The sequence below is a fragment of the Xenopus tropicalis genome, chromosome 1 (genome assembly GCF_000004195.4).
Source record: "Xenopus tropicalis strain Nigerian chromosome 1, UCB_Xtro_10.0, whole genome shotgun sequence".
Taxonomy (NCBI): domain Eukaryota; kingdom Metazoa; phylum Chordata; class Amphibia; order Anura; family Pipidae; genus Xenopus; species Xenopus tropicalis.
In genome coordinates, this window is record NC_030677.2 from 198,372,990 (window position 1) to 198,433,937 (window position 60,948).

General features: G+C 45.4%; 2 protein-coding genes across 4 annotated transcripts in view; both read right to left on the minus strand.

Annotated features, from left to right (window-relative positions):
- Positions 1-15,104, minus strand: part of LOC101732991 (serine/threonine-protein kinase N1) — a 20,660-nt gene extending 5,556 nt beyond the window's left edge. The window contains exons 1-10 of one of the 2 annotated variants that reach the window (XM_031894629.1): positions 14,623-15,104; positions 11,643-11,744; positions 3,698-3,761; positions 2,990-3,083; positions 2,424-2,497; positions 1,301-1,394; positions 860-1,197; positions 607-677; positions 276-339; positions 103-194 (exon numbers count right to left, since the gene is read on the minus strand). In XM_031894629.1, coding sequence (XP_031750489.1) covers positions 103-194; positions 276-339; positions 607-677; positions 860-1,197; positions 1,301-1,394; positions 2,424-2,497; positions 2,990-3,083; positions 3,698-3,751 — 881 coding nt within the window. In that variant the 5' untranslated portion in view covers positions 3,752-3,761; positions 11,643-11,744; positions 14,623-15,104. Of the gene's footprint in view, positions 1-102; positions 195-275; positions 340-606; positions 678-859; positions 1,198-1,300; positions 1,395-2,423; positions 2,498-2,989; positions 3,084-3,697; positions 3,762-5,698; positions 5,851-11,642; positions 11,745-14,622 lie in introns of those variants that run through there. The other variant, XM_031894627.1, reaches the window with a different exon arrangement.
- Positions 15,105-20,740: 5,636 nt separating this feature from the next.
- On the minus strand, positions 20,741-60,471 carry LOC108645640 (serine/threonine-protein kinase N1-like). 2 transcript variants are annotated; one of them, XM_031894644.1, is made up of 19 exons: positions 60,385-60,471; positions 55,958-56,041; positions 50,267-50,447; positions 29,261-29,324; positions 28,553-28,646; positions 27,987-28,060; positions 26,865-26,958; positions 26,424-26,761; positions 26,171-26,241; positions 25,840-25,903; positions 25,667-25,758; positions 24,769-24,945; positions 24,397-24,459; positions 24,238-24,314; positions 23,712-23,854; positions 22,128-22,235; positions 21,499-21,579; positions 21,080-21,293; positions 20,741-20,906 (listed from the first exon to the last, which is right to left on the minus strand). In XM_031894644.1, exons 4-18 carry the CDS (start codon positions 29,312-29,314, stop codon positions 21,111-21,113), a joined length of 1,713 nt encoding a protein of 570 aa, XP_031750504.1. In that variant the 5' UTR covers positions 29,315-29,324; positions 50,267-50,447; positions 55,958-56,041; positions 60,385-60,471; the 3' UTR covers positions 20,741-20,906; positions 21,080-21,110. The 2 variants fall into 2 exon arrangements, with proteins under 2 accessions (XP_031750504.1, XP_031750497.1); XM_031894637.1 differs by lacking the exons at positions 50,267-50,447; positions 55,958-56,041; positions 60,385-60,471 and adding an exon at positions 30,406-30,567.
- Between the last annotated feature and the right edge of the window lie 477 nt (positions 60,472-60,948).

Sequence of the window (60,948 nt, forward strand, 5' to 3'; positions counted from 1 at the left end):
ATCTGTATATCTTCTGGAACAGATATAAAACATCTGCCTGTAGGAATGTTCCAGACTATACACACAAATACTTATTGTTTGCGGTTTCCCCATTTAACTGACCTTCTATATTTAAATATAGTTTTGACTGCAGCCTTTGGTTGAGTCTTGATGGCTACAATTCTCCTGGTTTCTCTGTGTTGTGCCCGATATACCTGAAATAAGAGAGAGACCCCCATTATTATGCCTTTGTTCCAATAACCCCCCACCCCATATCTAGGGGGCCAGTAACTCACCTGGCCAAAAGCACCAGCACCCAGTTCACATTGTAGTTTGAAATCAGCCATAGTTGTCTGATTCCTGAGAGAAAACAAGAATGAAATATAATCTCAGTTACTTTATGGTTGACCTGTGTGTGTCAGGCAAACCAGAAGATAGAAAGATAGAACAAATCTTTATTACATCTTAGATACAGGCCCGCATCTATTTTCTTAATGCATGTGCCCCTGACGAAGGCCCCTCCCTGTGAGGATGAAATGCGTTGGGTTTTTGTATCTAAGATGTAGTAAAGGCTTTTCTATTTTACCATAACAACCTCAGTATCAAAATAGAAACCCAATATCCTACCTTGCGTCCACCTTTACGTGGTTTAGTGCCCTATCAATCTCTCTGATTATTTCACAGTAACAATTTCTAGCCTAGAGAAGGAGATGAAACACCATTAATTCAGTCTCACTTGGGCTAATGATACCATACAGTGTAGTCTAATCTTACGTATATCTCTATAAAGGATATTATGCGCCATAATCATTCTTATAGTATATTATTTTACTGCATTTATACACAATACCCTATAAACCCAAATCTAACAAAATCTCACCAGTTCCAGCTTAGAAGGAGATAAACTCTTATCAGAGAAGTAATCACTTGCATCAGTATATTTGGAACTTGGAGCAGTGAACTCGGAATGCGGATCAGTATAGTGATCACTTGCACTAGCATAATGAGAACTTGGATCAGTGTAGTAATTCAGTGGTTCCACACAGCTTAAATATAAGCTCGCAGATTTCTCATCCTTTGCGGGAACATTCTGAGCAATATCCTCCACGTCAGGAATCACTTCAACATTCTGCGGCATCTCTTCATCATCCTTCTCTCTCTTTGGAATCAAAGTATTTCCAAAATCTGAGGAAGGATCACGAGGAATACTTGGAGACTCTGGAAAGATTAAAAATATAAAATTATTTTTTAAAAAGTCACCTTTTTAGTCATATGGGGGTCTCTGTGGGTTTATTGGGCATATATGTCCTTGGTTCTGTACCTGTAAGGATCTCAATTGGTTTCTCCTTCAGTAGCTCCTTTTCCTCGAGGATCATCTCTGTGTTGCTTACTTCCTGCACAATTTCTGAACATTTCTATAGAAAGCCAAATGATAAACTCATGATTAAAAGGCAAAGAATGAATCAGAAACTGATGCTGAATATTCAGGAGATATTTCTCTGCCAGGAAAGTCAAGGCCGTAGCATTGTTAGTACTAAAGCCGCCCCAATGAGACAGGGGAGCTTGCATTGCACTGAATGTTACTTGCCTGTAGCACCAGCACCTTTTTGTGTAATATATACAAATGCTAGCGCAGCGCATAAAATAAAGCCCTGTTTTACTGTGCCCAGTGGGCAGAGGTCATGGGCAGGGGCGGGAAGGCAAGATTTTTTAGGGGTGGCAACTAGTTACGCCACTGCCCTTAAAGTGTTACTGACACAAAAAAAATACTTTGTAAATTATGAATCTACATAAAAAGTAACCTATAGGTCATGTTGATCATTTTTCCCTGGTAGGGCTGCTTATGTAAGTAATTGTCACTTGAAGTTCCTAAACCCGACTGTTTTGCCAACCTAACTGTCCCTTCTCAGCCTGTCAGTTATAGCTTCTAATGCTAACAGCCTACTGCTGCACAAATATGGCAGCCCCCTCATAGAGGAACATGGGGGATCAGATAGGGAATGTAAAAGTATCAGGAAATACTTTTATAGCAAAATTATAAAGCTCCTGCAAAGACAGTGTTATGATAGAAATAAAAAAAAAGGTTTCATTTCTGGTGTCAGTGTCTCTTTAAGCCAAATATATTAGGGGCGGTGCTTCAGGCAGAACATTTACAATACAATAACTAATCTCAAAATCCTGTGGCCTAAATGAAACACCTTAAAACAGGATACAAATGTACAAATACTATATTGGTCAAAAAGGGGAGAAGAGCCTAAATATGCAGAATATGCTCCACCTTCTCCACTAGGTTGGACGCACATTTAAGAAGCACTACAGCCTATAGTAACCCAACATAGCTGAGAGAACATTCTTTCCATGTGCTGCTGAGAGAGAACATGAACCAACAGCCAGTGACACTCAAGCCTAAACTCAGAGAGAGATGGTGGAACGTTCCACCTTACCTTCTTTTTACATTGACAGAGGTTCCTAATTGATTTGCAGAGGCGTCGAAGTATTCCTTTCTTCGCGCTTGCTTCTATAGTGGAAAATATAGATTAAAATACATTGAGATGATACAGAAACAAATACAATCACTTTCTAATACTGCCTGGCTGCTCTGATTGGTTAATCAGGAGGCCAAGCCGAGCAGTAGACCTATGAAATCAGGAGAATGTGGAAGAAGTCTATAGACTTTTCACCATAGGAGGAGGACTAGATCCTTAAATAATCATGTGTGAGGGAGGGCATTTATATGGAGTGCTAATGGTTTCTCCTGCTTTAGTACAAGTAGAGGTTGGTCTCTAGGTTTTAGGGATATTTGCCAAATTGGTAAATGACTGAATGCTGTTACATGATCCCCCATAAGCACCCCCTTCAGTTCTACCAACTTGTTCCCCATTGCTATAATATAACCTTGGGTTCCATATTACTTGTGCATATAAGAAGGCTGTGTGTTTCGTTAACCCTGTGAGCTGCGACTAAGGACAAAACAACAAAGTAACGCAGCCGATCCCTCAAATTCAAATACCTGCAGGTTTTTCAGCTTTCAGGTTCGAAGCAGATGAGATGTCTGTCTCTGTCTTTTGCAGAGGAATAGAAAAGACACTTCTGCTTTTAGGTTCCTGTGGGGGGGAAAGATTTTCACAAACACCATTAAAAAAATAAAACCTCCAAATATAAATATATAGATAAATACACATATAGCCTTAAAAACAGAGCTCAGTGATGTCAGCGGGTATAATTATTGCTTGTTGATGTCACTTATGGCTAGGGTTGCCACCTTAACCCTTTAATATCAGTCACATATTGAACCCACATCCTGCATGCCTAATAAGCAATTAAGTTAGATACATGCTGCATGGCTACATATAAATCAGTTCAGTCTGCAGCATGCATCTAAATGAATTGCTAATTAGCCATGCATGATGTCGTATCAATATGTGACTGGTATTTTATAAGGGGTGAGGTGACAACCCTACTTGTGACACAGGCACAGGACTCATTGAAACCCATATGTTATAATAATATAATGATAAATAAATAATGCACCCCCCTAACAGTGTCCAATATACATGAGCAGCTCCTCCCAGTCAGTCCCAGTCCTTCCCAACTCATCCCAGTCAGTCCCAGTCCTTCCCAACTCATCCCAGTGAGTCCCAGTCCTTCCCAACTCATCCCAGTAAGTCCTGGTCCATCCCACTAAAGTCAATACCAGAGGAAGACATTGGGGCCTTACCTTATTTTTAAGTTTAAAAAAGTTGGTAAATATTTTTCGCATTCGGTCACCCATGCTGCAGCTCCTGTAACAGAAAATAGAGATTTTATTTGAGTTTATGCTAAAATAGAAAGGAACCAGAGATTATTGTTAATTCTATGCAATTGTGTGTTTATTTTTAATTGTCAGTGCATCATTCCTATCAGTGCCTGCCCCATGGAGCTTTCAATCTAAATACAAGAACATACAGGCATGGGACCTGTTATCCAGAATGCTTAGGGCCTGAGGTTTTGGATTTGGATCTCCATACCTTAAAGGAGAAGGAAAGGCTAAGTCACTTGGGGGTGCCAAAATGTTAGGCACCCCCAAGTGACTTAGAGCGCCTACCTTGTACCCCGGGCTGGTGCCCCTGTACGGAGGGAACAGCACCAGCCCGGGGCACCTGTAGACACCGCTTCCTCCTTCCTTGAAATAAACCCCGGGCTGGTGCTGTTCCCTCCGTACAGGGGCACCAGCCCGGGGTACAAGGTAGGCGTTCTAAGTCACTTGGGGGTGCCTAACATTTTGGCACCCCCAAGTGACTTAGCCTTTCCTTCTCCTTTAAGTCTGCTAAAAAAATCATTAAAACATGAAATAAACCCAATAGGAGGTAATAATATCTTAGTTGGGATCAAGTACAGGTACTGTTTTATTATTACAGAGAAAAGGGAATCATTTAACCATGAAATAAACCCAATAGGGCTGTTCTGCCCCCAATAAGGGGTAATTATATCTTAGTTGGGATCAAGTACAGGTACTGTTTTATTATAACAGAGAAAAGGGAATCATTTAACCATGAAATAAACCCAATAGAGCTGTTCTGCCCCCAATAAGGGGTAATTATATCTTAGTTGGGATCAAGTACAGGTACTGTTTTATTATAACAGAGAAAAGGGAATCATTTAACCATGAAATAAACCCAATAGGGCTGTTCTGCCCCCAATAAGGGGTAATTATATCTTAGTTGGGATCAAGTACAGGTACTGTTTTATTATAACAGAGAAAAGGGAATCATTTAACCATGAAATAAACCCAATAGGACTGTTCTGCCCCCAATAAGGGGTAATTATATCTTAGTTGGGATCAAGTACAGGTACTGTTTTATTATAACAGAGAAAAGGGAATCATTTAACCATGAAATAAACCCAATAGGGCTGTTCTGCCCCCAATAAGGGGTAATTATATCTTAGTTGGGATCAAGTACAGGTACTGTTTTATTATTACAGAGAAAAGGGAATCATTTAACCATGAAATAAACCCAATAGGGCTGTTCTGCCCCCAATAAGGGGTAATTATATCTTAGTTGGGATCAAGTACAGGTACTGTTTTATTATTACAGAGAAAAGGGAATCATTTAACCATGAAATAAACCCAATAGGGCTGTTCTGCCCCCAATAAGGGGTAATTATATCTTAGTTGGGATCAAGTACAGGTACTGTTTTATTATTACAGAGAAAAAGGAATCATTTAACCATGAAATAAACCCAATAGGGCTGTTCTGCCCCCAATAAGGGGTAATTATATCTTAGTTGTGATCAAGTACAGGTACTGTTTTATTATTACAGAGAAAAGGGAATCATTTAACCATGAAATAAACCCAATAGGGCTGTTCTGCCCCCAATAAGGGGTAATTATATCTTACTTTCTGGATAACAGGTTTCTCTATAAGGGATCCTATACCTGTACTAACTTTTATACTTATACACTTATGCCTCTGATTTATCCTACAGACTATAAACTCCTACACTACTTTGTGGCACTGTAAAACCTATTACTATATTATATATATATAAAAGTTCCTATCAAAATAGTCACAGTCTTGTCAAATAAATCGCCGTTGCATCAAGAAAAAAGTCACAGTCGTGTGTTTGACACGTTGGAATATCTATAGTTACACAGACGGCCCATTCCAGGCCTACAGCCCCAGGCTCACACCCTATTCCCTCTATATATCTGAATGATAAAACCAATTGGCTGACTTACAGATATGGAGCCGAGCGAGGATGCGCCGAAGCAATTCGATGGTAAAGGCTTAAAGCCTAAAGGTGTTAAAGTGGCTTTAAGGAGGCAAAAACAGCTGATTAGGAGAGAGCAGCTCCCAGGGGATCTGCCCTGCAACCCAACCAGCTCAGCTCTGACACTCGCTTGGCAGGGAAGCTGCACAAACTTCGCTGCCCATTGTGACATCACAATGTTCTGTTTGTTTGTTATGATGCAGCCTGAAAGGTTATTACAGGGCGTATTGTTCTGCTGCTCAGCTCGTATTCATACAGATAGGGACTGAGTCCCACAGGCATTTTAAAAAGTCAGTGAAATAAAAAAAAATTGCAGTTGTGTCAAAAAAGTCGCAGTCAAATAAATTGTGGTGACTTCAAAAAAAGTTGTGGTCAGTTAACCCTAGGGTTGCTGAATTGCTGGTTGCCTGTTAATAGCAGTTTAAAAGTGCAAATATCTGTAAAAAAAAAAAGTGCTCCGGGTATGGTTACAGCAAGTTATTAGTGGGGCTTGTGAAGCAAAGCATCCCTATTGTTATCTCACAGGCTTATTTTTCTTATTATTATTATTATTCTTCCGTACAAAAGTTTGGCGCGTAACTAGTCCCGCACCGTTTGTCGTACACCCATGATTAGAAACGTGAAATTTACCACACTTGAAGAGGTTTGCAACCTGTGTCAGAAGATACCCCGCACAAGGGTATAAGTTTTACCCCTGGGGCAAGAGAGGTCCCCAAATTTGCCCCATTTACTTATAATGGGGATTTGGCAAATAACTAGTTTGTCGTAGACCCATGAATGAGGTGTCAAACCGTGCGGCTTATTCGGGAATGGGGTGCAATGGCTGATCTGAAGGGTGGGCGGTTAGTTGCCCCCGCAGGGGGCAATTAACCGGGCCAAAAATCCCATTGACTTAACATGGAGGCAAACTTTGACGGATTGTAGCGCAAAGAGGGATATTTTTAGAAACGTGAAATTTACCACATTTGAAGAGGTTTGCAACCTGTGTCAGAAGATACCCCACACAAGGGTATACGTTTTACCCTGGGGCAAGACAGGTCCCCAAATTTGCCCCATTGACTTATAATGGGGATTTTGGCGAATAACTAGTTTGTCGTAGACCCATGAATGAGGTTTCAAACCATGTGGCTTATTCGGGAATAACTATGACTTTTCTGAGAGGTGGGCAGTTAATTGCCCCAGTAGGGGGCAATTAACCACCGTTTGTCGTAGACCCATGAATGAGGTGTCAAACCATGCGGTTTATTCGGGAATGGGGTGCTATGACTTTTCTGAGGGGTGGGAGATTAATTGCCCAGCAGGGGGCAATTAATCACCGTTTGTCGTAGACCCATGAATGAGGTGTCAAACCATGCGGCTTATTCGGGAATGGGGCGCTATGACTTTTCTGAGGGGTGGGCGGTTAATTGCCCCAGCAGGGGCAATTAACCACCGTTTGTCGTAGACCCATGAATGAGGTGTCAAACCGTGCAGCTTATTCGGGAATGGGGTGCTGTGACTTTTCTGAGGGGTGGGATATTAATTGCCCCAGGAGGGGCAATAAACCACCGTTTGTCGTAGACCCATGAATAAGGTGTCAAACCGTGCGGCTTATTCGGGAATGGGGTGCTATGACTTTTTTGAGGGGTGGGCGGTTAATTGCCCCAGCAGGGGCAATTAACCACCGTTTGTCGTAGACCCATGAATGAGGTGTCAAACCGTGCGGCTTATTCGGGAATGGGGTACTATGACTTTTCTGAGGGGTGGGAGATTAATTGCTCCAGCAGGGGCAATTAACTACCGTTTGTCGTAGACCCATGAATGAGGTGTCAAACCGTGCGGCTTATTCGGGAATGGGGTGCTATGACTTTTCTGAGGGGTGGGAGATTAATTGCCCTAGCAGGGGGCAATTAACCGCCGTTTGTCGTAGACCCATGAATGAGGTGTCAAACCGTGCGGCTTATTCTGGAATGGGGTGTTATGACTTTTCTGAGGGGTGGGCAGTTTATTGCCCCAGCAGGGGCAATAAACCATCGTTTGTCGTAGACCCATGAATGAGGTGTCAAACAATGCGGCTTATTCGGGAATGGGATGCTTTGACTTTTCTGAGGGGTGGGCGGTTAATTGCCCCAGCAGGGGCAATTAACCATTGTTTGTCGTAGACCCATGAATGAGGTGTCAAACCGTGCGGCTTATTCGGAATTGGGGTGCTATGACTTTTCTGAGGGGTGGCCGGTTAATTGCCCCAGCAGGGCAAAAGTTCGGCGCGTAACCAGCAGGGGGCAATTAACCACCGTTTGTTGTAGACCCATGAATGAGGTGTAAAACCGTGCGGCTTATTCGGGAATGGGGTGCTATTACTTTTCTGAGGGGTGGGCAGTTAATTGCCCCTGAAGGGGGCAATTAACCACCGTTTGTCGTAGACCCATGAATGAGGTGTCAAATTGTGTGGCCTATTCGGGAATGGGGTGCTATGACTTTTCTGAGGGGTGGGCGGTTAATTGCCCCAGCAGGGGGCAATTAACCACCGTTTGTCGTAGCCCCATGATTGAGGTGTCAAATCATGCGGCCTATTCGAGAAAGGGGTGCTATGACTTTTCTGAGGGGTGGGCAGTTAATTGCCCCAGCAGGGGGGCAATTAACCACCGTTTGTCGTAGACCCATGAATGAATGAGGTGTCAAATCGTGCGGCTTATTCGGGAATGGGGTGCTATGACTTTTCTGACGGGTGGGCGGTTAATTGCCCCAGAAGACAATTGACTTTTCTGAGGGGTGGCATTTAACCACCATTTGTCGTAGACCCATGAGTGAGGTGTCAAATCATGCGGCCTATTCGGGAATGGGTTGCTATGACTTTTCTGAGGGGGGGCGGATAATTGCCCCAGCAGGGGGCTTATTCGGGAATGGGGTGCTATGACTTTTCTGAGGGGTGGGTGGTTAATGGCCCCAGCAGGGGGCCATTAACCACCGTTTGTCGTAGACCCATGAGTGAGGTGTCAAACCATGCGGCTTATTCGTGAATGGGGTGGTGCAATGACTTTTCTGAGGGGTGGGCGGTTAATTGCCCCCAGCAGGTGGAAATTAACCACCAGTTGTCGTAGACCCATGAGTGAGGTGTCAAATCATGTGGCCTAATCGGGAATGGGGTGCTATGACTTTTCTGAGGGGGGGCGGTTAATTGCCCCAGCAGGGGGGCAATTAACAACCGTTTGTCATAGACCCATGAATGAGGTGTGAAACTGTGCAGCTCATTCGGGAATGGGGTGCTGTGATTTTTCTGAGGGGTGGGCAGTTAATTGCCCCAGCAGGGGGCAATTTACCACTGTTTGTCGTAGACCCATGAATGAATGAGGTGTCAAACCGTGCGGCTTATTCGGGAATGGGGTGCTATGACTTTTCTGAGGGGTGGGCAGTTAATTGCCCCAGCAGGGGGCAATTAACCACCGTTTGTCGTAGACCTATGAGTGAGGTGTCAGATCATGCGGCCTATTCGGGAATGGGGTGCTATGACTTTTCTGAGGGGTGGGCAGTTAATTGCCCCCAGCAGGGGGAAATTAACCACCATTTGTCGTAGACCCATGAGTGAGGTTTCAAACCATGTGGCTTATTCGGGAATGGGGTGCTATGACTTTTCTGAGGGGTGGGTGGTTAATGGCCCCAGCAGGGGGGCAATTAACCACTGTTTGTCGTCGACCCATTAATGAGGTGTCAAACTGTGCGGCTTATTCGGGAATGGGGTGATATGACCTTTCTGGGGAGTGGGAGGTTAATTGCCCCAGCAGGGGGCAAGATGGAGGACAAGATGGAGACAGTGGAGGACTAGATGGAGACAGTAGGGCAAGATGGAGACAGTAGGACAAGATGGACACAGTAGGACAAGATGGAGACTGTAGGGCAAGATGGAGACAGTAGGGCAAGATGGAGACTGTAGGGCAAGATGGAGACAGTAGGACAAGATGTTGACAGTAGAGCAAGATGGAGACAGTAGGGCAAGATGGAGACTGTAGGGCAAGATGGAGACAGTAGAGCAAGATGGAGACAGTAGGACAAGATGGAGACAGTAGGGCAAGATGGAGACAGTAGGGAAAGATGGAGACAGTAGGGAAAGATGGAAACAGCAGGGTAAGTTAGAGACAGCAGGACAAGATCAACCAACGAAAATAATTTCAAAGTTTAATTCCCTGCCCCCCCCAGGAGCCACAATAACCACAAAATCAAAGGACAGAGAATCTGGAGGGAAGACAAAGCAAGTGGGTCTGATGGGAGATTTAGTTCTACGTTTAGGGAATGTGCGCGTGTAGGTGCTTACTTGGGCCCAGGCTTTGTGGGGCCCCTCACACTAGCTGTTAAATAGAAAGATATTAGGGTTATATCTTCCAGCCCCTCTTGGCAACCAGACAGCTATTGCTACTACTAAACATACATGGAGCAATCTATGCCCAATTTGACCAATCTGGCTAATCCAATCATTTATGGCCCATAATCCTTATAGTGGGATATGAATGGACAATGGAGCCCTAAACCATCTGACAGATATCTGGCCAATGACCAATCACTTTCCAATCTGTTCAGGTTGTTTAGTGATAGTTCTTTACATGGAATTGCCCCCTATTTAGTGGCATTCTGCCCTTGGCACAGTTGTTCCGTCAGACAAATTAAGGCGGCCATACACGGGCAGATTTAAGAGCAATTCGGCAGCTTATCTGCCTGTGTATGGGCTCTCCCAACAGGCCTACCCAACCAACATCTGCCCTACAATTGGCCAGATATCAACCAGGCAGGTTTGATTTCCCTGTTGGATCCAACGATTTTTCGAAAATAACGCCCATAATTCTTGATTTATTAACATTTAGTTAATTTTTTTTGCTAGAAAAAAAAATTGTCAGGTTTGATCTGTCGAGGGCAACTGAGACCTATGAAGCCTTAGAATAACAGAGGAGCAGACTAGTCAGTGACAGCCTGTCCATCACACATTTTAAAGGGGAAGTTAATCACCCTCACTGGTTTTTATTTCACACATTTTCAAGGGGAAGTTAACCCCCCTCACTGGTTTTTATTTCACACATTTTCAAGGGGAAGTTAATCCCCCTCACTGGTTTCAATTTCACACATTTTCAAGGGGAAATTAATCCCCCTCACTGGTTTTTATTTCACACATTTTCAAGGGGAAGTTAATCCCCCTCACTGCTTTTTATTTCACACATTTTAAAGGGGAAGTTAATCCCAACATTCAACCAGTTTCAAGTGAAACAAAAGCAACGTCCATTTAAACTATGGATGCACTGAACCCACTTTTTTGTGTTCTGCCGAACCCGCCCTAATGGATTCTAGCGAATCCCGAACCGAATCAGAATCTAAATTAGCATATGCTAATTAGGAAGGGTTAAGAGTTGCCGCACGCTGAGCACCTAAAAATTTCCCCCCTAAATTTTAACCCTTTCCGAATGCTAATTAGCATATGCTAATTTATGCTAATTCGGGTTCTGATTCAGTTCGGCCGGGACCGTGGATTCGGCTAAAACCAAATCCATCAAAAAAAGGCTGGATTCGGCCAGAATCCCCAACCGAATCTGGGATTCGCTGCATCCCTAGTTTAAACTCAAAGTTTTAACAATAATTAGTGGTTCTCAGCCCGATACCCAGCCAACCCGGTCAGTATTCAATGTAATCTCATTTGGTACCACTAGATGGCAGTATAAAATACATTTGTTGGTTCAAGAATAAAAAAAGGTTAAATGGCAGAGGGAATTATTTGCTGTGTAACAGTGTCATTTAGAAATAAAAAGTATCCCATAAATATCAGGGCAAGGATTTGAGTTTTGGGCAAACTGTAGGTTCATTTTATACAAAAATACCTGAATATTAAAATTATAGTTCAACAATTGGTTCAGTATTTGCTGAATATTTTGTGGAGAATTTGGCCAATTGTTTACCTTGTGGATGTGCTGTATCGCTGTTAAAGGGTAAGTCCACCTTCTAGTGTGTTTATCCAATCGAGTCGGCCGGTGACTTTCATACTCGGCGAGGGGGAGGGGCTGTGAGATGAGAAAAATGTGAGAAAAAGGTCCCATTCGACAGATGGAAAACACAAAATAACAATTTCACATTTTGCAAAAGATAAAGCGCAGGAGGGGCAGTCATAGGCGGAGGGTTGTTTGGGAAGGCTAAAGATGGGCCCTACACAGACTGGCCTAAAGCTAATGGGGGCCTTAGGGGATTTGCTGGTGATGTAAAAAAGAACATCCATGCTATCTCTTGGGGTTCCCACTGACTCCCAGGGATACTGAGCAAAAGTGCGGGTGGAGGTGCTTTATTCACCCTTAAATGCTTAGGATACATGCACTTCTGTGAGGGGTTCTCTATCCATTTGTGTTTGGGATCAGTTGGCTTCATTTTATTTTAGTTTGTCTTATAACAAGATAGGCAGTGGGTACTGACACACCAGGCACATTATATACAGTGAGTCTGTAGGTACAAACCCGGCACATTATATACAGTGAGTCTGTAGGTACAAAACCCGGCACATTATATACAGTGAGTCTGTGGGTACAAACCCGGCACATTATATACAGTGAGTCTGTGGGTACAAACCCGGCAAATTTTATACAGTGAGTCTGTAGGTACAAACCCGGCACATTATATACAGTGAGTCTGTAGGTACAAACCCAGCACATTATATACAGTGAGTCTGTGGGTACAAACCCAGCACATTATATACAGTGAGTCTGTAGGTACAAACCCGGCACATTATATACAGTGAGTCTGTAGGTACAAACCCGGCACATTATATACAGTGAGTCTGTGGTACAAACCCGGCACATTATATACAGTGAGTCTGTGGGTACAAACCCGGCAAATTTTATACAGTGAGTCTGTAGGTACAAACCCGGCACATTATATACAGTGAGTCTGTAGGTACAAACCCAGCACATTATATACAGTGAGTCTGTGGGTACAAACCCGGCACATTATATACAGTGAGTCTGTAGGTACAAACCCGGCACATTATTATACAGTGAGTCTGTAGGTACAAACCCGGCACATTATATACAGTGAGTCTGTAGGTACAAACCCGGCACATTATATACAGTGAGTCTGTGGGTACAAACCCGGCACATTATATACAGTGAGTCTGTGGGTACAAACCCGGCAAATTTTATACAGTGAGTCTGTAGGTACAAACCCGGCACATTATATACAGTGAGTCTGTAGGTACAAACCCAGCACATTATATACAGTGAGTCTGTGGGTACAAACCCGGCACATTATATACAGTGAGTCTGTAGGTACAAACCCGGCACATTATATACAGTGAGTCTGTAGGTACAAACCCGGCACATTATATACAGTGAGTCTGTAGGTACAAACCCGGCACATTATATACAGTGAGTCTGTGGGTACAAACCCGGCACATTATATACAGTGCGTCTGTAGGTACAAACCCGGCACATTATATACAGTGAGTCTGTAGGTACAAACCCGGCACATTATATACAGTGAGTCTGTAGGTACAAACCTGGCACATTATATACAGTGAGGCGCAGTGTGTGGGAGTGGGAGGATACAGTATAGTACCTGTGGGAGTGGGAGGATACAGTAAAGTACCTGTGGGAGTGGGAGGATACAGTATAGTACCTGTGGGAGTGGGGGATACAGTATAGTACCTGTGGCTGTGGGAGGATACAGTATAGTACCTGTGGGAGTGGGGGATACAGTATAGTACCTGTGGGAGTGGGAGGATTAAAGTATAGTACCTGTGGGAGGAAAAATATAGTACCTGTGGGAGTATACAGTATAGTACCAGTGGGAGTGGCATGATGATACAGTATAGTACCTGTGGGTGTGGAAGGATACAGTATAGAACCTGTCGGAGTGGGAGGAAAAAATATAGTACCTGTGGGAGTATACAGTATAGTACCTGTGGGAGTGGCATGATGATACAGTATAGTACCTGTGGGAGTGGGATGAGGATACATTATAGTACCTGTGGGTGTGGAAGGATACAGTATAGTACCTGTGGGAGTGGGGAATACAGTATAGTACCTGTGGGAGTGGGAGGATACAGTATAGTACCTGTGGGAGTGGCATGATGATAAAGTATAGTACCTGTGGAAGTGGGATGAGGATACATTATAGTACCTGTGGGAGTGGGAGGATACAGTATAGTACCTGTGGGAGTGGCATGATGATACAGTATAGTACCTGTGGGAGTGGGATGAGGATACATTATAGTACCTGTGGGAGTGGGAGGATACAGTATAGTACCTGTGGGTGTGGGAGGATACAGTATAGTACCTGTGGGAGTGGGGAATACAGTATAGTACCTGTGGGAGTGGAAGGATACAGTATAGTACCTGTGGGAGTGGGAGGATACAGTATAGTACCTGTGGGAGTGGGAGGATGCAGTATAGTACCTGTGGGAGTGGGAGGATACAGTATAGTACCTGTGGGAGTGGGAGGATACAGTATAGTACCCGTGGGAGGATACAGTATAGTACCTGTGGGAGTGGGGGATACAGTATAGTACCTGTGGGAGTGGGAGGATACAGTATAGTACCTGTGGGAGGGATACAGTATAGTACCTGTGGGAGTGGGATAAAAAGTTCACAGTTGGTTCTTAGGTAAAGGTTACAGCTGCAGATCCTTCATATCTGTCTCCATTTCTGCACTGCCTTCAGTTTGTAATATCTTCCCAGCCCTGCCCACACCTGATCCTTGATTGGTCAATTTTACTGGAGAAGCAGCAAAAAAAAAGGAGCCAATCAGGGGGAGTGGCTGCATGGCGCGGAAGTGGGACGTACTTGTACTGAGCTTCGTGTTACAGATAAAAAGCAGATTGTGGGATTCCTGGCAAGATGGGGAAGCACAACAAGCACATTTCATCTGCCAACTACTCCGGGCATAAGGACTTACCTCTTCCGGGCGGCATGAAACAGTTCTTTCCCCGCTCACAAGAGACACCAGAACCGCCGGACGGAGACAACATGGTGGAGGAGCCTCGTGGTCCGTTGGGCCTGACATTAGCCCAGAGCCACAAGCGGTCTCAGGCACAGCCTCAGGGGGAAGCGCAAACCTGGAAGACATGTTTAATATACTGTCACTAATGCCGCGCAAATCCCATTTGCAGACTTTGGGCACTGACCTTAATCATACAATATACACAGAGACTGTGGCACTAAAACAAGAGTAAGTGAGTGTGAGAGACACGTTAGGAGAACTGGGGGAGTGCAGCATATCATATAAATGGAGTTTTGCACTACTAGCACGTAAAGGCGGTAAGGCTTTTGCCCCACGGTATCCCATGGCAACAGCACAATTCTGCCAACAACTGGACATACCTGTTCCAGGCATCACAGAATGGCCCAACTATATTCTAGGGGCACCGGAAGAAGGTCTCCCGACCCAAACGCTCGAGGTACCCCCCCACCACGCTTCCCAGGAGAGATGCGACTCCATCCAGACAGTGGGGGAAGCGACACCCAATCCCCAGCTCTCTCGCCCAGTGTTCCCCCGAGACAAGCGACACTCGGGAAACCTTTAAACACAGCCGAGAGTATAACCCATACGACTTGCCTGCTTCCTACCTAAATATAGCTAAGTCTCATAATGGAATGGGACATTTCCCATCGCTCATGATAAAATAATCTGGAAATCCCAGGGTGTGTATCTGCCCCCAGTATGGAAATGTATATAGTTATCCTATTCCTCCTTATACTGAAGGTTCCCAAACCTTATAGGAAGCTCATCCTAACTTTCTCCCCCCTTCCTTCCTTCCCTCCCTCCTCTATATACCGTATATACTCGAGTATAAGCCGAATTTTTCAGCCCTAAAAATGTGCTTTAAAAGTAACCATCGGCCTATACTCAGGTATATACGGTAATTGCACGCAAACTACATGCAATACAGTAGTTGAGCGCTGTTTGCTGGAAAATCCATAGCCTGAATAAATGGAGCTTTTCTTTAAAAATTAGTAGTCCTATGAATTACGGACCTCCAACCTCCATGCAGTGAAGTGAGAGCAATTCTATTTTATCTGCTGCTTGCAATTTGGTGCAATTTGGTATTTTTAAAGAATACAGAAATGCCATATTTACTTATGGGATTAAAGATTTTGTATACAGGTATATGGATGTTTTCATGCTGCACCATTGAGGGGCTTATACTCGAGTCAATACGTTTTTCCAGTTTTCTTAGGTAAAATTAGGTACCGGCGGCTTATATTCGGATCGGCTTATACTCAAGTATATACGGTACTTTCTTAAACTGGCCCCCCAACCTACTTTGCTTCCTGCGCTGAACCATAAACACAGGATACAGTATAATATGTGTATGTTTAACTGAATACACCTATTTTGAAAATCTTGAATAATTTAATGTTAATCATTTTTGGAATTTGAAACCCAAAGGAGTTTACCCCTATACCACGAGTGTAGATTAAACGGCTCATACCAGTTCTCTAGTGGTTTTCATTTCCCCCCAGTTATTATATTTCTTACTCCCTCTCCACCCAAAGTACATATCCCATTTTTCCTTTCCCCCCTTCTCTCCTGACCTTCTTATATCTCCCCCCAGGTGGAAGGAACAATCTATAATGCCTTATCCCAAACCCAAACTCTCACCCACAACTACACGATCAATGCAAATGGATGGAAAGGACAGCCTTGTTGCAAGAATTCAAAGCTAAAAAGATACAGGTTGCGCTGATCCAGGAGACACATTACAAGACCAATCAGATACCGAAATGCTATGACAAATATGATTCCACGATCATACACAGCCCCCCACAATCTACAAAAGTCAGAGGCACAGCCATTGTCCCCACTAATAACCTACAATTAGAGATTAGAGCTGCCAAAATGGACCCTCAGGGAAACGACACATTTCTCAAAGGGAAACTGAACTCCCTTACGTACACATTTGCCTCAATCTACCTACCTGACACAGAGCAGACTGATATCATGAATAAGATCCATGATTTGCTGCTCCTGTTTGCGGAAGGGATGGTAATAGTAGGGGGGCATTTCAACACCCCACTAGAACCCAAACTAGACTGCTCCTCTGGAACATCATCCCTCCCATTTAAACAAATTATAAGGCTTAAACAAGAACTACGTTGGCTTCAACTACTAGATAGCCGGAGAACTCTCCATCCCCAGATAAAAATGGCTCCTTCTATTCACATAGCCATGACACATATAACAGAATCGACTATATATTTATCTCACAAAGCACTAGATAGTACCCAAAAGGAAACAATAGGCTCCATTACATGGCCAGATCATGCCCCAGTAGGGGCATTAGAACCCCTTCTCTCAACTATCCGAAACAATCCAAACATTCAGGGCATCAAGGCAGGAACTTCCCATTGCAAAATTTGTGCCTATGCTGACGATCCGCTCTTTATTCTTACTCAACCTACCACCACGTTACCCAGCCATACGAGAAATAGACCGTTATAGCCTACTAAGGGGTTTTAAAATAAATTACAAATGAAGTGCACCCAACATTAGCCTCCCTCACCCTACTGTGCTAGCCTTAAAAGACAAATTTCTTCCCCCTGGACTGTAAATAAACTTACCTAGGTATTCTATTGACGGCCAGTTATAAGGACTGGACTTCTATCAATTACCATGCTATCATTAAGGAAATTAGAACCAATATTAATGTTTGGACTAAAATGCCCTTATCATGGTTTGGCAGAGTCAATACTCTCAAAATGAATATTTTGCCAAGGCTAATTTATCTTTCAAACTATCCCACTAAATCCACCTCCAGACGTCTTCCCCATGCTGAACAACTGGCAAGTTTGTATGGAACAATGAACAGTCACGCATCAAACCATTCTCCGCTGCTCCAAAACAGAAGGTGGTCTGGGGTTACCAACACACGGGGACTCACTAAAGTATAAATCCAAACTAATGGCAGAACCCTCACTACTGACTCCCCTAACTAACAATCTTGCTTTCCTGCCTGGACTACAAAAAGGCTATTTTACTAACTGGCAACAGGGTACAATACTACACATTTTTCACATCACAAGCAACCCCTCTCCTCTCCAAGCCTACCACATTTTAAGAAGTGGGAAAAAGCTCTAAATGAGCACTTCACAGAACAAGAACTAGAAGGAATAACACTCAAATCATTTACTGGGCAAAGGAGCTGCAGAATAGTGGAAAACAATGATAAAATCATTACAGGATGGTATAACACACCAGCTAAACGAAGCAAAATTTACCCAGGAACATCAGTTGCTGGCGGTGCGGGCTGTAACCAGGCCCCCTAATACATATACCATAGCTCCAAACATTCAAAAAATTAAAAGAAGGACAAAAAGATTTGGCGCGTGCAGCGCGGCAACATTTTTGACCACGCCAACTGTTGTGCCCATGCCCCAATTACCACACCCCATTTTTTTTTTCAAAAAATACTCCTTTTATATAGTTGAAATGGTGGGATCAGATGCAAAATGTGCTATACCCTCATACTGTACTACCTAAGGAAAACACTATAGCAACTACTACATATAAAATACAAATATAGAGAGAAGGCAGTCGGTTATAACTATGTACCAGTTTGGCCCCCCATACACAGTGCCCCAAATGGCCAAATAGACAGTACCCCCCATTCACAGTGCCCCCATAGACAGTATCCCCCATACACACTGCCCCCCATAGAAAGTGCCCCCAATTTCCTCCCATAGACAGTACCCCCCATAGAAAGTGCCCCCATAGACAGTACCCCCCCATAGAAAGCATCCCCAATTGACCCCATAGACCAGGGGTGGGCAAACTACGGCCCGCGGGCCACATCCGGCCCGTAAGCCCTTTTAATCCGGCCCGCCATCTCAGGCCACCTTAAAAGAATGACGGGCTCTGATTGGTTGCGCCCCGTGCGTGCGCACAGCGTCAGCACGCACGGGGCGCAACCATATAAAAGAATGCACTGGGGAGCCTGGGAACAGAAGGACGGGACAGAGGAAGCAGCGGGTCGCTGGGGAGGAGCTGAGAGGCCCCATAATTTTTGATGGCAGCCCCGGGCGTAACGCTGTCCCAGCCGTATGTTAGCTAATGTGGCCCCTGAGCTAAAAAGTTTGCACACCCCTGCCATAGACAGTGCCCCCAATGGCCCCATAGAAAGTGCCCCCATATACAGTATCCCCCATAGAAAGCACCCCCAATTGACCCCATAGACAGTGCCCCCAATTGCCCCATAGACAGTAGCCCCCATACACAGTACCCCCATAAACAATACCCCAATAGAAAGTGCCCCCATAGACAGTACCCCCCATACACAGCGCCCCCATAGACAGTGCCCTAATTGCCCCCATAGACAGTGCCCCCATAGACACTCCTTCTTCTTCTGCGGCTCCTGCTCCTTATGCGGCTCCTTGTGTGGTGGCGACAGGCCCTCTTATAAGGTTGCGCCCCGTGGGTACGTGTGACGTCAATACGCAAGCGAGCGGATCTTAACGTGTATGGCCACCTTTAGAGCGGGGAGTTTAAGTGGACTTGTAGCTTTAGGATGTACAGAAGCTGATGATACTCAGGGTGGGGAAATAATAAGAGCTGACGTGTACACTAGACTTGGTAGGGTTCTTAATGCTTTTGAATATTGATGAGCGAATCTGTCCCGCTTCGCTTCATGGAAAAATTTGCAAATCTTTCGCAAAACGTCGAAAAAGTTACGCGTCAAAAAAAAATTGTCACCTGCGTCTATTCTTTTGATGTGCGACTATTTATTTTGATGCGAGACTATTCTTTTGAATAGAGACGTGTGGCGAATTTTTCTGCAGCAAATGTTTTCATCTGTTTCGCAAAACAATCTGCCAATGGCGAAATGTGGAAATTCCAAACCAGCAAATAGCAACGGCACTCAAGAGCTACATACGGGCCTTGCCCTTAAAAAATCCTTTATTGCGGAAATGCAACGTTTCGAGGCTAGGACAGCCCCTTTGTCAAGCATGTCCTAGCCTCGAAACGTTGCATTTCCGCAATAAAGGATTTTTTAAGGGCAAGGCCCGTATGTAGCTCTTGAGTGCCGTTGCTATTTGCTTGTTTGGAATCTGTGGGGAGGGTGCCGATCCCTCTCTAGCATTGTGCACCGAGCGGTGAATTTTCGTTGGAGGGCTGAGGGAGTGCGGGTTTGGATTCGTTGCTTGCACGTAGAAATGTGGAAATTCGCCATGAATCCATGCCTGGCGAAACATTTCGCCCATCACTACTTTTGAAATAGGGGAAAAAGGACGACTAATGGGGTCAGTGGGTTTTGTCTCAGGTATGTAATCCCCATACATGGGCTGTTACCCAAAAGACTAAGACGATAAACATAGACAGAATACAGTCACTTGTAGGTGCTCTGAATGCTGTGAGATCCACTATTCCGGCTCTACTGGACAAAGCCATATTGGCCATAAACCCTGGTAACTTTGTCCAGTTAGGGCTTGAGGGTGGCAACATACTCAATTCAGTTTTTTAACCGAAACACTATGGGGCACATTTACTAACCCATGAATCCGATTCCGAATTGGAAAAATTCCGATTAGAAAACGAACATTTTGCGATTTTTTCGTATTTTTTGCAATTTTTTTCGTCGCCGTTACTTTTTTTTATAGAAAAATAGAATTACATTTTTTATAAATTATATGGAAAAATAGAATCAATTATATTATTTCAAATTTTTATTAGAAAAATAGAATTATTTCCAAATTATATAAAAAAATAGAATTATATTATTTTAAAAAGTTTTATAGAAAAATAGAATTACATTTTTTTACAAATTATATACAAAAATAGAATTACATTTTTTACAAATTATATAGAAAAATAGAATTAAATTTTTTTACAAATTATATACAAAAATAGAATTAAATTTTTTACAAATTATATAGAAAAATAGAATTAAATTTTTTTACAAATTATATAGAAAAATAGAATTAAATTTTTTACAAATTATATAGAAAAATAGAATTAAATTTTTTTACAAATTATATAGAAAAATAGAATTCAATTTTTTACAAATTATATAGAAAAATAGAATTCAATTTTTTTACAAATTTTTTTACAAAATAGTAAAAAAATAAATAAATATAAACATTTATATAAAAATATAATCATCTTCATAGAAATGAAGACATTTGGCTTTGAACGTGTCTTCTTCCTCCGAGAAGATCGGGTCATCGTTAGTCAGCTGGGGATCTCTGAATTAGGAGGGAGAGGAGAGTTAAAGAGAAAATACAACCTCCGCAGGACACCAAGATAACTCCAACAAGCTGTTTCCCAAGACCCCTTATGCTAAGTGTATAATGCACCCCCTCCCTCCCTCCCTTTGTTCCATTTTTTCTTTTTATTTTTATAAAGGCAAACTCCTTACCTGGACTAAAGAATTCACAGGAACCCGGTTTTCAAGGCAGAAGAGCAGGACAATTCAACTGTTCTAATGCCTCTTCCAATGGGGTCCTGTGGGGTCGTGGGACACCAGCGCCCGGTAAGCGAAGGCGTACTAACTCCACTCGCTCTGGAACACTTATTTGAGGAGTGAATGGCGCCTGTATTTCTTGGCTCAGAAGGGCGTCCCAGTTAAATCCCTGTAAAACAGCAGGAATACTTTATTAGCACTATTTCGTTCTATTTATCTGTTATTTAACATATACAAATTCTATCCAATTCCAAGTGATACTGTATCTGCCCTGTGAAAGTGCGCAAGAGCTCACACAGGGAATAGAACTCGTGGATCTAAAAAGACCCCCCTGTTAATGGCTGCCACTTAGGAGGAGTAAAATATTCACATACCCTGAATAAAGAGCTTTCCATGACTTCTTTAGCGTCTGTTTTATGTGACCCGAGGCGAAGTTTGGCATCTTTTTTCAGCAGCTGCAAAGAGAAAAATGTATCATATTGAGGAGCATAAAGCAAACTCATGTAGGCAGGCGGGTGTGCCAGAAACCGGTACCGTATAGGCAGTGTGGGAGAAAAAATTGTACAAAAAGAAATTGCTCAATGAGAAACATTTGGCATTTTTGGAGTGCGCAGTAAAAAATAACGCCCCAAAGTTTATAAATGGAAGTGCCAATGTGAGCAAGATTACATTAACATTAGGGGGCAGTAAATGATCCCTGGACACGGTTGGACTGGGCTACCAGGACACCGGGAAAATACCCGGTGGGCCCCAGTGATCCAGGCCCGACCCTATTGCCGCTTCATCTGACCTCCGATGTCCTCCCCTGACGCGTTTTACATGTGCGCGTTCAGGGGAGGACGTCGGACAGGGGGCCCCTGCGGGGGAAGGGGGGTTAAAGGTGAACGGCAGGGGCCCCTGTGGGGGACGTGGTAGCCCCGGTGGGCCCTGCACCCCCCAGTCCGACCCTGTCCCTGGATTAAACATTCAAACAGCAGGCTGCAAAATCCCAACAGGTACTTACCCCTTGTAATGTGTCCTTGACACTTAAAAGCAGATCTGGAGGAATTTTCGGCTCTGTATGTATAATTTGGGCCGTCAGGAGCTGCTTGTCTGTTTCGTCGAAAGGAAACTACAAACAGAAAAAAATATTTGGTTTAAAAGCATGAAACAAAAAAATGGCAACAATATCAGTAATGGGGTACGGTCCTGTAATGCTGCACTTAATACATGAAGCTGTAGGCTCAGTCACCATTAAACCCAACCCCAACATGATGAGCAATGTAAATGGTTAGACTTAAGTACAGGAATAGGACCCGTTATCCAGAATGCTTGGGACCAAGGGTATTCCGGATAAGGGGTCATTCTGTAATTTGGATTTCTATACCTCAAGTCTACTAAAGAATCAATAAAACATTAATTAAACCCTATGGGATTGTTTTGCATCAAATAAGGATTATTTATATTTTAGTTGGGATCAAGTACAGGTACTGTTTTATTATTACAGAGAAAAAGGAATCATTTAACCATTAAATAAACCCAATAGGGCTGTTCTGTCCCCAATAAGGGGTAATTATATCTTAGTTGGGATCAAGTACATGTACTGTTTTATTATTATAGAGAAAAGGGAATCATTTAACCATGAAATAAACCCAATAGGGCTGTTCTGCCCCCAATAAGGGATAATTCTATCTTAGTTGGGATCAAGTACAGGTACTGTTTTATTATTATAGAGAAAAGGGAATCATTTAACCATGAAATAAACCCAATAGGGCTGTTCTGCCCCCAATAAGGGGTAATTATATCTTAGTTGGGATCAAGTACAGGTACTGTTTTATTATTACAGAGAAAAGGGAATCATTTAACCATTAAATAAACCCAATAAGGCTGTTCTGCCCCAATTAGGGGTAATTATATCTTAGTTGGGATCAAGTACAGGTACTGTTTTATTATTACAGAGAAAAGGGAATCATTTAACCATGAAATAAACCCAATAGGGCTGTTCTGCCCCCAATAAGGGGTAATTATATCTTAGTTGGGATCAAGTACAGGTACTGTTTTACTATTAAAGAGAAAAGGCGAATCATTTAACCATTAAATAAACCCAATAGGGCTGTTCTGCCCTAATAAGGGGTAATTATATCTTAGTTGGGATCAAGTACAGGTACTGTTTTATTATTAAAGAGAAAAGGGAATCATTTAACCATTAAATAAACCCAATAGGGCTGTTCTGCCCCAATAAGGGGTAATGATATCTTAGTTGGGATCAAGTACAGGTACTGTTTTATTATTACAGAGAAAAAGGAAATCAGTTTTAAAATTCTGAATTATTTGATTATAATGGAGTCTATGGGAGCCGGGCATTCTGTAATTCGGAGCTTTCTCGATAACAGGTTTTCGGATAAGGGATCCCATACCTGTACTGGGAGTGGATGGGGTTCAGCTACACAGAGGGGATACTATAATGGGGCTTATACAGATAAGTCCACCTTTCATCCAGGTTGGACGCTAAATGTAATAAATGTAAAAAAATGTTGCAGTAACTGAGCTCCTATTATGTTCAGGCCAAGCAGTGATTCCCTGATTCAGTTAATAAATGGGCACTTACCTCGCCAATAGCCATTCTGTACAGGATCACTCCAAGAGCCCACCAGTCCACCGATCTGGTGTAGTTTAACTCAGTGAAAATTTCTGGAGCCTTATATGGTACAGTTCCACAGTTGCCCCAGATCTCGTCCCTGTAGCCAATTCCTTGAATACAAACAGAAACATTTCATTAGTAGATTTGTTGAGATCATTTATCTAATATAAAGATTAACTTGAAACCTGAACTATTGGTTTTATAAAAAATGAGGAACGTCACCGCCATGTTGGCGTGAAACAAAGAATCTGAGGGCAGGCTCTCATTAGTGAATTTGTATCTGCATGGTGACTGGAGTCTTTATGGGGCTTTAAACATGACTGTAACAATACTAATAATGCTGGATAATATACTCCTGCATTATCCATCTAGTGGGGCCACTATGCTGCGGACCCTGAGAAAGTGCCTACAATATAATGAACTCTATTAAGTATGAACATAAAGTTCTAATATGAACCCGTATGTCCAATGTCATTGTACGCAGCCATCTTACCTTCTATGCTAAGACCAAAGTCTGCTATTTTGGCATATCCTCGGCCATCCAGAAGGATGTTTTCTGGCTTTAAATCTCTGTATTGAGAGAACAGACACTGTTAGCCGGCCCAATTACCATATCAGACATTTCTAGGACTAAAGGAAATGCTCCACTTACCTATGAACAATCTTGTTTTCATGTAGGAACTTCAGCCCGAGGACAATGCAGGAGGAGAAGAACCTACAAGGGTCAAAAAGAGAAAAGTCACCTTTTTATGAATGCAATATTGATTTATCTATACGGGTAAAAACCGGTAGCAATTGTTGGGCCTAGGCCCTCACTAAGCCTTTGCTTTGTTTCATGGTAATGAAAGCACAACCATGGCAATAACATGTTCCTATATGCCCTCGCTTGATAAAGGGAAAGAAGCAACCGCCCATGTTCACTGTATTGATTGGACAGTAATTACAATACTATTTATGTGCAGTGTTATGGCTACTATAAGGCTATCACTTGTGTGACCCTCTATAAAAGCCCAGTAGTACTTACGTAGTTCTCTCCAGCGATATGGCACCTTGTTTCAGTTGGGACTCCAAGTCCCCTCCCTCAGCGTAATCCATAGCGAAGCAGATATGTTGTCTGGTTATGAAGGAGGAGAATAAACCGACAACAAAAGGATTCTGCTTTTGCTTTGCCATAAGAAGGATGCGCTGCTCCAGAAGAATGCTGCAAAATAAAGCCATGAAACGTTTATAGAAGAAAATGACATAGGTGGGACATCTGCACCATGAATGTAGTGAATGTAACGCCCATTTATACTAATGGCACTATAACACGTATACAAGTGCAAGCACAGAATATAGTGGCACCATCACCCACCCTGTGCCCAAATACACTAATCAGGCCCTTTGGTTGGTTCTAAGGTTTAGGGTGAAATCATTTCACTTTGACCAATGGGAGGTACTTGTTGCATATTTATAATTAGCCAATCCTACTAAATCCCTATAGTAATAATTAATTAGGGGCATAACTATCAATATCCCAACAACTTATCAATCAGTGGATTTTTTTTAATACAATTGTGGTTTTTTTCCTTGTGTATTTATAAACAATCATCAGTTCTGAACATCAGATCCCTACTGACTCAACTGCGTCATGGCAGTCGTTAGAAAGAATGGTTTTCTATGCAAAGTGTTGTTTTTTTATGATACATCTCAACAAGTAAAAGGATAAATTGTGATTATGAAAATCACCTCAGGGTGGCAGATTTACAATTTAAGTTTAAATAAATCTGTTAAAAATAAGCCAATGGCACTTTATGAGAGAATGTTATATCAATAATGGAATCTGTATATCTTCTGGAACAGATATAAAACATCTGCCTGTAGGAATGTTCCAGACTATACACACAAATACTTATTGTTTGCGGTTTCCCCATTTAACTGACCTTCTATATTTAAATATAGTTTTGACTGCAGCCTTTGGTTGAGTCTTGATGGCTACAATTCTCCTGGTTTCTCTGTGTTGTGCCCGATATACCTGAAATAAGAGAGAGACCCCCATTATTATGCCTTTGTTCCAATAACCCCCCACCCCATATCTAGGGGGCCAGTAACTCACCTGGCCAAAAGCACCAGCACCCAGTTCACATTGTAGTTTGAAATCAGCCATAGTTGTCTGATTCCTGAGAGAAAACAAGAATGAAATATAATCTCAGTTACTTTATGGTTGACCTGTGTGTGTCAGGCAAACCAGAAGATAGAAAGATAGAACAAATCTTTATTACATCTTAGATACAGGCCCGCATCTATTTTCTTAATGCATGTTCCCCTGACGAAGGCCCCTCCCTGTGAGGATGAAACGCGTTGGGTTTTTGTATCTAAGATGTAGTAAAGGCTTTTCTATTTTACCATAACAACCTCAGTATCAAAATAGAAACCCAATATCCTACCTTGCGTCCACCTTTACGTGGTTTAGTGCCCTATCAATCTCTCTGATTATTTCACAGTAACAATTTCTAGCCTAGAGAAGGAGATGAAACACCATTAATTCAGTCTCACTTGGGCTAATGATACCATACAGTGTAGTCTAATCTTACGTATATCTCTATAAAGGATATTATGTGCCATAATCATTCTTATAGTATATTATTTTACTGCATTTATACACAATACCCTATAAACCCAAATCTAACAAAATCTCACCAGTTCCAGCTTAGAAGGAGATAAACTCTTATCAGAGAAGTAATCACTTGCATCAGTATATTTGGAACTTGGAGCAGTGAACTCGGAATGCGGATCAGTATAGTGATCACTTGCACTAGCATAATGAGAACTTGGATCAGTGTAGTAATTCAGTGGTTCCACACAGCTTAAATATAAGCTCGCAGATTTCTCATCCTTTGCGGGAACATTCTGAGCAATATCCTCCCCGTCAGGAATCACTTCAACATTCTGCGGCATCTCTTCATCATCCTTCTCTCTCTTTGGAATCAAAGTATTTCCAAAATCTGAGGAAGGATCACGAGGAATACTTGGAGACTCTGGAAAGATTAAAAATATAAAATTATTTTTTAAAAAGTCACCTTTTTAGTCATATGGGGGTCTCTGTGGGTTTATTGGGCATATATGTCCTTGGTTCTGTACCTGTAAGGATCTCAATTGGTTTCTCCTTCAGTAGCTCCTTTTCCTCGAGGATCATCTCTGTGTTGCTTACTTCCTGCACAATTTCTGAACATTTCTATAGAAAGCCAAATGATAAACTCATGATTAAAAGGCAAAGAATGAATCAGAAACTGATGCTGAAAATTCAGGAGATATTTCTCTGCCAGGAAAGTCAAGGCCGTAGCATTGTTAGTACTAAAGCCGCCCCAATGAGACAGGGGAGCTTGCATTGCACTGAATGTTACTTGCCTGTAGCACCAGCACCTTTTTGTGTAATATATACAAATGCTAGCGCAGCGCATAAAATAAAGCCCCGTTTTACTGTGCCCAGTGGGCAGAGGTCATGGGCAGGGGCGGGAAGGCAAGATTTTTTAGGGGTGGCAACTAGTTACGCCACTGCCCTTAAAGTGATACTGACACAAAAAAATTACTTTGTAAATTATGAATCTACATAAAAAGTAACCTATAGGTCATGTTGATCATTTTTCCCTGGTAGGGCTGCTTATGTAAGTAATTGTCACTTGAAGTTCCTAAACCCGACTGTTTTGCCAACCTAACTGTCCCTTCTCAGCCTGTCAGTTATAGCTTCTAATGCTAACAGCCTACTGCTGCACAAATATGGCAGCCCCCTCATAGAGGAACATGGGGGATCAGATAGGGAATGTAAAAGTATCAGGAAATACTTTTATAGCAAAATTATAAAGCTCCTGCAAAGACAGTGTTATGATAGAAATAAAAAAAAAGTTTCATTTCTGGTGTCAGTGTCTCTTTAAGCCAAATATATTAGGGGCGGTGCTTCAGGCAGAACATTTACAATACAATAACTAATCTCAAAATCCTGTGGCCTAAATGAAACACCTTAAAACAGGATACAAATGTACAAATACTATATTGGTCAAAAAGGGGAGAAGAGCCTAAATATGCAGAATATGCTCCACCTTCTCCACTAGGTTGGACGCACATTTAAGAAGCACTACAGCCTATAGTAACCCAACATAGCTGAGAGAACATTCTTTCCATGTGCTGCTGAGAGAGAACATGAACCAACAGCCAGTGACACTCAAGCCTAAACTCAGAGAGAGATGGTGGAACGTTCCACCTTACCTTCTTTTTACATTGACAGAGGTTCCTAATTGATTTGCAGAGGCGTCGAAGTATTCCTTTCTTCGCGCTTGCTTCTATAGTGGAAAATATAGATTAAAATACATTGAGATGATACAGAAACAAATACAATCACTTTCTAATACTGCCTGGCTGCTCTGATTGGTTAATCAGGAGGCCAAGCCGAGCAGTAGACCTATGAAATCAGGAGAATGTGGAAGAAGTCTATAGACTTTTCACCATAGGAGGAGGACTAGATCCTTAAATAATCATGTGTGAGGGAGGGCATTTATATGGAGTGCTAATGGTTTCTCCTGCTTTAGTACAAGTAGAGGTTGGTCTCTAGGTTTTAGGGATATTTGCCAAATTGGTAAATGACTGAATGCTGTTACATGATCCCCCATAAGCACCCCCTTCAGTTCTACCAACTTGTTCCCCATTGCTATAATATAACCTTGGGTTCCATATTACTTGTGCATATAAGAAGGCTGTGTGTTTCGTTAACCCTGTGAGCTGCGACTAAGGACAAAACAACAAAGTAACGCAGCCGATCCCTCAAATTCAAATACCTGCAGGTTTTTCAGCTTTCAGGTTCGAAGCAGATGAGATGTCTGTCTCTGTCTTTTGCAGAGGAATAGAAAAGACACTTCTGCTTTTAGGTTCCTGTGGGGGGGAAAGATTTTCACAAACACCATTAAAAAAATAAAACCTCCAAATATAAATATATAGATAAATACACATATAGCCTTAAAAACAGAGCTCAGTGATGTCAGCGGGTATAATTATTGCTTGTTGATGTCACTTATGGCTAGGGTTGTCACCTTAACCCTTTAATATCAGTCACATATTGAACCCACATCCTGCATGCCTAATAAGCAATTAAGTTAGATACATGCTGCATGGCTACATATAAATCAGTTCAGTCTGCAGCATGCATCTAAATGAATTGCTAATTAGCCATGCATGATGTCGTATCAATATGTGACTGGTATTTTATAAGGGGTGAGGTGACAACCCTACTTGTGACACAGGCACAGGACTCATTGAAACCCATATGTTATAATAATATAATGATAAATAAATAATGCACCCCCCTAACAGTGTCCAATATACATGAGAAGCTCCTCCCAGTCAGTCCCAGTCCTTCCCAACTCATCCCAGTCAGTCCCAGTCCTTCCCAACTCATCCCAGTGAGTCCCAGTCCTTCACAACTCATCCCAGTAAGTCCTGGTCCATCCCACTAAAGTCAATACCAGAGGAAGACATTGGGGCCTTACCTTATTTTTAAGTTTAAAAAAGTTGGTAAATATTTTTCGCATTCGGTCACCCATGCTGCAGCTCCTGTAACAGAAAATTGAGATTTTATTTGAGTTTATGCTAAAATAGAAAGGAACCAGAGATTATTGTTAATTCTATGCAATTGTGTGTTTATTTTTAATTGTCAGTGCATCATTCCTATCAGTGCCTGCCCCATGGAGCTTTCAATCTAAATACAAGAACATACAGGCATGGGACCTGTTATCCAGAATGCTTAGGGCCTGAGGTTTTGGATTTGGATCTCCATACCTTAAGTCTGCTAAAAAAATCATTAAAACATGAAATAAACCCAATAGGAGGTAATAATATCTTAGTTGGGATCAAGTACAGGTACTGTTTTATTATTACAGAGAAAAGGGAATCATTTAACCATGAAATAAACCCAATAGGGCTGTTCTGCCCCAATAAGGGGTAATTATATCTTAGTTGGGATCAAGTACAGGTACTGTTTTATTATTACAGAGAAAAGGGAATCATTTAACCATTAAATAAACCCAATAGGGCTGTTCTGCCCCAATAAGGGGTAATTATATCTTAGTTGGGATCAAGTACAGGTACTGTTTTATTATTACAGAGAAAAGGGAATCATTTAACCATGAAATAAACCCAATAGGGCTGTTCTGCCCCCAATAAGGGGTAATTATATCTTAGTTGGGATCAAGTACAGGTACTGTTTTATTATTACAGAGAAAAGGGAATCATTTAACCATGAAATAAACCCAATAGGGCTGTTCTGCCCCCAATAAGGGGTAATTATATCTTACTTTCTGGATAACAGGTTTCTCTATAAGGGATCCTATACCTGTACTAACTTTTATACTTATACACTTATGCCTCTGATTTATCCTACAGACTATAAACTCCTACACTACTTTGTGGCACTGTAAAACCTATTACTATATTATATATATATAAAAGTTCCTATCAAAATAGTCACAGTCTTGTCAAATAAATCGCCGTTGCATCAAGAAAAAAGTCACAGTCGCGTGTTTGACACGTTGTAATCTCTATAGTTACACAGACGGCCCATTCCAGGCCTACAGCCCCAGGCTCACACCCTATTCCCTCTATATATCTGAATGATAAAACCAATTGGCTGACTTACAGATATGGAGCCGAGCGAGGATGCGCCGAAGCAATTCGATGGTAAAGGCTTAAAGCCTAAAGGTGTTAAAGTGGCTTTAAGGAGGCAAAAACAGCTGATTAGGACAGAGCAGCTCCCAGGGGATCTGCCCTGCAACCCAACCAGCTCAGCTCTGACACTCGCTTGGCAGGGAAGCTGCACAAACTTCGCTGCCCATTGTGACATCACAATGTTCTGTTTGTTTGTTATGATGCAGCCTGAAAGGTTATTACAGGGCGTATTGTTCTACTGCTCAGCTCGTATTCAATACGGATAGGGACTGAGCTCACCTGGAACCCTATTGGCCAAATCATTTTACTGCTCTTTCTGCTGTTAGGGGCAAATTAGCATTAAGGTCATGTGACATCGAAAAAGTCACAGTCACATAAAAAAGTTGCGGCAAATAAATTGCAGTTTTGTCAAAAAAAGTCGCAGTCAAATAAATTGTGGTCAGTTAACCCTAGGGTTGCTGAATTTCAGTTGAGCTAAAAGCCTGTTAATAGCAGTTTAAAAAAGCAAATATATATTTAAAAAAACTTATATAAATACAAAATTAATATAAATTGCAAAGGTGCTCAGTAAAACTCCGGGAATGTTTCCAGCAACTTATTGTTTAAATTAATCTTTAAAGGACCGGACTGGGATTCAAATTAGGTTCTGGCATTCCCAGTACCCAGAGGCACAAACAGCCCCCCCAGCCCAATAAATAGTGACTGTCTGTGGCACCTTAAAGCCCCCCTGGCATTCCCAGTACCAAGAGGCACAAACAGCCCCCCCCCCAGCCAAATAAATAGTGACTGTCTGTGGCACCTTACAGCCCCCCTGGCATTCCCAGTACCCAGAGGCACAAACAGCCCCCCCCAGCCCAATAAATAGTGACTGTCTGTGGCACCTTACAGCCCCCCTGGCATTCCCAGTACCCAGAGGCAAAAACAGCCCCCCCCAGGCCAATTAATAGTGACTGTCTGTGGCACCTTACAGCCCCCCTGGCATTCCCAGTAACCAGAGGAACAAACAGCCCCCCCCAGCCCAATAAATAGTGACTGTCTGTGGCACCTTACAGCCCCCCTGGCATTCCCAGTACCCAGAGGCACAAACAGCCCCCCAGCCCAATAAATAGTGACTGACTGTGGCACCTTAAAGCCCCCCTGGCATTCCCAGTACCCAGAGTCACACAAACAGCCCCCCCAGCCTAATAAATAGTGACTGTCTGTGGCACCTTAAAGCCCCCCTGGCATTGCCAGTACCCAGAGGCACAAACAGCCCCCCCCAGCCCAATAAATAGTGACAGTCTGTGGCACCTTACAGCCCCCTGGCATTCCCAGTACCCAGAGGAACAAACAGCCCCCCAAGCCCAATAAATAGTGACTGTCTATGGCACCTTAAAGCCCCCCTGGCATTCCCAGTACCCAGAGGAAAAAAACAGCCCCCCCAGCTCAATAAATAGTGACTGTCTGTGGCACCTTACAGCCCCCCTGGCATTCCCAGTACCAAGAGGAACAAACAGCCCCCCAGCCCAATAAATAGTGACTGACTGTGGCACCTTACAGCCCCCCTGACATTCCCAGTACCCAAAGGAACAAACAGCCCCCCCCCAGCCCAATAAATAGTGACTGTCTGTGGCACCTTACAGCCCCCCTGGTATTCCCAGTACCCAGAGGAACAAACAGCCCCCCCAGCCCAATAAATAGTGACTGTCTGTGGCACCTTACAGCCCCCCTGGCATTCCAGTACCAAGAGGCACAAACAGCCCCCCAGCCCAATAAATAGTGACTGTCTGTGGCACCTTACAGCCCCCCTGGCATTCCCAGTACCCAGAGGCACAAACAGCCCCCCCCCCCGGCATTCCCAGTACCCAGAGGCACAAACAGTCCCCCCTGGCATTCCCAGTACCAAGAGGCACAAACAGTCCCCCCTGGAAATCCAAGTACCAGGAGGCACAAACAGCCCCCCCCCCCCCCTTGCATTCCCAGTACCCAGAGGCACAAAGAGCCCCGTCAGCCCAATAAATAGTGACTGTCTGTGGCACCTTACAGCCCCCCTGTCTTTCCCAGTACCCAGAGGAACAAACAGCCCCCCCTGGCATTCCCAGTACCAAGAGGCACAAACAGTCCCCCGTGGCATTCCCAGTTCCCAGAGGAACAAACAGTCCCCCCTGGCATTCCCAGTACCAAGAGGCACAAACAGTCCCCTCTGGAAATCCCAGTACCAGGAGGCACAAACAGCCCCCCCCCTTGCATTCCCAGTACCCAGAGGCACAAAGAGCCCCGTCAGCCCAATAAATAGTGACTGTCTGTGGCACCTTACAGCCCCCCTGTCTTTCCCAGTACCCAGAGGAACAAACAGCCCCCCCTGGCATTCCCAGTACCCAGAGGCACAAACAGCACCCCCTGGCATCCCCAGTACCCAGAGGCACAAACAGCCCCCCCTGGCATTCCCAGTACCCAGAGGAACAAACAGTCCCCCCTGGCATTCCCAGTACCTAGAGGCAGAAACAGCCCCCCATGCATTACCAGTACCCAGAGGCACAAACACCACCCCCAGCTCAATAAATAGTGACTGTCTGTGGCACCTTAAAGCCCCCCTGGCATTCCCAGTACCCAGAGAAACAAACACCCCCCCCTGGCATTCCCAGTATCCAGAGGCACAAACAGCCCCCCCCAGCCCAATAAATAGTGACAGTCTGTGGCACCTTACAGCCCCCCTGGCATTCCCAGTACCCAGAGGCACAAACAGCCCCCCCCAGCCCAATAAATAGTGACAGTCTGTGGCACCTTACAGCCCCCTGGCATTCCCAGTACCCAGAGGAACAAACAGCCCCCCAAGCCCAATAAATAGGGACTGTCTGTGGCACCTTACAGCCCCCCTGGCATTCCCAGTACCAAGAGGAACAAACAGCCCCCCAGCCCAATAAATAGTGACTGACTGTGGCACCTTACAGCCCCCCTGACATTCCCAGTACCCAGAGGAACAAACAGCCCCCCCCAGCCCAATAAATAGTGACTGTCTGTGGCACCTTACAGCCCCCCTGGTATTCCCAGTACCCAGAGGAACAAACAGCCCCCCCCAGCCCAATAAATAGTGACTGTCTGTGGCACCTTACAGCCCCCCTGGTATTCCCAGTACCCAGAGGAACAAACAGCCCCCCCTGGCATTCCCAGTACCAAGAGGCACAAACAGTCCCCCGTGGCATTCCCAGTTCCCAGAGGAACAAACAGTCCCCCCTGGCATTCCCAGTACCCAGAGGAACAAACAGCCCCCCCTGGCATTCCCAGTACCAAGAGGCACAAACAGTCCCCCGTGGCATTCCCAGTTCCCAGAGGAACAAACAGTCCCCCCTGGCATTCCCAGTACGAAGAGGCACAAACAGTCCCCTCTGGAAATCCCAGTACCAGGAGGCACAAACAGCCCCCCCCCTTGCATTCCCAGTACCCAGAGGCACAAAGAGCCCCGTCAGCCCAATAAATAGTGACTGTCTGTGGCACCTTACAGCCCCCCTGTCTTTCCCAGTACCCAGAGGAACAAACAGCCCCCCCTGGCATTCCCAGTACCCAGAGGCACAAACAGCACCCCCTGGCATCCCCAGTACCCAGAGGCACAAACAGCCCCCCCTGGCATTCCCAGTACCCAGAGGAACAAACAGTCCCCCCTGGCATTCCCAGTACCTAGAGGCAGAAACAGCCCCCCATGCATTACCAGTACCCAGAGGCACAAACACCACCCCCAGCTCAATAAATAGTGACTGTCTGTGGCACCTTAAAGCCCCCCTGGCATTCCCAGTACCCAGAGAAACAAACACCCCCCCCTGGCATTCCCAGTATCCAGAGGCACAAACAGCCCCCCCCAGCCCAATAAATAGTGACAGTCTGTGGCACCTTACAGCCCCCCTGGCATTCCCAGTACCCAGAGGCACAAACAGCCCCCCCCAGCCCAATAAATAGTGACAGTCTGTGGCACCTTACAGCCCCCTGGCATTCCCAGTACCCAGAGGAACAAACAGCCCCCCAAGCCCAATAAATAGGGACTGTCTGTGGCACCTTACAGCCCCCCTGGCATTCCCAGTACCAAGAGGAACAAACAGCCCCCCAGCCCAATAAATAGTGACTGACTGTGGCACCTTACAGCCCCCCTGACATTCCCAGTACCCAGAGGAACAAACAGCCCCCCCCAGCCCAATAAATAGTGACTGTCTGTGGCACCTTACAGCCCCCCTGGTATTCCCAGTACCCAGAGGAACAAACAGCCCCCCCAGCCCAATAAATAGTGACTGTCTGTGGCACCTTACAGCCCCCCTAGCATTCCCAGTACCAAGAGGCACAAACAGCCCCCCAGCCCAATAAATAGTGACTGTCTGTGGCACCTTACAGCCCCCCTGGCATTCCCAGTACCCAGAGGCACAAACAGCCCCCCCCCGGCATTCCCAGTACCCAGAGGCATAAACAGTCCCCCCTGGCATTCCCAGTACCAGGAGGCACAAACAGCCCCCCCCCCTTGCATTCCCAGTACCCAGAGGCACAAAGAGCCCCGTCAGCCCAATAAATAGTGACTGTCTGTGGCACCTTACAGCCCCCCTGTCTTTCCCAGTACCCAGAGGAACAAACAGCCCCCCCTGGCATTCCCAGTACCAAGAGGCACAAACAGTCCCCCCTGGCATTCCCAGTTCCCAGAGGAACAAACAGTCCCCCCTGGCATTCCCAGTACCAAGAGGCACAAACAGTCCCCTCTGGAAATCCCAGTACCAGGAGGCACAAACAGCCCCCCCCCTTGCATTCCCAGTACCCAGAGGCACAAAGAGCCCCGTCAGCCCAATAAATAGTGACTGTCTGTGGCACCTTACAGCCCCCCTGTCTTTCCCAGTACCCAGAGGAACAAACAGCCCCCCCTGGCATTCCCAGTACCCAGAGGCACAAACAGCACCCCCTGGCATTCCCAGTACCCAGAGGCACAAACAGCCCCCCCTGGCATTCCCAGTACCCAGAGGAACAAACAGTCCCCCCTGGCATTCCCAGTACCTAGAGGCAGAAACAGCCCCCCATGCATTACCAGTACCCAGAGGCACAAACACCACCCCCAGCTCAATAAATAGTGACTGTCTGTGGCACCTTAAAGCCCCCCTGGCATTCCCAGTACCCAGAGAAACAAACACCCCCCCCTGGCATTCCCAGTATCCAGAGGCACAAACAGCCCCCCCCAGCCCAATAAATAGTGACAGTCTGTGGCACCTTATAGCCCCCCTGGCATTCCCAGTACCCAGAGGCACAAACAGCCCCCCCCAGCCCAATAAATAGTGACAGTCTGTGGCACCTTACAGCCCCCTGGCATTCCCAGTACCCAGAGGAACAAACAGCCCCCCAAGCCCAATAAATAGTGACTGTCTATGGCACCTTAAAGCCCCCCTGGCATTCCCAGTACCCAGAGGAAAAAAACAGCCCCCCCAGCTCAATAAATAGTGACTGTCTGTGGCACCTTACAGCCCCCCTGGCATTCCCAGTACCAAGAGGAACAAACAGCCCCCCAGCCCAATAAATAGTGACTGACTGTGGCACCTTACAGCCCCCCTGACATTCCCAGTACCCAGAGGAAAAAAACAGCCCCCCCCCAGCCGAATAAATAGTGACTGTCTGTGGCACCTTACAGCCCCCCTGGCATTACCAGTACCCAGAGGAACAAACAGCCCCCCCCAGCCCAATAAATAGTGACTGTCTGTGGCACCTTACAGCCCCCCTGGCATTCCCAGTACCCAGAGGAACAAACAGCCCCCCCAGCCCAATAAATAGTGACTGTCTGTGGCACCTTACAGCCCCCCTGACATTCCCAGTACCAAGAGGCACAAACAGCCCCCCAGCCAAATAAATAGTGACTGTCTGTGGCACCTTACAGCCCCCCTGGCATTCCCAGTACCCAGAGGCACAAACAGCCCCCCCCCGGCATTCCCAGTACCCAGAGGCACAAACAGTCCCCCCTGGCATTCCCAGTACCAAGAGGCACAAACAGTCCCCCCTGGAAATCCCAGTACCAGGAGGCACAAACAGCCCCCCCCTTGCATTCCCAGTACCCAGAGGCACAAAGAGCCCCGTCAGCTCAATAAATAGTGACTGTCTGTGGCACCTTAAAGCCCCCCTGGCATTCCCAGTATCCAGAGGCACAAACAGCCCCCCCCAGCCCAATAAATAGTGACAGTCTGTGGCACCTTACAGCCCCCCTGGCATTCCCAGTACCCAGAGGCACAAACAGCCCCCCCAGCCCAATAAATAGTGACAGTCTGTGGCACCTTACAGCCCCCTGGCATTCCCAGTACCCAGAGGAACAAACAGCCCCCAAGCCCAATAAATAGTGACTGTCTATGGCACCTTAAAGCCCCCCCTGGCATTCCCAGTACCCAGAGGAAAAAAACAGCCCCCCCAGCTAAATAAATAGTGACTGTCTGTGGCACCTTACAGCCCCCCTGGCATTCCCAGTACCAAGAGGAACAAACAGCCCCCCAGCCCAATAAATAGTGACTGACTGTGGCACCTTAAAGCCCCCCTGACATTCCCAGTACCCAGAGGAAAAAAACAGCCCCCCCCCAGCCGAATAAATAGTGACTGTCTGTGGCACCTTACAGCCCCCCTGGCATTACCAGTACCCAGAGGAACAAACAGCCCCCCCAGCCCAATAAATAGTGACTGTCTGTGGCACCTTACAGCCCCCCTGGCATTCCCAGTACCCAGAGGAACAAACAGCCCCCCCAGCCCAATAAATAGTGACTGTCTGTGGCACCTTACAGCCCCCCTGGCATTCCCAGTACCAAGAGGCACAAACAGCCCCCCAGCCAAATAAATAGTGACTGTCTGTGGCACCTTACAGCCCCCCTGGCATTCCCAGTACCCAGAGGCACAAACAGCCCCCCCCCCCCGGCATTCCCAGTACCCAGAGGCACAAACAGTCCCCCCTGGCATTCCCAGTACCAAGAGGCACAAACAGTCCCCCCTGGAAATCCCAGTACCAGGAGGCACAAACAGCCCCCCCCTTGCATTCCCAGTACCCAGAGGCACAAAGAGCCCCGTCAGCCCAATAAATAGTGACTGTCTGTGGCACCTTACAGCCCCCCCTGTCTTCCCAGTACCCAGAGGCACAAACACCCCCCCCCCCAGCCCAATATATAGTGACTGTCTGTGGCACCTTACAGCCCCCCTGTCTTTCCCAGTACCCAGAGGAACAAACAGCCCCCCCAGCCCAATAAATAGTGACTGTCTGTGGCACCTTACAGCCCCCCTGTCTTTCCCAGTACCCAGAGGAACAAACAGCCCCCCCTGGCATTCCCAGTACCAAGAGGCACAAACAGTCCCCCCTGGCATTCCCAGTTCCCAGAGGAACAAACAGTCCCCCCTGGCATTCCCAGTACCAAGAGGCACAAACAGTCCCCTCTGGAAATCCCAGTACCAGGAGGCACAAACAGCCCCCCCCCTTGCATTCCCAGTACCCAGAGGCACAAAGAGCCCCGTCAGCCCAATAAATAGTGACTGTCTGTGGCACCTTACAGCCCCCCTGTCTTTCCCAGTACCCGGAGGAACAAACAGCCCCCCCTGGCATTCCCAGTACCCAGAGGCACAAACAGCCCCCCCTGGCATTCCCAGTACCCAGAGGCACAAACAGCCCCCCCTGGCATTCCCAGTACCCAGAGGAACAAACAGTCCCCCCTGGCATTCCCAGTACCTAGAGGCAGAAACAGCCCCCCATGCATTACCAGTAACCAGAGGCACAAACACCCCCCCCCCAGCTCAATAAATAGTGACTGTCTGTGGCACCTTAAAGCCCCCCTGGCATTCCCAGTACCCAGAGAAACAAACACCCCCCCCTTTAATTCCCAGTACCCAGAGGCACAAACAGTCCCCCCTGGCATTCCCAGTACACAGAGGCCCAAACAGCCCCCCCTGGCATTCCCAGTACCCAGAGGCACAAACAGCCCCCCCAGCCCAATAAATAGTGACTGTCGGTGGCACCTTACAGCCCCCCTGGCATTCCCAGTACCAAGAGGCACAAACAGCCACCCAGCCCAATAAATAGTGACTGTCGGTGGCACCTTACAGCCCCCCCCGGCATTCCCAGTACCAAGAGGCACAAACAGCCACCCAGCCCAATAAATAATGACTGTCTGTGGCACCTTACAGCCCCCCCTGGCATTCCCAGTACCCAGAGGCACAAACAGCCCCCCCAGCCCAATAAATAGTGACTGTCTGTGGCACCTTACAGCCTTCATGGCATTCCCAATACCCAGAGGCACAATCAGCCCCCCCAGCCCAATAAATAGCGACTGTCTGTGGCACCTTAGAGCCCCCCTAGCATTCCCAGTACCCAGAGGCACAAACAGCCCCCCCAGGCCAATAAATATTGACTGTTGGTGGCACCTTACAGCCCCCCTGGCATTCCCAGTACCCAGAGGCACAAACAGCCCCCCCAGCCCAATAAATAGTGACTGTCTGTGGCACCTTACAGCCCCCCTGGCATTCCCAGTACCCAGAGGCACAAACAGCCCCCCCCCCAGCCCAATAAATAGTGACTGTCTGTGGCACCTTACAGCCCCCCTGGCATTCCCAGTACCCAGAGGCACAAACACCCCCCCAGCTCAATAAATAGTGACTGTCTTTGGCACCTTACAGCCCCCCCTGGCATTCTCAGTACCCAGAGGCACAAACAGCGCCCCCCCAGCATTCCCAGTACCCAGAGGCACAAACAGCACCCCCTGGCATTCTCAGTACCCAGAGGCACAAACAGCCCCCCTTGGCATTCCCAGTACCCAGAGGCACAAACAGCCCCCCCTGGCATTCCCAGTATCCAGAGGCACAAAGAGCCCCCTCAGCCCAATAAATAGTGACTGTCTGTGGCACCTTACAGCCCCCCTGGCATTCCCAGTACCCAGAGGCAAAAACAGCCCCCCCAGCCCAATAAATAGTGACTGTCTGTGGCACCTTACAGCCCCCCTGGCATTCCCAGTACCCAGAGGCACAAACAGCCCCCCCCCAGCCCAATAAATAGTGACTGTCTGTGGCACCTTACAGCCTCCCTGGCATTCCCTGTACCCAAAGGCACAAACACACCCCCCAGCCCAATATATAGTGACTGTCTGTGGCACCTTACAGACCCCCCCTGGCATTCCCAGTACCCAGAGGCACAAACAGCCCCCCCCTGGCATTCCCAGTACCCAGAGGCACAAACAGTCCCCCCTGGCATTCTCAGTACCAAGAGGCACAAACAGCCCCCCCTGGCATTCCCAGTACCCAGAGGCACAAACAGTCCCCCCTGGCATTCCCAGTACCCAGAGGAACAAACAGCTCCTCCTGGCATTCCCAGTACCCAGAGGCACAAACAGTCCCCCCTGGCATTCCCAGTACCCAGAGGAACAAACAGCCCCTCCTGGCATTCCCAGTACTCAGAGGCACAAACAGCCCCCCCTGGCATTCCCAGTACCCAGAGGCAAAAACAGCCCCCCCTGGCATTCCCAGTACCCAGAGGCACAAACAGCCGCCCCCCCTGGCATTCCCAGTACCTAGAGGCAGAAACAGCCCCCCCTGGCATTCCCAGAACCCAGAGGCACAAACAGCCCCCCCTGGCATTCCCAGTACCCAGAGGCACAAACAGCCCCCCCTGGCATTCCCAGTACCCAGAGGCACAAACAGCCGCCCCCCTGGCATTACCAGTACCCAGAGGCACGAACAGTCCCCCCTGGCATTCACAGTACCTAGAGGCAGAAACAGCCCCCCCCTGGCATTCCCAGAACCCAGAGGCACAAACAGCCCCCCCTGGCATTCCCAGTACCAAGAGGCACAAAGAGCCCCCCAAGCCCAATAAATAGTGACTGTCTGTGGCACCTTACAACCCCCTGGTGAGGTTCTTCCTTGTCCTAGAACTCAGAGTTTTATAATACAGGTATGGGATCCCTTATCTGGAAACTAGCTATCCAGAAAGTTCTAAATTACAGGAAGGTCATCTCCCATCTCCCAACTCCATTATAAGCAAATAATTTAGATATTGAAGAATGATTTGCTTTTTCTCTGTAATAATAAAACCTGTACTAGGGCTTTTCTGCCCCCAATAAGGGGTAATTATATCTTAGTTGGGATCAAGTACAGGTACTGTTTTATTATTAAAGAGAAAAGGGAATCATTTAACCATGAAATAAACCCAGTAGGGCTGTTCTGCCCCAATAAGGGGTAATTATATCTTAGTTGGGATCAAGTACAGGTACTGTTTTATTATTATAGAGAAAAGGGAATCATTTAACAATGAAATAAACCCAATAGGGCTGTTCTGCCCCCAATAAGGGGTAATTATATCTTAGTTGGGATCAAGTACAGGTACTGTTTTATTATTATAGAGAAAAGGGAATCATTTAACCATGAAATAAACCCAATAGGGCTGTTCTGCCCCCAATAAGGGGTAATTATATCTTAGTTGGGATCAAGTAGAGGTCCTGTTTTATTATTACAGAGAAAAGGGAATCATTTAACCATGAAATAAACCCAATAGGGCTGTTCTGCCCCCAATAAGGGGTAATTATATCTTAGTTGGGATCAAGTACAGGTACTGTTTTATTATTACAGAGAAAAGGGAATCATTTAACCATGAAATAAACCCAATAGGGCTGTTCTGCCCCCAATAAGGGGTAATTATATCTTAGTTGGGATCAAGTACAGGTCCTGTTTTATTATTACAGAGAAAAGGGAATCATTTAACCATGAAATAAACCCAATAGGGCTGTTCTGCCCCCAATAAGGGGTAATTATATCTTAGTTGGGATCAAGTACAGGTACTGTTTTATTATTACAGAGAAAAGGGAATCATTTAACCATGAAATAAACCCAATAGGGCTGTTCTGCCCCCAATAAGGGGTAATTATGTCTTAGTTGGGATCAAGTACAGGTCCTGTTTTATTATTACAGAGAAAAGGGAATCATTTAACCATTAAATAAACCCAATAGGGCTGTTCTGCCCCCAATAAGGGGTAATTATATCTTAGTTGGGATCAAGTACAGGTACTGTTTTTTTATTACAGAGAAAAGGGAATTATTTAACCATGAAATAAACCCAATAGGGCTGTTCTGCCCCCAATAAGGGGTAATTATATCTTACTTTCTGGATAACAAGTTTCTCTATAAGGGTTCCTATATCTGTACTAACTTTTACACTTATACACTTATGCCATTTATCCACACAGACTATAAACTCCTACATCACTTTGTGGCACTGTAAAACCTATTACTATATTATATATATTTAAAAGTTCCCGTCAAAATAGTCACAGACTTGTCAAATAAATCGCTGTTGCATCAAAAAAAAAAGTCACGGTTGCGTCAAATAAATTGTGGTTGCTTCAAATCAATTTGTGGTCATGTAAACAAGAGTCCCGCAGTAGCCGCGTTACATAGAATTTTAGCTTTTTCCCTGAACATTTCAGCAGTTTCACTAATATTTGGCCAATGAAATGGGGCAGATTGGCTCATCACTAGGAACCCATTACCCATAAAGCCCCAAATTCTGTGTTTGCCACATTGTAATCTCTATAGTTACACAGACGGCCCATTCCAGGCCTACAGCCCCAGGCTCACACCCTATTCCCTTTATATATCTGAATGATAAAACCAATTGGCTGACTTACAGATATGGAGCCGAGCGAGGATGCGCCGAAGCAATTCGATGGTAAAGGCTTAAAGTCTAAAGGTGTTAAAGTGGCTTTAAGGAGGCAAAAACAGCTGATTTGGAGAGAGCAGCTCCCAGGGGATCTGCCCTGCAACCCAACCAGCTCAGCTCTGACACTCGCTTGGCAGGGAAGCTGCACAAACGTCACTGCCCATTGTGACATCACAATGTTCTGTTTGTTTGTTATGATGCAGCCTGAAAGGTTATTACAGGGCGTATTGTTCTGCTGCTCAGCTCGTATTCATACAGATAGGGACTGAGCCCCACAGGCATTTTAAAAAGTCAAAGTCAAATAAAAAAAATCGCAGTTGTGTCAAAATAGTGGCAGTCAAATAAATTATGGTTATGTCAAAAAAAGCAGGGCTGTGGAGTCGGAGGCAATTTTGGGTACCCGGAGTCGGCAAAAAATGAACTTAATGAAATTTAAATGGGAATAAAAAAAATAAAATAAAGCAAGTTTAAATGTCTCAATTCACAAACAGTCATAATTCATTACTTCTCTGCTATAAGAATAAAGCCCAATGCACGCAGTGCATAAACGATCACGTTGAGCGACCATGAAGCATGCTTTTCATTGTATGCTTCACTAAATGGGACGTAACGCACAGTTACGGTGCGGCAGCTCCACTGTGTCGGGTTCCTCTGTTACAGGGAACACAATGCCCACTGGGAACCCAGCCGAACTCTCACTGATAACTAATTAAGTAAAAAAAATTTGCAGGCCTAGAAATACTTGTATACGTGAAGGGAATGGGTAGTCAATAGTTTAGAGGAACAGTAACACCAAAAAATGAAAGTGTATAAAAGTAACTAAAATATAATGTGCTCCTGCCCTGCACTGTGTGTTTACTTCAGAAAATTTATTATAATTTATATAAATAAGCTGCTGTGTAGTATGGGGGCAGCCGTTCCTGCACCGGTACAGCTGGGGTGTTTGCTACAGAAACCCTACTATAGTTTATATAAATACCCCGCTGTGTAGCCCCGGGTGCAGCCATTCCTGCACTGGTACAGCTGGGGTGTTTGCTACAGAAACCCTACTATAGTTTATATAAATACCCCGCTGTGTAGCCCCGGGGGCAGCCGTTCCTGCACTGGTACAGCTGGGGTGTTTGCTACAGAAACCCTACTATAGTTTATATAAATACCCCGCTGTGTAGCCCCGGGGGCAGCCGTTCCTGCACTGGTACAGCTGGGGTGTTTGCTACAGAAACCCTACTATAGTTTATATAAATACCGCGCTGTGTAGCCCCGGGGGCAGCCATTCCTGCACTGGTACAGCTGGGGTGTTTGCTACAGAAACCCTACTATAGTTTATATAAATACCCCGCTGTGTAGCCCCGGGGGCAGCCGTTCCTGCACTGGTACAGCTGGGGTGTTTGCTACAGAAACCCTACTATAGTTTATATAAATACCCCGCTGTGTAGCCCCGGGGGCAGCCGTTCCTGCACTGGTACAGCTGGGGTGTTTGCTACAGAAACCCTACTATAGTTTATATAAATACCCCGCTGTGTAGCCCCGGGGTCAGCCGTTCCTGCACTGGTACAGCTGGGGTGTTTGCTACAGAAACCCTACTATAGTTTATATAAATACCCTGCTGTGTAGCCCTGGGGGCAGCCATTCCTGCACTGGTACAGCTGGGGTGTTTGCTACAGAAACCCTACTATAGTTTATATAAATACCCCGCTGTGTAGCCCCGGGGGCAGCCGTTCCTGCACTGGTACAGCTGGGGTGTTTGCTACAGAAACCCTACTATAGTTTATATAAATACCCCGCTGTGTAGCCCCGGGGTCAGCCGTTCCTGCACTGGTACAGCTGGGGTGTTTGCTACAGAAACCCTACTATAGTTTATATAAATACCCTGCTGTGTAGCCCTGGGGGCAGCCATTCCTGCACTGGTACAGCTGGGGTGTTTGCTACAGAAACCCTACTATAGTTTATATAAATACCCCGCTGTGTAGCCCCGGGGGCAGCCATTCCTGCACTGGTACAGCTGGGGTGTTTGCTACAGAAACCCTACTATAGTTTATATAAATACCCTGCTGTGTAGCCCTGGGGGCAGCCATTCCTGCACTGGTACAGCTGGGGTGTTTGCTACAGAAACCCTACTATAGTTTATATAAATACCGCGCTGTGTAGCCCCGGGGGCAGCCATTCCTGCACTGGTACAGCTGGGGTGTTTGCTACAGAAACCCTACTATAGTTTATATAAATACCCCGCTGTGTAGCCCCGGGGGCAGCCATTCCTGCACTGGTACAGCTGGGGTGTTTGCTACAGAAACCCTACTATAGTTTATATAAATACCCCGCTGTGTAGCCCCGGGGGCAGCCATTCCTGCACTGGTACAGCTGGGGTGCTTGCTACAGAAACCCTACTATAGTTTATATAAATACCCCGCTGTGTAGCCCCGGGGGCAGCCATTCCTGCACTGGTACAGCTGGGGTGTTTGTTACAGAAACCCTACTATAGTTTATATAAATACCCCGCTGTGTAGCCCCGGGGGCAGCCGTTCCTGCACTGGTACAGCTGGGGTGTTTGCTACAGAAACCCTACTATAGTTTATATAAATACCCCGCTGTGTAGCCCCGGGGGCAGCCATTCCTGCACTGGTACAGCTGGGGTGTTTGCTACAGAAACCCTACTATAGTTTATATAAATACCCCGCTGTGTAGCCCCGGGGGCAGCCATTCCTGCACCGGTACAGCTGGGGTGTTTGCTACAGAAACCCTACTATAGTTTATATAAATACCCCGCTGTGTAGCCCCGGGGGCAGCCATTCCTGCACCGGTACAGCTGGGGTGTTTGCTACAGAAACCCTACTATAGTTTATATAAATACCCTGCTGTGTAGCCCCGGGGGCAGCCATTCCTGCACCGGTACAGCTGGGGTGTTTGCTACAGAAACCCTACTATAGTTTATATAAATACCCTGCTGTGTAGCCCCGGGGGCAGCAGTTCCTGCACTGGTACAGCAGGGGTGTTTGCTACAGAAACCCTACTATAGTTTATATAAATACCCCACTGTGTAGCCCCGGGGGCAGCCGTTCCTGCACTGTTGCAGCTGGGGTGTTTGCTACAGAAACCCTACTATAGTTTATATAAATTACCCGCTGTGTAGCCCCGGGGGCAGCCATTCCTTCACCGGTACAGCTGGGGTGTTTGCTACAGAAACCCTACTATAGTTTATATAAATACCCCGCTGTGTAGCCCCGGGGGCAGCTGTTCCTGCACTGGTACAGCTGGGGTGTTTGCTACAGAAACCCTACTATAGTTTATATAAATACCCCGCTGTGTAGCCCCGGGGTCAGCCGTTCCTGCACTGGTACAGCTGGGGTGTTTGCTACAGAAACCCTACTATAGTTTATATAAATACCCCGCTGTGTAGCCCCGGGGGCAGCCGTTCCTGCACTGGTACAGCTGGGGTGTTTGCTACAGAAACCCTACTATAGTTTATATAAATACCCCGCTGTGTAGCCCCGGGGTCAGCCGTTCCTGCACTGGTACAGCTGGGGTGTTTGCTACAGAAACCCTACTATAGTTTATATAAATACCCTGCTGTGTAGCCCTGGGGGCAGCCATTCCTGCACTGGTACAGCTGGGGTGTTTGCTACAGAAACCCTACTATAGTTTATATAAATACCCCGCTGTGTAGCCCCGGGGGCAGCCATTCCTGCACTGGTACAGCTGGGGTGTTTGCTACAGAAACCCTACTATAGTTTATATAAATACCCTGCTGTGTAGCCCTGGGGGCAGCCATTCCTGCACTGGTACAGCTGGGGTGTTTGCTACAGAAACCCTACTATAGTTTATATAAATACCCCGCTGTGTAGCCCCGGGGGCAGCCATTCCTGCACTGGTACAGCTGGGGTGTTTGCTACAGAAACCCTACTATAGTTTATATAAATACCCCGCTGTGTAGCCACGGGGGCAGCCATTCCTGCACTGGTACAGCTGGGGTGTTTGCTACAGAAACCCTACTATAGTTTATATAAATACCCCGCTGTGTAGCCCCGGGGGCAGCCATTCCTGCACTGGTACAGCTGGGGTGCTTGCTACAGAAACCCTACTATAGTTTATATAAATACCCCGCTGTGTAGCCCCGGGGGCAGCCATTCCTGCACTGGTACAGCTGGGGTGTTTGTTACAGAAACCCTACTATAGTTTATATAAATACCCCGCTGTGTAGCCCCGGGGGCAGCCGTTCCTGCACTGGTACAGCTGGGGTGTTTGCTACAGAAACCCTACTATAGTTTATATAAATACCCCGCTGTGTAGCCCCGGGGGCAGCCATTCCTGCACCGGTACAGCTGGGGTGTTTGCTACAGAAACCCTACTATAGTTTATATAAATACCCTGCTGTGTAGCCCCGGGGGCAGCCATTCCTGCACCGGTACAGCTGGGGTGTTTGCTACAGAAACCCTACTATAGTTTATATAAATACCCTGCTGTGTAGCCCCGGGGGCAGCAGTTCCTGCACTGGTACAGCTGGGGTGTTTGCTACAGAAACCCTACTATAGTTTATATAAATACCCCACTGTGTAGCCCCGGGGGCAGCCGTTCCTGCACTGGTGCAGCTGGGGTGTTTGCTACAGAAACCCTACTATAGTTTATATAAATACCCCGCTGTGTAGCCCCGGGGGCAGCCATTCCTGCACTGGTACAGCTGGGGTGTTTGCTACAGAAACCCTACTATAGTTTATATAAATACCCCGCTGTGTAGCCCCGGGGGCAGCCATTCCTTCACCGGTACAGCTGGGGTGTTTGCTACAGAAACCCTACTATAGTTTATATAAATACCCCGCTGTGTAGCCCCGGGGGCAGCCTTCCTGCACTGGTACAGCTGGGGTGTTTGCTACAGAAACCCTACTATAGTTTATATAAATACCCCGCTGTGTAGCCCCGGGGTCAGCCGTTCCTGCACTGGTACAGCTGGGGTGTTTGCTACAGAAACCCTACTATAGTTTATATAAATAAGCTGCTGTGTAGCCCCGGGGGCAGCCATTCCTGCACTGGTACAGCTGGGGTGTTTGCTACAGAAACCCTACTATAGTTTATATAAATACCCTGCTGTGTAGCCCCGGGGGCAGCCATTCCTGCACTGGTACAGCTGGGGTGTTTGCTACAGAAACCCTACTATAGTTTATATAAATACCCTGCTGTGTAGCCCCGGGGGCAGCCATTCCTGCACTGGTACAGCTGGGGTGTTTGCTACAGAAACCCTACTATAGTTTATATAAATACCGCCCTGTATAGCCCCGGGGTCAGCCATTCCGGCACTGGTACAGCTGGGGTGTTTGCTACAGAAACCCTACTATAGTTTATATAAATACCCCGCTGTGTAGCCCCGGGGGCAGCCATTCCTGCACTGGTACAGCTGGGGTGTTTGCTACAGAAACCCTACTATAGTTTATATAAATACCCCGCTGTATAGCCCCGGGGGCAGCCATTCCTGCACTGGTACAGCTGGGGTGTTTGCTACAGAAACCCTACTATAGTTTATATAAATACCCCGCTGTATAGCCCCGGGGGCAGCCGTTCCTGCACTGGTGCAGCTGGGGTGTTTGCTACAGAAACCCTACTATAGTTTATATAAATACCCCGCTGTGTAGCCCCGGGGGCAGCCATTCCTTCACCGGTACAGCTGGGGTGTTTGCTACAGAAACCCTACTATAGTTTATATAAATACCCCGCTGTGTAGCCCCGGGGGCAGCCTTCCTGCACTGGTACAGCTGGGGTGTTTGCTACAGAAACCCTACTATAGTTTATATAAATACCCCGCTGTATAGCCCCGGGGGCAGCCATTCCTGCACTGGTACAGCTGGGGTGTTTGCTACAGAAACCCTACTATAGTTTATATAAATACCCCGCTGTGTAGCCCCGGGGGCAGCCATTCCTGCACTGGTACAGCTGGGGTGTTTGCTACAGAAACCCTACTATAGTTTATATAAATACCCCGCTGTATAGCCCCGGGGGCAGCCATTCCTGCACTGGTACAGCTGGGGTGTTTGCTACAGAAACCCTACTATAGTTTATATAAATACCCCGCTGTATAGCCCCGGGGGCAGCCGTTCCTGCACTGGTACAGCTGGGGTGTTTGCTACAGAAACCCTACTATAGTTTATATAAATACCCCGCTGTGTAGCCCCGGGGGCAGCCATTCCTGCACTGGTACAGCTGGGGTGTTTGCTACAGAAACCCTACTATAGTTTATATAAATACCCCGCTGTGTAGCCCCGGGGGCAGCCCTTCAAAGGAGAAAAGGCGCAGGCACATAGCAGATAACAGATAAAACACTATTGTATTATACAGAACTTGTCTGTTATCTGCTATGTAACCTGTGCCTTTTCTCCTTTTTTCCAGCTTGAATGGCTGCCCCCGTGGCTACACAGCAGCTTATAATATACATTATAGTAGTTTTACTGTAGCAAACACACCAGTTTTACCAGTGCAGGGCAACAGTGCATTATATTTTTATTACTTTAAAGCTCTTTTATTTTTTGGAGTTACTGTTCCTTTAAGACTGAAGCTTTAAAACATTTGAAAAACTGCTGTAATTCAGCTGTAATGTTAGCTTAAACTTTAAACATGACTATGGGATTCTAGGGAAATCATTAGGAGTAGGATTATAGATAAAATTGTCTATCAGTTTATTATCAGTTCAGTTGTGTTTTAAGTGCCCCTTCCCCTTCCTGGATGTATCAAATACATTAGCATATTAAAAACAGAGGAGTCGGAGTCGGAAGTATCAGAAACTGAGGAGTCGGAGAATTTATCTACCGACTCCACAGCCCTGAAAAAAAGTTGTGGTCAGTTAACCCTAGGGTTGCTGAATTTCAGTTGAGCCAACAGCCTGATAATAGCAGCTTAAAAGTGCAAATATAAAAAAAAAATGCTGAGTTAAACTCCGGCTATGTTTACAGCAACTTATTTTTTTGAGTTTAGTTTTAAAGGGGTCGTTCACTTTTGGGTTCTTATTATTATTAACATTTATTGATAAAGCGTCAACATATCCCGCAGCGCTGTACAATAAGTGGGTTTCATACATTGGACATACAGAGTAACATATAAAGCAATCAATAACCGATACAGGAGCCCTGCCCAAAGAGCTTACAATTTAGTATGATGTAGGGACTGGTATTCTGAGACTATTTGCAGTTGGTCTATATTTTTTATTATTTGGAGTTTTTGAATGATTTTACTTTTTGTTCAGCAACTTTTAGATATAAATGTATCTGGAAAACAATGTAACAAAAGTCAGTTCTCTCCCCCAGGCCTGTTAATCTGTACAGATACAGTGTTTAGGGAGTCAGAACCAGCAGTGCAGGGATATATACTGCTTCACCTGCCATTACGTTTGCAACTACATGTAAAACAATTTAAATGTTAAAATTTGAATATTGCTTTATTATTTTATATATATATATATATATATATATATATATATATATAATATAAACCATAAAGATAGATTCCGCACTCACAGGACTTAAATAAATTACCACTTTTATTTAAGTCATGTGAGTGCGGAATCAATCTTTATGGTTTATGTCATATCTGCTATACTGCACCCAGGCACATTAGCCCCAGAATTATACGTGAGTGCCTGTATTACCATGTAATATATATATATATTCATTAAGCAATTAAAAAAACACTGTTCACAGTAAAGATTTTCTTCCACTTGGGCTGTGGGTGCAGCATGGAACTATGGGAAACCAAATAAAATCAGAGTAAAATACAGTCAGTGTAGGAGTCACTCTTTCAAGTCTCAATAACTGACATTCCCTAAATACATGTTGGCAAAAACTTATACCAAAACAGTAAGGGGTAATTCTCTGCTCTACTAGGGCCCCCCATAAAGCCTTAGGCCATTGGTCTTCTACATACAGCTATTTTACTTCTGCAGTAGTGTCAGCCATGATAGACAGAATGTAATTACACATGTTGTACATGTTGTGCGTAAATGTTTGTAGCTTCCAGTGTTTGTTGCTAAAGGGGCATTAGGGGGTGATTGTTTGGGAGCGAGTCTGTTGCACCCCATAATGTGGCCTCTGTGGGCACCCTGGGATTATCAACCTGCTCACGGTGAGGGTAACCCCAGGGGGCTCAAGACAATGAGGAATGAGGAAGCCTACAAAGTCTAAAAAACATGTTTGGACACAAATACCTTTAATGAATGGAGCAAGTACAGCCATGCAGGGTGGGACTGGGTTGGGGGGTCCCATCCCTCGTGGGCCCCACTGACCCAGACCAGATCCCTGTCTGTCCTTCCCCATCACAGAGATTATTCCAGAGTCTCCTTGCCCTGTGTAGAACCTGCCCAGTCTTCTGCCTGTTGTTCTGTTTTTCTGTAACAGGGAAACAAAAACATGATATTAAGCCTGTGAGATATTCCCATGATACAGACGCGCTACATTCTGCAATAAATATGGTGCATATGGTCCAACCATAATATCCACGGCTTGTGGATTACTTTTCCATAACATCCCAGAATATGAGGCGTTACCAAACACTTCAATCTTTAGCCTTTCATAAATGTAACCACAGCAGGCCCAGGGCACAGTAGGCAAGGGGGGGCAGTAAGGGAAGGTGGTAATTGTAGGTAAAAATGATACGAGTTGGGGAAAGTAAGAAAAGATGGTGACTGTAGGAAACGGTGGTGACAATTGGGTCACATGGAGACAGTAGGGCAAGATGGCAACTGTAGGGCAAGAAGGGAACAGCTGGGCAAGTTGGAGACAGTAGAACAAGATGGAGACAGTAGGGCAAGATGGAGACAGTAGAACAAGATGGAGACAGTAGGGCAAGATGGAGAAAGTAGGGCAAGATGGAGACAGTAGGGCAAGGTGGAGACAGTAGGGCAAGATGGATACAGTAGGGCAAGAGGGAGACAGTAGGGCAAGATGGATACAGTAAGGCAAGAGGGAGACAGTAGGACAAGATGGAGACAGTAGGGCAAGATGGATACAGTAAGGCAAGAGGGAGACAGTAGGACAAGATGGAGACAGTAGGGGCAAGATTGAGACAGTAGGGCAAGATGGAGACAGTAGGGGCAAGATGGAAATAGCAGGGTCAGATGGAGACAGTAGGGGGATATGAATGCACAATGGAGCCCTAAACCGCCTGACAGATATCTGGCCAATGCCCATTCACTTTCCTTATCTGCTCAGGTTGTTTAGTGATAGTTATTTACATGGAATTGCCCCCTATTTAGTGGCATTCCGCCCTTGGCACAGTTGTTCTGTCAGACAAATTAAGGCGGCCATACACGGGTAGATTTAAGAGCAATTCGGCAGCTTATCTGCCTGTGTATGGGCTCCCTCAACAGGCCTACCCAACCAGCATCTGCCCTACAATTGGCCAGATATCAACCAGGCAGGTTAACATTTAGTTAACTTTTTTGTAATAAAAAAAAAAAAATTCAGCAGGTTTGATCTGTCGAGTGCCACTGAGTCCTATGGAGCCTTAGAATTGTAGTAATTACTTCATTGGTTTCTATTTCACCCGGTTTAATGGGGAAGTTAATCACTTCATTGTTTCTATTTCACCCAGTTTCAAGTGAAACTTAAAAACATTAGGGCTGATTCACTAAAGTGCGTTAAAACGTGCGCTATTTTCGCGACTTAACGCACGATTCACTATAAGCATACTTGCGCTAATTTACGCGTGATATTGCATGCGCGCAAATTAACGCATACGATGATACTGTAGTGACTCGCGCGCTAATTGTCGCGTCTTTTTTAACGAAAAAAAACGTGCGATAAAATTTATCGCACTTTAGTGAATCAACCCCATTATTTTTTTCCAAGAATGAGCCCCAATGCTCCTTAAATGGCTGCTGGAGCAATTCCCGTTTGGGAAAAATAAAGACGATTTATGGAAATGAACTTCCATTTAAACTCGAATTTGTCAAGTTTTAACAATAATTAACTGTTCCCAGCCCAATTCCCAGCCAACCCGGTCAGTATTCAATGTATTCTCATTCGGTACCACTAGATGGCGGAAGATTATTGCAGCGACTGTAATAGCTTCAGCATCGGCACAAAGCCAGAGTTATTTTAAAAGGAACATATATTTTGTAACTTTTATAATGTTGTAATTAGCGGCATTATAAGATAATAAGCACATTGTGTGCATTGCTCTCAGGGACTGTGGGATTTATAATGTATTGTAACCTTGTTTTCAGCTCAATCACTGCCTTCCCGGATTAGTACCAGTAGAACATGGGTTACACTGGACTCTCTCACCCAGAATGGGCCTTCGCTAAGTGGAAGTCCGGCTTGGGACTCCAGTTACATGGGAGTAGGCGAAACAATAGGTTAGCTGAAAGCAGTTCTAATGTGTAGCGCTGGCTCCTTCTGAAAGCTCAGACTCAGGCACACTTTACTGCTGCGCTGCAAGTTGGAGTGATATCCCCCCCTCCCCCCCAGCAGCTGATCAGCAGAACAATGGGAAGGGATCAAGATAGCAGTAGGTATCAGCATAGCACTCAATAGTAAGAAATCCAAGTCCGGCTTGGGACTCCTCCAGTTACATGGGAGTAGGAGAAACAATAGGTTAGCTGAAAGCAGTTCTAATGTGTAGCACTAGCTCCTTCTGAAAGCTCAGACTCAGGCACACTTTACTGCTGCGCTGCAAGTTGGAGTGATATCCCCCCCTCCCCCCCAGCAGCTGATCAGCAGAACAATGGGAAGGGATCAAGATAGCAGTAGGTATCAGCATAGCACTCAATAGTAAGAAATCCAAGTCCGGCTTGGGACTCCTCCAGTTACATATCCTTATCATTTACAGTAGGGGGTACATTATCCCTTATAACAGTGTTTTTCAACCTTTTTTGGGCAGAGGCACACTTGTTTCATGAAAAAAATCACGAGGCACACCACCATTAGAAAATGTTAAAAAATTTAACTCTGTGCCCAGCAGCAGTGCCCCCCTAGTACACTGGTGCCCAGCAGCAGTGCCCCCCTAGTACATTGGTGCCAAGAGCAGTGCCCCCCTAGTACATTGGTGCCCAGCAGCAGTGCCCCCCTAGTACATTGGTGCCAAGAGCAGTGCCCCCCTAGTACACTGGTGCCAAGAGCAGTGCCCCCCTAGTACATTGGTGCCAAGAGCAGTGCCCCCCTAGTACATTGGTGCCCAGCAGCAGTGCCCCCCTAGTACATTGGTGCCAAGAGCAGTGCCCCCCTAGTACATTGGTGCCCAGCAGCAGTGCCCCCCTAGTACATTGGTGCCAAGAGCAGTGCCCCCCTAGTACATTGGTGCCCAGCAGCAGTGCCCCCCTAGTACATTGGTGCCCAGCAGCAGTGCCCCCTAGTACATTGGTGCCCAGCAGCAGTGCCCCCATAAGTAAGTGTGCCCCGTGGCCCCCCCTAATACATTGGTGCCCAGCAGCATTTTACTCTTCGGCGGCTTCAGCAGCATCTTCCCCTCACGCGCGCCGCCTCTGCACTTCTGCCTACACGCGACCGCACACAGGCCCTTTTATAACGTTGCACCCCGTGCGTACTGACGTCAACTGACACACGGGGCGCAACCAATGACAGGGCCCGGATTTTTTTTTAAAGTAAAAATTGCGGCCCTGCCTACGGCACACCAGGCTACATCTCGCGGCACACTAGTGTGCCGCGGAACAGTGGTTGAAAAACGCTGCCTTATAATACATGAGTGATACTCAGAGTTCCCTGTAAAACTCAGCCTGCAGCCTTGTGCCTTTATATTGTCACAGAATCCCTCAGTGACTTATAATATCCTTATCATTTACAGTAGGGGGTACATTATCCCTTATAATACATGAGTGATACTCAGAGTTCCCTGTATAACTCAGCCTGCAGCCTTGTGCCTTTATATGGTCACAGAACCCCTCAGTGACTGCTAATATCCTTATCATTTACAGTAGGGGGTACATTATCCCTTATAATACATGAGTGATACTCAGAGTTCCCTGTATAACTCAGCCTGCAGCCTTGTGCCTTTATATGGGGGGCACAGAACCCCTCAGTGACTGCTAATATCCTTATCATTTACAGTAGGGGGTACATTATCCCTTATAATACATGAGTGATACTCAGAGTTCCCTGTATAACTCAGCCTGCAGCCTTGTGCCTTTATATTGTCACAGAATCCCTCAGTGACTTATAATATCCTTATCATTTACAGTAGGGGGTACATTATCCCTTATAACAGTGTTTTTCAACCTTTTTTGGGCAGAGGCACACTTGTTTCATGAAAAAAATCACGAGGCACACCACCATTAGAAAATGTTAAAAAATTTAACTCTGTGCCCAGCAGCAGTGCCCCCCTAGTACACTGGTGCCCAGCAGCAGTGCCCCCCTAGTACATTGGTGCCAAGAGCAGTGCCCCCCTAGTACATTGGTGCCCAGCAGCAGTGCCCCCCTAGTACATTGGTGCCAAGAGCAGTGCCCCCCTAGTACACTGGTGCCAAGAGCAGTGCCCCCCTAGTACATTGGTGCCAAGAGCAGTGCCCCCCTAGTACATTGGTGCCCAGCAGCAGTGCCCCCCTAGTACATTGGTGCCAAGAGCAGTGCCCCCCTAGTACATTGGTGCCCAGCAGCAGTGCCCCCCTAGTACATTGGTGCCAAGAGCAGTGCCCCCCTAGTACATTGGTGCCCAGCAGCAGTGCCCCCCTAGTACATTGGTGCCCAGCAGCAGTGCCCCCATAAGTCAGTGTGCCCCGTGGCCCCCCCTAATACATTGGTGCCCAGCAGCATTTTACTCTTCGCGGCTTCAGCAGCATCTTCCCCTCATGCGCGCCGCCTCTGCACTTCTGCCTACACGCGACCGCACACAGGCCCTTTTATAACGTTGCGCCCCGTGCGTACTGACGTCAACTGACACACGGGGCGCAACCAATGACAGGGCCCGGATTTTTTTTTTAAAGTAAAAATTGCGGCCCTGCCTACGGCACACCAGGCAACATCTCGCGGCACACTAGTGTGCCGCGGAACAGTGGTTGAAAAACGCTGCCTTATAATACATGAGTGATACTCAGAGTTCCCTGTAAAACTCAGCCTGCAGCCTTGTGCCTTTATATTGTCACAGAATCCCTCAGTGACTTATAATATCCTTATCATTTACAGTAGGGGGTACATTATCCCTTATAATACATGAGTGATACTCAGAGTTCCCTGTATAACTCAGCCTGCAGCCTTGTGCCTTTATATGGTCACAGAACCCCTCAGTGACTGCTAATATCCTTATCATTTACAGTAGGGGGTACATTATCCCTTATAATACATGAGTGATACTCAGAGTTCCCTGTATAACTCAGCCTGCAGCCTTGTGCCTTTATATGGGGGGCACAGAACCCCTCAGTGACTGCTAATATCCTTATCATTTACAGTAGGGGGTACATTATCCCTTATAATACATGAGTGATACTCAGAGTTCCCTGTATAACTCAGCCTGCAGCCTTGTGCCTTTATATGGGCACAGAACCCCTCAGTGACTGCTAATATCCTTATCATTTACAGTAGGGGGTACATTATCCCTTATAATACATGAGTGATACTCAGAGTTCCCTGTATAACTCAGCCTGCAGCCTTGTGCCTTTATATGGGCACAGAACACCTCACATCATAAACAATATCCATTCGTTGTTGCATTTCTTCCCAAATGTACCTAAAAATATTTTAGAAAATCATAAAATTAGAAAATGCAACAGTTTTTGGTTAACAGCTGTGTGATAAAAGGTGAAATTTGCCCTGTGGTTGATGGAGGATTAAGACCAAGTCTACCTCTTTTACTCATACTTTTACACATTTTTATGGCAAGAATAAAAGTTAAGGTTTAATCTGAGTGCATCTTTCACACATTGGAAATAAAATTGTGTGAATAATACCTTGGTCTCCAGCGTTGCCTTTGCCTCTTCAAGCCTCCCTGAGACTTCTTGCTTCTTCCTGACACTTGTGAATTTCTGATTTCACTAAAATAAAATAATAATAATTATCATATTTTCAATAATATAAAGTTTGGTGACACATGACAGTGAGGACCCATGGGGGATATATTGGCCTTGATTTATTTTCCAGCGTTCATGTTGGCTCCCATGGGCAAAGGGTATTAACACTTGCATACAATTTATTGTATAGTTAATTCACATTAGTTCTTAGTAGGTTTCTGGTGCTGTTCAACAACTGAAGGCCCACAGGACCGGCACCACAGGTATAAAGTGCCACCAGGACCATTTGCCCAGTTGCAGTTGATGCTATAACTCTCTTATAATAAAAAGCTACCTATTTCTGGTTATGTTTATGCACTTAAGGAATTAATATGACTAAAAATGCCACATTTTATATACAGAAGTTATTGCGCCAGCCTAAAGTTTCAGCATCTCAATAGCAGCCATGATTTAGGACTTTAAACTTGTCACAGAGGGTTACCGTCTTGGAAAGTGTCTGCGACACTGCACATGCTCAGTGGGCTCTGAGCAACTGTTGAAAAGCTGAGCTTAGGGGTCGTCTCAAATGATCAAGCAGAAAATGAGGTTGGTCTGTAATATAAGCTGATGCTACAGGGCTGATTATTAAATTCTGATGCTAATTGCACTGGTTTCTGCGCTGCCACTCAGTAATAATTATCTGTATTAATTACTAATCAGCCTCATTTTGTGACATTTTTATACAGTATATTGTGAGTCACCCCTAAGCGGCACAGAGCATGTGCTGGGAATCAGCAGAAAAGAAGATGGGGGGCTACTAGGGATATCTTTGGGGGCACAGATCTTCACCGCTAAAGGGCAGTGGTTGCCTTGGGCTGGTACTTGGCCTACTTCTTTAGTTAGGCTTTAGTTCTCCTTTAACCTGAAAAGCCTCAAATCTTATAAACTTCCTGGTTAGCCCCACCCCTTGTATATTCCTTGATTTGGAAGAGTTGCCCCTAAATCTTCCCTACTGGGATGCAACACCATCGTGCCCTGTAACCCTACAGTCACCACCTTGGAATGCTGGGAGTGCTAAAAGTGCGTATCCATAACGTGAATACGAAACATCTGATCTCCACATATTCACACACAGTAATTACACAGGGGCAGCAGGACTATAATAGGAGCAGTCTCTCCGGGGAGTTTCAGCCATTCCCAGTACTTCCAATATGTTGGCTGCAGTGTCATCTTTTTGGAATAATCTCCATGCTGAATAGCTAGTTAGTTAAGGTGCATATAGGGTTACAACCTGGCCGCCCCATCTGCCCATTTCCCCACTCAATGTCCTCATTGCCCCTCTCCTCTCCTGGTAAATTTATAATACCCTATAAATCCCTTTCTTTCTTCAGCGGCTCCACTACCCGATTACCCTTATAAGAACAGACCCAGCTCCACTATGCCCATTTCCCTGCTCAACCCACCCATTTCCCCACCCCATGTCTTTATCACCCCCCTGCCGTTAAATTTGTTACACCCTAAATCCCTTTTTTCCTTATCAGCTCAACTGCCCGATTACCCTTATAAGAACAGACCCACCTCCACTTCGCCTATTTCCCTGCTCCACCCACCCATTTCCCCACCCCATGTCTTTATCACCCCCTGCCGTTAAATTTGTAATACCCTATAAATCCCTTTTTTCCTTACCGGCTCAACTGTCCGATTACCCTTATAAGAACAGACCCACCTCCACTCCGCCCATTTCCCTGCTCCACCCATCCATTTCCCCACTCTACGTCTTTATCACCCCCCTGCCAGTAAATTTGTAATACCCTATAAATCTCTTTTTCCTCACCGGCTCCACTGCCTGATTACCCTTATAGGAATAGGCCCACCTCCACTCTGCCCATTTTCCGGCTCCGCTCACCCATTTCCCCACTACAGCCCATTTCCCTGCCCAATCTGTCCGTTTCCGTACCCTATTATCGTCGTCACTGCACCCCCAAGTGCTCTCATTGCTGCCCCCACCCGAAGGCCAGTATAAAACCCTACTGTACCCTACAGAAATCATTGTAGTCTGCAGCAGGCATTAAAAATTGGATAGCCATGTTGGGCATGTATCTACACATAAATAACTTTGCCCCGTGCAATCTTTGTGATGCTTATGGAGGTCCCAGCTGGATCAATAAGCAGGCGAAGTACCAAATGCAGTGCCACCAATGCACAGACTCGTTACAGTTACACACAGAGACTTATGAATTACTGGAAATTGATAAACAAGGATTTAAAAGGAATAAAAAAAAAAACAGCCCTCCTATATTTTTAAATGTTTGCCCTTTTAGTATTGGATAATGTTTACAGGCCAGGCTGGTAAAATACCAGACAGATGGCAACATTACCCACTATGACAACAGAATTACCACCACCTCCGTTTTAAACCAGACATAGGGGGTTATGTAATAAAAGGCGCTAAGTTTGCCCAGGATCAGTAACCCATAGCAACCAAACAGCAAGTAGAATTTACTGGTCACCTGTTTAAAAGCAAACGTCTTATTGGTTGCTATGGGTTAATAGTATATATTTACCTTGCATGGCTTATTAGTGGATATACTGCATATAGCAGGGCACATACCGGGTAGCCATAGGGAGAGCTGCTAACTTTTCTGGGAAAAAATACCGGCCTTCCTATAGTTTTATGTTTGTTTCCCTATTAATAATATTGGCATCAAGCACCTTTTTACTGTCCAGGCTGGAAAAATACATACAGTCCAGGTGGTAAGCCAAACCCCAGAGAGCTTGGATCTATAGGAGTGGAAATTCTAATATCAGAGCTAATATTCCCCCTCTCGTAGGTGTCGGTTCATCTCAGAGGCCTGTTGTTCTGTCAGCAGAATGTACTGGAACAGAGAATCCAAACTCCTTGTGATGTCTCCCTATATCTCCTGCCCCTTCTTATAATCTAATGTTCCCCTTCACAGCAACAAAATGTCTGACAGGATTCAGGCCTGGGCCCTCCCACTGGCTTAGCTAGGCCTCGTTGCCAGGGCAACCCACAGCAAACATCAACTAAACTGCAGGGAAACTGCATGTATTTATATTTTTATTGCTATAGCATGAATACTTTCATTTTAAACAAAAGAATCAAAAGTTTGTTTTCCCAGTGATTAAATTTATAGTAGATATTCACTCCTCAGTCAGGAATAGGAGAATGCAGCTGTTTGTTTCTTGAGGGGGCTTGGAAAAAACTTCCTTCTTCATGTCTATCAATAACATTGACATATATAGTATATACAGTAATCACATAGGGTCATTGGAAATTTAATCTGAGAATTTAAAATGTGTTGAGAATAATTCCTTGAACTTTCCATGTGATCTTGGACCTACTGCAGGGGGTATAGCAATAAGGGTTCAAAGGGGATTTCAGAGGTAATGGGAGGCAGTTTGGATAACAGTCGTGAAAACTTCCCTGATCAGATCACTGCAAAAAGGTGTTAAAATGTCAGAGGGATGCTGGGAGTTGTACCATAATAACAATTAGATGGTCATATGTTTGACAACACTGATGTATATACTGAAAATATCTAAAACACTTTATACCTGCTGGGAAGAAGCAGGGATTTTTGCTTCAGAACAGATTGCAGAGACCTGCAGCAAAGAAAAGTATGGAAGGTAGATGCAAAGTGCAAAAGAATTGGAAATTTTGCCCATTTTGTGCAATTTGCTTCTATTTTTCCCACTTCGCAAATCAGCCTTATAATACATTATCCCTTATAATACATGAGTGATACTCAGAGTTCCCTGTATAACTCAGCCTGCAGCCTTGTGCCTTTATATGGGCACAGAACCCCTCAGTGACTGCTAATATCCTTATCATATACAGTAGGGGGTACATTATCCCTTATAATACATGAGTGATACTCAGAGTACCCTGTATAACTCAGCCTGCAGCCATGTGCCTTTATATGGTAACAGAACCCCTCAGTGACTGCTAATATCCTTATCATATACAGTGGGGGGTTACATTATCCCTTATAATACATGAGTGATACTCAGAGTTCCCTGTATAACTCAGCCTGCAGCCTTGTGCCTTTATATGGTCACAGAATCCCTCAGTGACTTCTAATATCCTTATCATTTACAGTGGGGGGTACATTATCCCTTATAATACATGAGTGATACTCAGAGTTCCCTGTATAACTCAGCCTGCAGCCTTGTGCCTTTATATGGGCACAGAACACCTCACATCATAAACAATATCCATTCATTGTTGCATTTCTTCCCAAACGTATCTAGAAATAATAAGTGTTAAATGTAATGTCCAATTCCATATGTTTTTCGGGGGGGGGGTCTTAAAATCATAAAATTAGCAAATCTTTCACACACTGGAAATAAAATTGTGTGAATAATACCCTAGTCTCCAGCGTTGCCTTTGACTCTTAAAGCCTCCCTGTGAGACTTCTTGCTTCTTCCTGACACCTGTGAATTTCTGATTTCACTAAAATAAAATAATAATAGTTACCAGATTTCCAATAATAAAAAGTTTGGTGACACACGGCAGTGAGCAGGCATTAAAAATTGGACAGCCATGTTGGGCATGTATCTACACATAAATAAATAACTTTGCACCATGCAATCTTTGTGATGCTTATGGAGGTCCCAGTTGGATCAATAAGCAGCTGAAGTACCAAATGCAGCTCCACCAATGCACCGACTCGTTACAGTTACACACAGAGACTTATCAATTACTGGAAATTGATAAACAAGGATTTAAAAGGTAGAAAAAAAATACAGCCCTCCTATATTTTTAAACGTTTGCATTTTTGGCATTAACTAATGTTTACAGGCTAGGCTGGTAAAATACCAGACAGGTGGCAACATTACCCACTATGACAACAGAATTACCACCACCTCCCCTTTAAATCAGACATAGGGGGTTATGTAATAAAAGGCGCTAAGTTTGCCCAGGAGCAGTA

Coding starts and splice junctions, on each gene's coding strand:
- LOC108645640 (XM_031894644.1), bottom strand. CDS start 29,314: ATGGGTGACCGAATGCGAAAAATATTTACCAACTTTTTTAAACTTAAA. Junction 28,647..29,260: donor TTTTTAAACTTAAAAATAAG/GTAAGGCCCCAA, acceptor TCCCCCCCACAG/GAACCTAAAAGCAGAAGTGT. Junction 25,904..26,170: donor CACGTAAAGGTGGACGCAAG/GTAGGATATTGG, acceptor GTTTTCTCTCAG/GAATCAGACAACTATGGCTG.